This window comes from Lycium barbarum, chromosome 1, assembly GCF_019175385.1.
Source record: "Lycium barbarum isolate Lr01 chromosome 1, ASM1917538v2, whole genome shotgun sequence".
Classification (NCBI taxonomy): Eukaryota; Viridiplantae; Streptophyta; class Magnoliopsida; order Solanales; family Solanaceae; genus Lycium; species Lycium barbarum.
The window spans coordinates 14925169-14997257 of record NC_083337.1 but is presented as its reverse complement, the minus strand read 5'-3'; the positions used below and the strand labels follow the sequence as shown (position 1 = coordinate 14997257).

The following is a 72089-nucleotide window of genomic DNA, read 5'->3' as shown; positions in this document are numbered from 1 at the left end:
CAAAGTCGTTAAAGTATATAAAGTGAACGATGTCTCCGGTTGTTTTCGGAGACTTAATGACAATTCCTGTAAAGTTCAGGATAAGGTCGTTAAAGTTGGTAAAGTAAGTGATAAAGTAATTGGTAAAGTAAAGTGATAGTGTAGCCGTTCGGCTAATGCAGAAGAGGCTGAATAGCCGAATGATGCCCCGGTTATCTTCAGAGACTTAATGATAATTCCTGTAAAGTTCAGGGTAAAGTGATTAAAGTAGGTAAAGTGGATGATAAAGTATGGAGTAAATTGATAGTGTAGCCGTTTGGCTAATGCGGAAGAGGCTGAATAGTCAAATGATGCCTCCGGTTGTCTTCGGAGACTTAATGTTGATTCCTGTAAAGTTCAGGGTAAAGTGGTTAAAGTAGGCAAAGTAGATGATAAAGTGATTGATAAAGTATAGAGTAAAGTGATAGCGTAGCCGTTTGGCTGATAACGTTGATGATATCGCGACAGGCCAAATTAATGACACGTAATCCTGATTTAATTCGCCTCCGATCTCGACAACCTACAAAACAGGTGTATCTGTTAATAAAGTCATAAAGTTATTGTGATAAAAATGAAATTAAAGAAAAAGTTGGAAATAAAGCCGTTTGACTTTCAAGGCGAGGCCATAATTGGCCAAATGGTGTTTTTCGGCCATGATTGGTAGACTTGACTGTTAGTCTCGCGTCCTTTTAATTCCTGCACTCAAAGGAAAATTCTTAGTTTGGGAGGGGGAAGTTGATTCGTGCTGACTTGAAGCTTGACGTTGTTGGCGCTCCATTCGTCTTGTTTGTTTGGATCTTGTGATCTTTGTTCAAGCCTCGGTAGACGAATAGTAGTGAAACAGTTGAAAGAAAGTGTTTCATTTGAAAGGTATATATGTAAATATATGTATGTAAGGAAAGATGTATATGTAAATATATGTATGTAAGTTGTAAAATATTTCTTCCAACTTCATATTGTGACACTTCGGAAACAATTGAAACGTCATTTGTCTATACCATTTTCTGTCATTAATCTTGTCGATGTCCAATCATTCTCTTGTCTATATCTTTCAATATATGCCCCAGTTTTGACTCAGAAGGGTGTACCAAACTTATGTCGTGGTGTGACCGAACCTTATATAGGTTGCCTACGTATCCCTCCAAAGGAATTAGGTCAGAACGTAGTTCGGAGGTACGTAGAAATGGTTTGAATTTTTTTGATAAAGGGACCGTACCCGATGTGGATTGCCTACGTATCCCACCAAGGGAATCAGGTCAGCGTAGTTCTGTTACATAAATGGTAAAAGGTTTGTTGGATTTCTAAATATGACTGAGCCGTATGTCGATAGTCTATGTATTCTGCCGAGGGAATCAAGTCATGTGTAGTTATCCTTACATTAGGATTTCTGATTTTCTGTTATAATGCAACCAAACCCTATGTGGGCTGCCTACGTATCCCACCACGGGAATCAGGTCAGCGTAGTTCGTAATGTGTGTTAAAGGAAAGGTTGCAAACTAGGCTGTCTAACCTAATGTCATCCTTTGATTTCTTCTTGAATTGCTAGCTTTCATGCTTGTGTCATTGCCTATCGACTATTTCAATTTCTTCCGAGTGGAATCTTGTCTCGTCCTCTAGTTTTCTTTGTTAGTCTCTCGAGACGTATGTTGTCTATCGTTCATTTTATGTCACAATCATAGAGTTGACATATTTGATACATAAAGTAGAAAATAACAATAATAGACAATTAAGGAAAATCAGAAATGCATTCATAGATTTTGCAATTAAGTTTCCAAAAGATAAGGCAAAGCAACAAAAGTTTTGAGCATGATTCAAGCCTCAATTTAAAAATCGTGCTATTTCAAAAGTTTGCTACATGTTCAAACTACCAAGACTCCTAGCGAACCAGGGACGGAGTAAGAGTCCGATTCTTCAAAGTCTCTCCTGGTTCGGCACCCGGATGGTCGATGTCTCGGTGTCAACACGAATCAACTCTTTTTTGGGGATATAAGAACATAAAAATGCAAATGATGTCAGTCTCATAACATATCTAGGTAAAGTCATGATCACATAGAGTCAAGTAAGTCATGTAGTAAATAATTCATCAAATAAAGTCAAATAAGTTGTCAAACAAATGTAAACGAGTATATCAAACAATAATGCGTCCTAATATGCATGTGACCTTTTTGTGCCAGAGGTAGGCCTAACGTTTGTTTGAAGGATAAAGTGTGCCATAATACGTCATCCCATTGCTTTGATTAATTAAACAAATTCTATTTCCCAAAATAAAGTACAAAAGTAATGTAATGTTTATTACATATCAAATGAGTACAACATAAAATGTTTCTTAATCTAAGTAAAGTAAATGCAATTTCCTATGTCTAATTTCTAGCTCCAGTTTGTGATGTCCTTGAGCTTCGTCTTTTGTTGTACTCCAATGCAAATCCATACCTGCTATAGAAATGTTAGTCATTCTCTCCCTCCTAAAGATTAATTAATTAAAGCAAATAGTCAATATTTAGGCACAGTTATCCCTCAAACATGCACATAAAGTATGATCATTGTCACTTGGGGTCGTGAACCCACTTGGACGTTTAGGTAAAGTCATCTAATGGGTTTAATACACCAAGGGTATTAAACCTCCTAGGTCATGAAATGTATGCTCCTAATAAAGGGTGTTGGTTTAGCTCTACCCTAGGTTGACTAAGAGTTGGTTTCTTATGACACAAGGTTCTCCCAAGCGGACAACTTGGGAGTGGAAAGTCCGTGGCTGTCGACTGCACCGCCGATCGACTAAATCCACAAGATCGATCCAACTAAAGGGTGATTTTGTAGTGTACGGCCGCGAACCGCGAAACCACTTTAAGTGTGTGAAATTGTGTGAATTTTCTAGGAGTGGAGGAAAATGATACGGAATGACAGTTTATATCAAAACAGTAACACTTAAACAGTTTATATCAAATAAACAATTAATAGCATGTACAAACAACTAACAACAAATAAAGTAATTAAAATAAACACACAAAGCCTAATTAAGACTAAGTCCGTTATGGTTAGAACCTAAGTAAATCCCCATCAGAGTCGCCAAGCTGTCATACCCTATTTTAACCGGGGTCAAAATATTTTACAACATCCGGGTAATTTCGGGGTTATTTAAAGTTAAGGGAGTCGCCACCTAATTATTTACGGTGAATTAGGACACCTAAAGTTAATTAAAGTAATTATCTAAAGTTGATTTTCTTTTAAAGTCTACGAAACCAAATGATTCTAAGTACGGGTTCAACTAACCTAGAGGAAAGGTATTAGGTATCCTCTAAATTCCATTAATAATGGTTAACCGACCGGACTAAAGTGAATTAATTAGGCTAAGTGTAAGTTGTAAAAAATATGTATTAACCTGTAAGGTAGTTAAACTAAGAGGAGTGGGAATTAGTGTTTAAAAGTGAAAAGCAGGGACTAAAATGTCTTATGGTGTTTTAGCTCTTTGTTGACATAATTTCGTTAGGTATGAAAATCCTTCTAATTTCTCCCAATTAAATAACCAAAAGTTAAATCCCTTTAATACATCCTACCGAGGTTGGACTTAACTTCCAGTTTCTTTTATCTTTTAACAATCTCTTCTTCTTTTGTTTTAAAACTGACAGCGTCTATTTTTAACACTTCTGCATCCTCTTTGCTCATATCCCATTAAACTTAGGCTCCCTGATAGATGAAATTAGTATGACTAAAATAAAACCAATCACTAGTCTTTTGTTCAACAAATATCACACAAGCAAATAGAGGCAAACAAACCAAATAAAGTACTAGTTGCGCAATACAAATTAAGATGCACAAAATAAAACAATGAAAGAAATAAATTAAATGGACTCAGCCCATTTTATGGGACTGCTGCGACTGTTTGCTGTTGGGCTTCGGCCCAACGAAATTGTTTAGCAGATAGCTGCGGATGGGCTGATGGGCTTCGGCCCAGCGAATTTAATATATTGCTGTGGATTCCATGTGGTAGCCGTGTCGTTGAGTCTCAAAGTGGGACTCTTCGGCTCCGGCGTTCATGCAAAGAAAAAGAATGTAAAATTAATTAGTCCGCTTCGGATCAGCAAATAAAGTATAAGAAGAACTAAGTTCATATGCAGGTTCACTGGAATATTGTACACTCCAACAGTGAGTATAAACACAAGCAGATCCGAAATCAAATAAATATTCAAACTAACACATTCGTACTCGAGTTCTGCTATTTTTAAAGTGTACCGTCATTTACCAGATATTTAAAACGGGATAGCCATTTACCAATATGATTTGTATTCTTTAAGTCTACTCAATTCGCTACAACCTCTAACTTGTTTTCTTAGCTAATTTCAACAACATGCCTTTCGTACATTACTTAATGGCACAAGATGGATTCGAGACACTCAAACGAACAGCACAACCATGTCGTCATAAATTACAGTTAGCTCGAAATCTCGGTCACAATAACTCCCTTGAATTCTTTTGATCAAGACAGACTCAACATATGCATATTCTCATATATGGACCCAAATTGTACATTTAGACGGACTCGAGTAACAAGTCATTCATATCCAAATAGATTCACATAAATCTAGCTTGTCTAGTATTCCCAGATTTCTTCAGACACTGAAATCAGACTTTAAACATATTCAGCAGATTTAAACAATATCCAAGGACTATTTTAAAGGGACATTCCAGTCTATAGTATTCTTGTTAACAGATTATACTACCTAGATTGAGCCTAAGTAACCATGTATCATTGTATTTCCTTTAAACTGCTAAGACAAGAGCTGAAACTTAACTAATTATTCATAACAGATTCCTTTGATCTCAATTGCTTAGAATACATACTAGGACAATAATTTATGCTTAAAACTCATGTCTATACTGATATTATTCAAACAACATAATGAGGACCAATACTTCACTAAACGGCAGAAGCATGCTGAACTTAAACCAAACCTGAACTAAATCAACAACCGACATATCGATACAGTTAATCAGGAATTAAAATGAGCATAAACATGTCTGAACTAGCAATTAACACATAAACCTAACTAAACAGGAAGAGCAATTAACACAAAACCGAATACACTAATAACATTTCAAACCGAGGACAGACCCATTTAACGACAAAATACATGAATAAAAATAAAACAGAACAGGGCAAAATATGTTATACTCGGCACACAAATTGAAAGTTGAAAGGAAATTGACTATCTAAATTCGTAAAACTCAACCATGCTTAATTAATTCCAGATTTCTAATAAACAAGACTGAGTTAGAGATTAAACATTAAGCAAAACACAATGAGAACATAATTGAAAGTAAACATAATCATCTCACATTTTACACAAAGCAGCTAAATAAAATTAATCACCATTTGAACAAGATGAAATTAAGAAAAGAATGTCGAAATGCTAAGATATAAAGGAAAATTACCTCTTTCGAACGCAGAGAACTAGGGTGCGGGGCCTCGAATCTAACTCTTCCGTTACGAACAGATTCGAACCTCACACAAATGAGTTCGAAGATCTCTGTCGTGGCCAAATTCCACCAAGACAAAGTGAACGTTAAAATAGTCTTAAAATTAGAATGGTAATAAAAAAATGATAGTTGTAAAATGCTATGGATTTCTGGGTGGTTTTTGCTTATCCGAAAAACTCCAATCAGTGTCCAATCCCCTCTTTCGGCTGAAGACATAAGATCGTATTTATAGGCGAAGTCTAGGGTTTTAGATTTTTGAATTCACGATTTTTGGCTCCAAACAAAACTAAAAAGAGCCATTTGAATCCAACAGTCTAGTGGGCTAGGAAATGGTGTTGGGCTGGAGCGGGTGAGTGGAATAATGGGCTGGACAGGGTAGTGGACTGATTTGGGCTGGCTGGGTAAGTGGAGTAATTGGGCTGGTTAATGAATTTAATATGTGGGATGGGTGGAATCCGAATTTGACTGAAATTGTGGTCATTCCTCCTTCATTTTAATTATTCTAGGGCTTTTAATTTAATAACTAATACAAAATATATTATGTGAAGACAAATAGTAATTAGTGTGTATAAAGTAAAAAATTAATTTAACGAATAAAAATCCTAAAATGAAACGATGACGAACCATTTAAAATTTGTGATAAAGTAATACTAGTAACGATGTTAATAGTAATAAAAAATAGTGGTGAAAACAAAGTATTTAGCTAGTTAATAAATTTAAAAGCCCGAGGAAATAAATTGGAATAAAGGAGGGACGAAATTGGGTGTCAACAACAGGAACTTTAAAAAATAAGTAGGTAGTGAGTGGGAGTGGTGAAGGGGTGGGTGGTGTGAGGTGGGTGGTTGTGGGATGAAGGTGGGGTAGTGGGTGGTAAGGTGGGGGTGGGGGTGGGCGGTGGTGAGGGGTAGTGGGTGGCGGTGGTGGAGGAGTGGGTGGTTGGGGGATGAGGGTGGGGATAGTGGGTGGTAGGTGGGGGTGAGTGGTTGTGGGGTGGGGTTAGGGGGTGGTGAGGGGTAGTGGGTGGTGGTTGGGGTGGTGGGGGTGGGTGGTAGAGGAGTGGGGTAGTTGGGAGTGGGGATGGGGTGGGTGGTAGGGTGAAGGTGTGGTGGGAGTGAGTGGCGGGGGTGAGTGGTAGGGTGAGTGGTCGGGTGGGGTGGATGGTGGAAGGTGGGGCAGGGGTGAGTGGTAGTGTGGGGGTGGGGTGGGGTGGATGGTGGAGGGTGGGGTATAATGGAGAAATGAAATATGTAACCACGGAAAAACCACCAAATTCGTGGTTACAAAAATTGGGACTTTTCATGGTTATATAACCATGGGATGAACCACGGGTTTACAACACCATACCACATAATTTTAAGAACAATGAAAATAAACATGGTTTCATAGAGAAGCATACATTAATGAACCACGGGAAACCACCATCCAAACAGGCGGTTAGTGCAAAGAAAGGGTTTGTCTAAGGAGAAACCCTAGTCATCACTCCTCTTCTCTCTCTCCTCGTGGTCATCGGCCTGAAAATGGCAAAGGGTCCACTTGCTTTCGCTTTATGCAGTTGTTGCTTGACTATTTCAGGTAAAGCAATTAATCCTTTACCCTCTCTCCGTCGACACATCACCAAACGAGGTATTACTTTGCTGTTTTCTTTATATTTTTGCAAATTAACAGTCAAATAGGATTGAACTCTTATTGGGTTTTGTTGTATTCGTTTTTGAATCCACGAATTTCATTGGATACGGGTGATTTGAGGGGGAAACCAAAAGGATTCCCCCCCCCCCCCCAATGTGATTATCCCACATCGAAATTTTGGGTAAAGGTTTCAGATTTGGGGTTCTTTATAAAGAACCCCATTTCGACCATTTTAGACAGACCGGAACACCGAATATCAAATATTCACAAAAAATACCTAGGGTTTTAGCAATTTGCTTGAGACCTTTAATTTTTTCGAATTAGTCAAAGTTTTAAAATTTGTTTCTCTTTTCTTTTGTGCGTGGTTGAGTTTGAGTAGAGGAGAAAAGGATTTCCAACTTCATTCTCGACCAAAGGGCTGCACTAAAAAAGGGTAACTCTTCCTCCTTTAAGTTGTTTTAATTCCTGTTTTGTTTTAGTCGTTGCTGTAGTTAATTTGTTATGTGTTTTAATTGCTGTTTGGTTGTTTCCTGTTAATATTAGTTTAAGCATGCTTAATAAATGTTTAATTGCTGTCCCTTTTTAGTTAATTTTCTATTAGCTTAAACATGCTTAGTGTGTATTTAGCTGTCTTTCGTTAATTTTTGTTAATATTAGCTTAAGCAGGATTAATGTATGTTTAGTTGCTGTTGGGCTTAAGCATATTTAAAGAGGTGTTTAACTACTTGTTAGCTATTCTTCTGTTAATGAGTAGCTCAGCATGATCAATGCATATGTAATTGCTAGTTTAAGTTATGCTCTTGCTTAGTTATGTTTATTAGTTACTAGCTTAGGTGTATTAGTTGGATTAATGTTATGTTAAATGGTCTATAGGCCATCTGTGACTAGCATAAGGTTTGTTTTGTTAATTGATTAGTTAATCTTATATGAGACAGTGTGCTCTTATGTGATTTAAGATTAGGCCTAAGGTTTTCATTAGCTTATAATGGCATATAGCATGTTTAACTGTAACGAGATCATGTATGTTTAAATATTAGTTTAAAATGAGATCTGAGCCACCTAGATTTAGTTTGATGTCATACTAAGTGCTCTTATGAATTATTTGGATAAAAAAATGTCTAAGTTGGTTATGTGGTAGTCTGATAAGCATGGTTTTGAGGTTTTTGACATGATAACTCTGTATGCATGCCCAAACTGTGCTAAATGTGACATGATGGTTTAATCACCTGTGTTTGAATGTGGTATCTCCCTCCTCTGCATTTGCTGAATGTGTTTGTTTGCCAAGTTCAATGATCTTGTTTAACGCCATTACTTTGTTTTGAGTTTACTTTGGGTCTGGGATTTATTCTTTCATTCCTGATGGCCTTGGTCATCCATTGATAGCATCCTAGGCCTGTATTTGAGAACAGTAATGAAGCCCAGGTCTGCATGTGAGGGTGTAACTTTGAAACTTGTTTGTGAGACTTCTAAAGCATTCAAATACCATGGCTTATGAGTTGTATGTGTGTTCCCTTGTTTGCTTGGTCCCATTCTCTACCTTTTAAGATGCAGCCTGAACTAAAAAATGTTGGTATATGTTGGTCTCGTTGACACCTAATTTTTGACCTCGCGTAATTTATTTCAATCACTCAGAATCCCCGGATAATGAATAAATGAGCTGAGCATTTATAAAAGTCTTTAGTGATTTTTATAAATTGTCCAGATCAATATTTCTTTCCCTTAAATTAACAAAAAAGGATTTTCATGCATCATAAATTTTATTTAGAGATTAATGAGAATTTTCATGATATTTTATTAAATTTAATTTAAAAAGGAAAAGGACAGATAGAGGAAGGATCCTTATTTAATTATTTAATATTATATTTTGCAAATACTCCTTTCCTTTTTATTTTATCTTTGAAAATTTGAATAATTCACATGATTTGAGTAATTAACTATCTAACCTTTTTAACTTCTGATTTTTATAAAATAGGCATAATTGCCCTTAAATGTTTAAATTAGGTTAACTACTTAATTAATTAAGTGATTGCAAAATTGAGCTTTTATATTTTTGCCTTGGCCATTATTAATTTAGTTAGTCCATAATTTAAGGAAATTAGAATTGTCTTGCAAAATCAGCCTATTAGCATTTGATTTAAAATGATAAATTTAATTTCCAAAAAATTGATTAAAAAGGCCATAATTAAAATAATTATGCTAGGATAATTAATTAAGGCCATTTTTATAATTTGATTGACTTTTTAAAATTATTTTTAAATAACTACGGCCTAATTCTCCCCGTAATGAAAATTTCCTCTTATTTTAATTTCTAAATAATTTGTTTTGGGCATTAGATATACCCCATGTATACACCAAATTATACACATATATATGAAATATATATGTATACACTTGGTGTATACATTAAGGTTCTTTTAACATTAATTTGGATTTGGACCGAGTCCAGCCCAAGCCAGGCTGTGACCCGGCCCAATCTTTCACTTATCAGTCGTATAACCCCCTCCAAACCCTCATTTTTCACTTTTCTTATCCCTCCCACCCCGCTCCCCCCACCCCACCCCACCCCGCTTCTCTCTCTCTCTCTCTCTCTCTCTCTCTCTCTCTCTCTCTCTCTCTCTCTCTCTCTTCTTACCCTTCTCGTGTAAACCTTAGGGTAGCCGCCATATGTTTCTCGCCTCTCTCATGCCAAAAATGGCATTTTTATAGGCGTGTGCTAACATGCACAACCTCTGTATGCCCTTTATGATGAAATATCGCATTATAAGCTTGGTTCCACGACTGCTCTTGTTCAAATGTGGTAATAAATCTTTGTTATACTCTGTTTTCAAATTTTTAGTCAAAATCATCTTTATCTTTTGCTTTTAAGTTTGTTTTTGCTGGTATTTTGTTATTGGTCCATGCTCGTTGGGTCAGATCGACCCAAGAGGGTTAGATCTGACCGTATGTTGGCTCATTTCAGATCTGGGTCGTTGATTTGTTGACTATTTGGTTAGACTGTAAGAAAGAGGGTTTTGTCCCACATCGACTGTTGTTGGGTTTCGTTTGAACTTTGGGGTTCTATAAATCGAACCCCAGCCTTTGCACAAAAGAAGTTCTTTCTTGGGGGGGGGGGGGGGGGGGGAGTTTGAAAGTTGAGAAAAATAGCAAGGAAAATATATATAGAGAAATTTTTAGGAAAAAAGAAATGGAAAAACTCAGATTTTTCAGAAAGCTTCCTAGTAAAAAGAATTTTGAAAACCTAGACTAAGTAGTTGGGCTTTTTAGTTAAAATAATTGGTCCTTACTTTTTTCTTTCTTCGTGTGTGGCTGGGATTGCTGAGATTTGGAAGCACAGAGGCTCCCAAATGTTTTCTTTTCTTGGTTGCGCACTTAAAAGGTAAACCTTGATTTAATTTATTTCATTTTTTGTACTTAGTATTTAGTATTCTGCCTAGTTTGAATATGTTTGCAGGTTAGTTATGCTTATATGTCTGATGATGCTAAGTATGCCTTATTTGGGTTCTATGCTTAATATGTTCTTTATTTAACAACAAACATGATATGAATTGAGGGAAGTGTTATTGTGAAGTTCATTCAAGAAGTAGGCTGTTGAATTACTTTTGGTCTTGTTTGTTCATGTGGTCTTGAGGCTCTGTGTTCTCCATAAAGATGTGTATGTGAGGTGTTTTGAAGGTCCCCTTCCCTTTCTCTTGCCTTTTCTTGAATATTGTGGCTAGTTTGCTGATCATGATCCTAAGTAGAGTCAGCATAATACGTTCAACTTAATTTAAAAAGAAGGAAGGTGAGACTGTCTATGTGTTAGTACAGAGGAGTGTGGATGATTTGCTGGTAATGTGAGCTTGTGATTACAGTTAAATCCCCTTATTTTGCTAGTCATTCATGGATTGCCCCTATTGTGAAGTGAGGTCTGTTGTCAAAGTCTTAACTGGGTTGTTCGAGTTGTTTTGGACAATTTGTTTTGGATGCAACTCCTGATGTGCTTCTGTTTCTTCTGAAAATAAGTAAATAAAATAACACTTAGATAAAATATGACCCTGCTTGCTGAATCTCTTAACACAATAGGATGCCTTATTGCCTTCTTTCCTTTCCTCTTAAATGATCTTTCTCACCTAGATTAGAGTAAAGCAAGATAAGTAAATGGTCTGTTTTGTTATGTCAATCAACACTAAAAACAAAGGAGTATCAGGTCCATGCCTTAAGCTTACAACTTGATAGTTTGTTCATGACCGTGTCTGTGGTTGTGTCATCACCCAATGTAGATTATGTATGACCACCTAGGATTTGTGACAACTGTATGTTAATTGCCCATGACTCATAGCAGAATCCTAGAGCCATTATGATCATGGCACCTGAATATGAACCCTATTTCCCTTTTGGTCTGCTTAAGGCTGTTTTGTCTTGATCAAATTTATTGTTTATGCACATGGTGTTCACAACTTGTCCTGTTAGTCTATACCACAAGCCTTTCACCTAGGAATAGTCTACCTCCCTAAATGTGTAGAATTTGATGGAAAGGGAAAAGTAAAAAAATGAGAGAAATGATAGGAACCACAGGATTAGGTCCTCATTTAAGGCTAATTAGAGCTGATCTAGTTGATAAGTGGTTAATAGGCTAGCTGTCAACCTTGTCACCTAGTCATGGTGATATTGAAACTGAAAGGTATAAAAATAAAAATAGAATGAAAATGGTGTCTAAGAAAGAGGTTTGTTCTCTTATTTGTGATTTCTTTTGTTGACACTGCCCCCATTAGTGATTTTATTTCAAAGGTGAAGTAATTTGTTATAAACAATAATGGATTGATATGTTATGCTCTTGTATCTGTACTGTCTTCACCCATGTATGGGTCTTAACTTGGTAAGGGATCATGAGTGTTCAAATTTTATAAGTTTAAGTATTGAAAGAAGAATGAAAAGAAGCAACTTGATTTTGATTTGCCCAAGTCTTGAACAATTTAGAGATTAAGGCTTTACCTTGAGACATGGTTATTTTCTTTGTTCTCCTATGTGTATAAGTAATTGATGTAGTAATAATAATTCTTTATTTGCAAACTGCCTAGGCTTAAAGATAAGCACATATAGAAAAAAAAAGCCTTATGATAATAATCTAAGTAAAAGAGGAGTATGAAGGGATAGGAAAGAAGAAAATAGTATTTGAGAACTTAAAAGGAAAAACAACTTTGCCTTTTGATCTGTAAACTATCCAGTCTCATTTGGTGTGTGATGGGGAGTAATAAATGGTCATAAGTGTATGGGTTGAGGTTGAAAACCACTTGGCTAGATGGGGAAGGTCTTTTAAAGACACCTTAGGAGAGGATTGAGAAAGGGTCAAGAAATAGTACCTTTTCTCCCAAATAAAAGGTTGTCATGGCATCCCTTTCAAGTCTACGGGCTATAACCTCCCACTCTTTGCACTTTGGTGTCATCTTATCATTCTGTTAAGGTTGTTGAGTCTTAAAAGGTGGAATTTCTTATACACATGTTAATGGACTGTTAGAACTGATCAGCCTGGGTTTGTTGTATTTGTCCTGATGTGTCTCAAGAAGATGTTTGGATCAGTTGAATGATGTATGATGATTTGGAAATTGTAATAGAATTGGAAAGAGAAAAACTATTTTTTTTATTTAAAAGGGACACTGATTGTTTTGGTAAATAAAGTAGAAGAGTCCTTTCCTTTTTGTGAAGATGACATGATGGTATATGACAGAACCTTTAGCAACTGGTTAAGTTAGGGACATGATTTGGACCTTATATAGATTCTGTGTGCATCATTGTGATTTCAACCTGTTTTTTGAAAAGTGGTTTGTTCACCCTTGATCCTAAGTCCTAATAGAGCCTCTTTTAAAAGGTAAGAAAGTCAATGGTCCTGTGTTTAGTCAAGATAGTAATGTAGGCTGATGGGGGTATATTTGACCCTTTTCTCTGTCACCCTTTGAACAATAAGTCACGCCTCCTTTCCATTTTCTTCTTTAAACTGAGTTGTGAGTCCATTAATCTAAAAGCCCAGCAACAGATAAAGTTGGCCCTATTCTAGTCATGTATGAATGAAGCTGTTTTCCTCCTGTGCAACATATAAAGTTAGTCAAAGATTTGTGACACTTATTCAATTTTGAAGAAAAGATGAAGATTAAGAATAAGGTTATAGCTAAAATTAAGGGCATCCCTTAAAAGTTAATTTAAATTTTCCTGCAAATGAGATAGAATCAAGAGTAAAGGTTAGGGCACCTAGAATAAAAAGAATGTGAGATCTCTGTGCATTTTTGAGACTTTGACCTTCCTACTTGCTTAAGTCATGTATAGAGGTGTAACTGTTGTGTCTAAGATTTATATATCCCATATGGGAACATGATAGCCTAAAGGTCTCTTGACAGTTGGTTTTATAGATAATCCTAACTTGGTTTCCATTATTGCTTATGTCTTGAATTGGATTCTGTGAAAAGTGACATGATATCACACCAATAAGGGACCCTGATTTGTGTCCGCTTGGCTTTGCTATGCTATATCTGTTAAGGTTATAATTTGGATCCTCCTGTTTATTTTTGTCTTCATAAGAGAAATCATTTAGACTAGGAATATAATGTCCTGAAGATAACAAAAGTATTCACTTGAATTGTCCATAAAATGTCTAGAACCATTTGAGAGATATGCTTGGATAGTTATAGATATACTTTATGTATACTAAACCTGTTGTGATGACACTATGCTTAGAGAATGGTTTTCCCTTTTCCTTGTGTGTCCCTATACTTTATCACATCTGCCTGATTCTATGTTGTTCAGAACTGCATTATTTCTGTGTGATTGATCTGTTGTGATTTTTTTGTTTAAGTTTAGTCTAGACTATACTGTGCCCATACAGATTACCTTCATTTTCATGCTCAAGTTATGTTTTCTCTACTTGTCTCATCTATTCTTGTTGGCTAATAGTTGTTCCATACACATATATATTAGGCATATCCTATTTATTCTAAACCATGTGTGGGTGTATGTGAATCTGTGTCTTCTCTGTTTGTGGGTTGAGAGGCAGTTTAGGTAAAAAGGGGTCTAGTTTGAACCCTTCCCTGGTGACCAGCCATGCGGGAGGTTCATGAAACCTCTTGGAACTTGTGCGACATCAAGATTAAAGGGGGGGGGGGGGGGTGATGACTTGGCTTTCCACCACCTAGTTTGGGATATTGAGTTTGAGAACATAGAACACACATATGCCTCACAGGATCTCGCGAATGATATTTTGCTTATATATGTTGTATACTCATGAATGGGATCTATAAAACAGTAGTGTACTATGTATATTATGTGCATATATTATATGTATGATAGGAACAGTAAATATAAACTAACCGGGGTCTTTTGTTTTTTTCCCCTCTCTACTGCATGACCACTTGGGCCGAAGTCCAGCCGCCTTATTGGGCTAAAAGACCAATAGGAAAAATTCCTTTCAAATGTCTTCGAGTCCAAAAGGAAGAAAAGGAAGCTAATATATTGAAGGCACAATCATGGGTAAAAATGATATGAAGGCCCAACCATGGGTGAAAATGGTTGGGGTTTGGTACACCCTATTTTATTTTATTCCATCATATTTCATTATCTTTGGCTTGTTTGTATTGTGTTTATTATTTGTAAAAACCACAAAAATTATTGGAACCTTTATTATGAGTTAGGCATCTTAGGAAAACGGTGCATATGCCGTTTAGATTGACTTTAGCACCTGGAAACTTTTTTTCAAAACTTTGAGAATGCATACTGATTTTTGAGGTAAAAAATGGAGAAACAAACTACCTTTTTCTTAATAATAAGTGAGGAACCAAGAAGGTTATGTTAGATTAGATAGTATAATCGAGCGGTATAAAATTAGGAAGATGGGACAAAACATTTCCTTTCACTTTTTCAGAACTGTCAAAAAATACGTTTTCTTCTCTGTTCATGAGTTATAATAAAAGGGAAATACAACGTTTTGGGGTCAAAAACCCACATGAGTCCTTTTTCTTAACTGAGTATTTTTGAGGAATAGTTGAGATTGAAACACATCCTAAGTTGTTTTTTTTTATTTGTATTAGGTCACCACTTGGGCTAGTAAAATTCGTTTAAATGCTTTTATATAAAATCAGAGGCTAATAAAGGAGATCAAGGACCACAACGTAATTGGCCAAACAGGGAGTATTTGGGCCAAGGTCCACGTGGACAATTTCTTTAAATGAGTTTAAAAATATTTTTTGGTCAAGACCCATTTTTATCTTTAAAACAAGCCCCTGATCAAAATTTTGGGGGGCTAATGCTTGGAGGAATTTCAGTAAAGTGTCTTAAAACGAAAGGGATTACAAAAAACCAAATTTATCTTTGAAACTACATTCTGGACTTTTTATTCATATAGCAAGTATATTCTGTTAAAGGAAAACAAATAAGAGTTTCTTTTAGGCCACAAACAACTCATTTTTTTTTAACTAACGACGCAAAATAATGTAAAAAGTTCTTTCTTAAAAGGGTCAAAACAGTCCAATTTATACCCAATTTACCGAAATTTAGGTAACGGTATTCTAAAAACGTATTAAGCGGGTCAACCCGGTCCATGTGTGAGTAAAGCATTAATAAAATCTAAACCAATAAAACAAAAAATAAAATTTCCATTCTTTTAGAAAATTACTATCCTTATATGTAAAAGGAAATAATTATACTCGGATATCATAAATCCGAACTTAAATACCCTATATATAAAGGGGATATATTCAATTTTTTCAAACGATGATATGCAACACAATAGTCTTTGCGGGAAATAAACACTAAGTAAACAGTTCATGCAAATACTCACACATTGGAAACGAAGGTCAACCGTATAGTACAGATCCTTAATACTAGGGTGCCTAACACCTTCCCTAGGGGATCACCAGAACCCTTACCTAGAACTTTGAATTAAGAAGGTCTTTTCACGTTGTATGAATAAACCCTTCAAAATTGGATTTCCTAATTTCCTAAAAATTAGGTGGCGACTCTTTTAAAACAAAGTCTGAAAGAGCACCAACGAGTTCGAATTAGCTTTTCCGAGCGCTAACCCCGCCCACGGAAATGCGAACCATAACAGGCCTTTGTGTGAAATCATGTCTGCTCTATTCTCATGTGATCATGTAAGTCTGTCTTTAAGCAGGAGCCACCTGGTATATATATCTATATATTAAAGACCCTATCTTATATCTGTTTGTCCTCCATTCATGTGGTTCTGCCTAATGTTTGTGTTTGCTGCATCTCTTTCCTTTCCCTTTGTGAGTTTGGTGACACTTATCTGAGCATGATGGCTGTTTCACTAGAGTAGTTTTAGAAGCTTGTATATGCATGTTAAGTTAATCTTTGAGAGTTAAAAATGACATGAAATGCCTCATATTTCAAATGATACATAATGGATTTGTTGGTCTTGGATTTCTGCATGTTATGTACATCATGTGGCATCTTCTTCTTTCTTCTTGTGATTCTGTTTCTGTACCCTTAAATAAAGTCTTAAAATATCAAGTAAGAATAAAATATGTCCCTCCCTGAGTCTAAGTGCAGATTTCTGTTTAAGTATACAAAGGATATACCTGAATATATCAGGTATATACAGTTCTGTATACCTTGAGTATAAAAGAACTTGTATATTTGGTATAAGCATGGTATATCACTTATGTGGGCTTAGAATTTTTAGCCCCGCACTATAAATGTTTTGATTTTGGCCTGCTTCTTTATCTTGGCTGCATTGGGCTTTCCTTTCGTCTATTGTTAACTGACTCTACTTGGGCCATATCCTTGGCCATTGTTATTTCGAATTAGGCTTATTTTAGTTTAAGATTTTCTTCTGCGTCCGTAATGCTAGATTGGACTTTTTATATTTTGTGTGTCGATTGTTGAATGTATGTGTGTTTATTCACATAATTATGATTAGATATGTTAAGTAGATACTATCTAACCTTCTTTCCTTTTTCTCCTTTTCTTTGCTTGGATGTGAAAACTATCGGGCCACTTGGGCCGTTCGCTTCTGCATGAAACATGTTGGGCCTGAGGCCCAACTTTCTTTTCTTTGATCGAGGCCGAAGGGAAGGGAAGCTAATATTACGAAGGCCCAATTATGGGTTAAAATAGGCAACTGGTGGGCTTAGGTAGGCCCACTAGCCTAAACTCCTCTCTATTTTTTATCCCACATCGACTTGTATATTTGTAATGTATTTGTAGAAGATCCTTGTACATATTGAAACACTTATGAATGCCTAGAACTTAGGAAATATTTTAGTATTATTAGGAAGTCGCCCTAAATGATTTCTAAACTTGGCTAATCTTAACACTTGCATGAAAATCGGTGTTTAGCTTTAACTCCTTCATATATAGAACTGATTTAGGTAATGTGGTTAACTCTAAATGATTTTTGAGGATAAAATTGAGTTACATTTTGGGCCTCTCGCCCCTTGAGAAATCTGGAAATGGAATTTACAAGGATTAAATTAGTTTTGGGCCTTAAGCTCAATAGTAGACTGTTTTAAACCAGAATGTGCAACTGTTTTGCTCTTTGGGCCTCAACATTAAATTGGACTGAACTTGGACCTCAAAAAATGACTTGGACACAAGACTTATTTGTGGAATTGATATCGGTTACTGGAAAGTAAACATTCAGAATTTTCAAGTAAATTGGACCCGTTTTAAATCTGTTTGGACTTAAGAGAATTTTCAGAAAAAATGAAATGAGATTTTTGGGCCGAAAGCCCGAACTTAAAGGGATAAAAACAAGAAGAATTATACTTGGACCAATTTTTTAGATGAGATGGCTTTGTTGTGGATATGATTTGATGTGATTGAGCTTCAATGAAATAAAATTGGACTTGAACAAGCTTTCATTTTTCTACATATATGTATATAAGTATAAAAAGGAGATATACTCCATATTTTTCTATATATGTATAATAAATCCCATAAGAACTAAACCCATTTTATTAGGACTAGAATAGTAGTGACTCTACTCGGGAGAAATCCCGGGTGTGTCGTAGTCCGACAATAAAGTGAGTTGAACACTTATGTGGATTTTTTTAAAACCGAAAAAACCCTCTTCTAAAGTGGACTTTTTGCCAAATTTTTCTGGAAGTTTATGATACAAACGAATGAAATTTTGCGGAAAAAACTATACACTTTTTAAGAAAATAATACATTAATCACACATTGAAGCTCATAGGTTCAACCGTATACTACAGATCTTTAATACTAGGGTGCGTAAAACCTTCCCTAGGGGATCACCAGAACCCTTACCTCGAACTTTGGTACCAAAAAGATTTCTCTCTTGCTTGAAAAATCTTTTACCTGATTTTTCTAGTTTTCCTTTAATAAATTAGGTGGCGACTCTAAAAAATACTAAAATTCAATTAGAGCACTAACAGCCTCGTAGTAGCCTTTATGCCTTAACCCGCGTAAATTGAACCGTAACAGAAAACACCTGCACGCAGAAAAGGCCCGATACAATGGAAAACATATGCATGACCATACATACATATATATACACTCTAGCCGACAAGGCTGCTACAAGTTTCCTCATAATAACATGTAGTCAGCAAGGCTGCACATGAGATCTACATACATCATACTGTCTATGAACCTCTAGGGGTGCATATACATAACATATGAACATAGCATATACCAAAAGAGCAAGCCCGGTACAATGACACTTGCTGATGATCCGTTGAAGCTGATAATCCTACTGAAGAGGTCCTCCGCTCTGTCTGTCAGGACCTGCAGTACGAAATGTAGCGTCCCGTAGAATGGGACATCAGTACGGATAAAAGTACTGAGTATGGAAGGCAGGAACCCATAACATAAGTGAAACATAGATATAAAAGATTAGAAGTAACCTGAGCCAATTGAGGACGCGCAATACGCAATGCATGAGTTTGAAAATCATAAGCAAGTATATATATATATATATATATATATATATATTATCATCATCATAACGTACCCGGCCCTTACGGGACTCTGTATGAAATGTACCCGGCCCTTTCGGGACTCGGTGTGTAACGTACCCGGCCCTTTCGGGACTCGGTGTGAAATACCCAACTGATCAGTGGTTCCACAATAGGTACCGTATCCGGCCGACTATAGCGTAGTTCAGTGTAGTAAAATAGTGCATATATATATATATATACAATGCATGAGGAGCCAATGAAATAACATCGGGCCTTCTGAGTGACATAAGGTCACAACCTCTGAATAAATTATGGAATGCATATCGAAGCCAAGAAATGACTCAATAAGAATAATCATAATGATATTATGAGAATCTTTTATGAAGCACATCCAAGTATTTAGGAATCAATCAACATCTCAACAAGGAACGTTTATATAGGCATTGGAACAAGAATAGAGTAGAGTCATTATGCTATGCACGCTAGTAGACTTCTAGGATTCGTGCCAAAGGAAATGAAGATAGCAACACCTTACATACCTTAGTTGTCAAGCCGCCACTCGAAAGAATCCCTTATTACGATGCTCGCCCTTCACCCGAACATATATTGAAAAATATATTCACTTTATATCATTAAGATCCTCCAAAAACAACTCAATATCAACAACATCAAACTCAATTCAACCATTAATTCATCCAATCAACAACATCTATATAGGATTATTCCGTCCTTTGCTCAATTCAACTAAGTATATTATAATTTAACGAATATAATCTCGATTCAACGTGATTCTATGAATATAACGAAGGGATCTTACCTTATTAACTTCCAATTGATCCTTGATGGCTTCAAACCCAAGATCCCTCTATCTTTCACCTTGCTTCGCAATAATCACGCTAATTTGATGTTGCCACGAGCTTCCCGAGCCTAGATTACATAACCTCTTTATGATTTGTAGGTTTTAATGATAAGGAATGTTGGGAGAGGTGTGTTAGATGTTTCTAGAACTCTAAAGGTGTAAGAATGATGAGTAAATTGGTGGGAGTTGGTATTTATAGGGTAGAAGGTCGGTTTCCACCGACTCAATAATTGCCCTTCGCGTTCGCGCAGAAGCCTCTGGTAGCCTATCTTGAAACGCCCATAACTTTCTACTCCAATGTCGTATCGATGAACGGTTTGTTGCATTGGAAACTAGACTAAATGAACTTCAATTTAAATAGGTTATAAATTCCACAAATCCTTATAATATAGGAGATAAACCTCCCTCAAGTTGGACAAAAAATTCTGTCCAGAATTCTACCAAGTTTTCCCAAAATTTTGACAAACTTAATTCCTTTATTTCGCTTGATCCCGGAACCCTTAGATACTCTCTTAACACTTGTTAAAGGTATTTCTTAACCTTATAAGAGTTCCATGACCTCTACGGCTTACGTTACTTTACTTACGACGCAAACGACGCGAAAATTTTGAGGTGTAACACCTGGGTTCATCTTCAAGTAACACACCACACGGAGAGTCGCGATCTAGTGTGCTTCCTTCGGTTGGTGCATGTTCACGTAATATGCCAACTCTGGTCATATAAATATGAGATATATTAATCTACCGACCAAACATCTACATGGTTCTGGATCTCCCAAATTGGCTCATCCGGCCAATGCCAAACCATGATTCTGTTCCATGGGAGCGTTGATGGATTTAACTCCCAATAATTCGGACTGAAAAATTATATTCAAGGCATATTTCCATTAATAGAGAAATAATCCGATCGGGCCACGTGCAACTTCAACTCCTAAAAAATACTTTAGATCGGATATAGTGAGATCGGATAAGACGCGTGACCGGACCAGTGTGTCTGATCATGTCGGTGAAAAATCATATTCTAGTTTAATTCTAATAGTTTTAGTCTATTTATGGTACAATTGTAATTATGGTAATATAGGATTTGTAGTTCTATTAGAATAGGGTTACCTTATTAATTCAGGGTTTAAAGAGATGACTTAATTGTATATAAGGAGGTTTAAGATGAATACAAGGTAGAAAGAATTCTCCCATTATTATTGTCTCTCACAAATTCTCGTCCCTGTCTTTATTTAACATGGTATCAAAGCCAGGCCCAGGCCCGATCCAAAGTGGGGCCAAAAACAAAGAGTGGGCAGAATGCCCTTGGACCAATTGACTGGTCCCAGACCAATGTGGGGTGAAAGTGCCCCCGGTCCATGAATGTGTACGCTCCAGACCGGACAATGGAGCCCCGATAAAAAAAATGTCTACATCTGTGCGTGAGGGGCTATGGAGAAATATACAACATCAGTGATGTACGAGAACCTTGGGCTCTTTATAAGACTTGAGCAATCCTCCTTCCTTTGAGCTAGCTTTTGGGGTGTGAGTTCGGCCCAATGCCTAATTTGACAACATGTATTATGCAAAAGGATCTATTTTTAACATCTTACACTTTCCATATAAAATACTTCAATATTATTCAAATGGCTCAAATATAAGAAGAAACTGCACGATTTTCCCTTCAAATGAGCTGGTCTTTAATTTTGCCCTTCAAATGGATTTTTCTTTAATTTGTTTTCCTTTAGCAATCGAACTTATGCCTAGTATCGAACTTATGCCTAGCAAGCATAAGTTCTTTAGTCATGCAGAACATAACTTGTGGGATAGTATGAGGCGAAAATATAAGCTTATGCCCCGCAAAAAGTTATTTGTTATGAGGGGAAAAATTAAAGAACAACACAAAATAGGGGCATCAGTGCCAATGACCCCAAATATAATCCTCCTTGGTTAAGATAAGCCAAGGTGATAGCTTAATACCACGCGAAACTTTCATTTGATGAAGTGGACGCCATGTGGCATATTGAAGGTATCACCTATAAATGGTGTGATGTGTTTGGGAAGAAGACAAGCTTAGTCCAAGATTTTAGTCTCGTTTGAAGTTTTGGTGTAACAGCCCAGCCCAATAGTAATATTGACCGCTTTGGGCCTAGGCCTGCACTGCTTAAAACACGTCACTAGGAGGCAAGACATGCTTACTTTTATACCCAACATCTCTCTTGTGTTTTTCCAATGTGGGACTTTCCTCCTAAGTTAGGGTGTCACATACACCCCCTCTGATGGACTCCGCGTCCTCACTGAGGTTTGCTCCACCGCTTGGGATTTGCCTATACTCAGCACTACAGTTTGCCCCGCCTACCTAGAATTTGCTTAAACTTAGTTGAACTCTAACCCACTATCGACCAAGCTGACACATGAGTGGCTCTGATACCATCTGTAACAGCCTAGCCCAGCCCAATAGTGATACTGTTGGCTTTGGGCAAAGGCCTACACGACTTTAAAACGCATCACTAGGAGGTAAGGTATGCTTACTTTTATACCCAACATCTCTCTTGTGTTTTTTCAATGTGGGACTTTCCTCATAAACTAGGGTGTCATATTTGGAGCGTATTAGGGAAGTGGATTAAAAAATTTTCCTGCCATTGGGCATGATAGGATTCATTCGATATCTATGTGCTCATGTTGCGGAGGTACATTAAGAACAGGTCCCACGTGTTAAAGTTGGATTTGGTTCAGCTTGATGAGAACTTGACCTATAAGGAAGAGTCGTTTGCCATTTTAGATAGACATGTGCAAAAGCTCTAGTTCAAGGAGATAGCTTCAGTGAAAGTGCATTACAAGCATCACCCACTAGAGGATACTACTTAGGAGATAGAGTCAGATATGTGGAGCAGATATCGAAAGTTGTTTGATAGCTCAGGTACAATTCTCAACCCGTTCGAAGATGAACATTTGTTTAAATGAGAGGAATGTAACATCCCAACCCTAATATTTGGTTAGAACACTCTTTTTTGTGAATTTAGATTCCGTATAAATCATATCAATCATTTAAGGTTTATTTGGGTAGTTTTGGTTGAGACCCGAGAGGTTTAAATGAGTTTTGGGCAATAAAAATCAGATCTGAACTATGCAGATTTATTTTTTTCTTGAGCGATCACAATTGCGTTAGGGTAGCGCAATCAAGAAAAAAATGAAAAGTTAGCTCATTGTCATCGTGCACTTGGAGCTCTATGTGTTCATTGGCCACGAGTAGTCCAGCACTATTGCACACGCCTAACACGTTTGCATTGAAGGCCCTGACACGCAAAGGGGGTGCTAATGCACAAAGACGCCATCGCCCTTTCTGGTCATTATCATGCTGAATATTTGGTGCCGCCTCGTGTGCAATTGCACAGTGATATCCCGATTGCACAATGCTTGTCGAAGTATAAAAACGAGCAGAATCAAGATTTTTAATTTATTTCACCATTGTTAAGGGTTGGGATATCGGTTTAGCTCAATTCAAAGAGAAATTTACGTCTACAAAGATTGGATAAGTAATTTTAATGCATTTCTTTATTAAGTATTGTGATTAACCACTTGATTTGACGCCTAAATCATGAAATCTATAAGTAGAAATTAGAGGGAGGGGGGAGGTTTGCCCTAGACTTAAAAGAGTGGAAACTTGTAATCTGAGCAACGATTTGAGGCCGATTTGAAATTTAAGATTAGATTTGAGCTCGTAGTGTAATGAATAATTCAAAAACATAATTAATTTTGGAATTTAACCACAAGGCTCGAGTTTGAAATCTCAGTGACTTTGACTTCAACTTAGTTTAAAATTAATATATGGTTATTGTTGGATTCATCTAACCTTGCAGAGTATTCTGTTAAATAGATCAGGCTCGAGTAGTTGAAATTGAGCGAGGAACGGTAGTTTGTGAAGATTAAAGCATTTTCAGAATGAGATAAGTTAAGGTTTTTATCTCAATCATGAGTTTTTCAAATTGACTTGTTTGCGATAAACTATGTATACGGGAGGCAATGTATACGTGAGGTGATGCACGCATATGTGGATACTGTGGGTTACATGTTGGGGTATTTTTACATACCATGTTTGTTTTCCATATTTTACTTGTTACATGACTACTTGAGCATACTTTGATTCTAGAATAATGTTATAGGCATCGATTTCATGCTAGTTTAACATTTAGTTATGCACATGTTAGATTATATGTTTAGTTGTTAGGCTTGTATGTTTTATATTTGCATACCCAATTTTACATTTTAATAAGGTTATGGCTCGTGAATTGTCCATGTAAGTTATGATTTGGCATGTGAGTTGTATTTGCTATAATCAGTCCCTAGCGAGTGATTGTATCACCCGCATCACCCGAGTGTGCACACATAATTATCACGACGAGAGCGCCAGTGAGAGCAAGGGCGAGTCTTTATCATACCTCCCCTGATTCGTGACTCATGTTGATGCTATCTTTATATGTCGTATCTGTTGCCTACTTGTTGCCTACATGTCTATACCATTTTGTGTTTTACTTCTGTTCAATTCATACATATATCTTGATTTTGCACAGGTTATCAAGTCAGTATTTTCTGACCAACCCTCATCATTATCTTCTTGTTGAGGGCGACTGGTGATACTTTTGAGTATGCGTCGTTATTGTACTCATGATACGCGTGCTCCCTTTTTGTGTAGATACGGATCCATGCTCTAGTGGAACTTGTGGCCAACTAAGAGCTAATTGGAGACTGCTGTGGTGAGTTGTTTCTTCACAATACCTAGGAATTTCTTTCTATTTTGTTGTTTTTACTGTTTCTTTCATTCGAATAATATTTGCATTCGAGACCAGATGTACTTATTCAATTTAGCCGCTCATGACTTGTAGCACCAGTTTTCGGGGGTGTTCGTAGTATTTCCGCAGTTTATAACTTTTAAACCTTATTTTCGAATTATTAATTTCTTTCAAACGTATTATTGTGTTTTTCATTATTGAAATGAAATTTTGCATGATATCGGGCTCGCCTGACGGGTTGGTATTTTGTGTCATCGTCGTTTAAGCAAATGAGTTCATGACAATTATACACTTTTTTACAAGGTTGATACATTGTTTTACAGTAAATGTATAATATTGTATACAGGATATATAAACATAGTTGTAAAATAGTTTTGGTATAAATTAAAAAACGGCTCGTGGGTACAATATGTTGCGTCGGCCGTACATTTTGAAAAGTTCCCTAAAATATAAGGAAAACGTAGGTAGGAACTATAGGGAGGTTAAGGAAAATTAAAGCAACTATAATAAGAATAAATAAATATTTTCTCTGTTTCAATTTATATAACATAATTTAGTTCTACACGAAATATAAAAAAGAAATGAAGATAACGTGTCATAATATTTATGTGGGTAACTATACTTTTGAAATTTGTTGCCTTAAATATGACATAATATTAGTATGATAATAAAAGTTTTTAATTAAGGATAGTATAAATTTTATTACTTTCAAATTTTAAATTGTGCTCTTCTTTTTGAAACACAATAAAAAGGAAATTATGTTACACCTCTCTCCTTTCTTTAATTAGAAAACTTCTTATATACATCAAATGCTTTTAGAAAACAAGGATAAAATCCAGAAATCCAGCATTTTCATTTCTCTCATAAACCAAAGTGTTAAAAAAAATAAAAACTATAATACTATTAACTATATACTATCGACAATTTAGTTCACTATCATTTTGTCATCCTATATATATGTTCTTCACCACATTTTTCATCAACCTCAGATACCCATTTGCTTTTCTTACTCAATTTCACATTACCTTTCTTTTTCTCTACTTTTTGATGATTATGACTTCCTAATCTGCTTTTTTCAATCATAGTAACCTCTAATCCTTTACCTATAGGATGATTACGTGACCTTACTTTAACCTCATTATGCACTACATTTTTCAATTTTCCTCTTACTACTTTTCTCCCTTCTACATTGTTTGCAAAAACAACCGATCTTTTTGGATTTACATCGAGTTTTTCAATCAACGTATCGTAATTTTTAGTCTTGCAATCAGAGAGAGAAATCGATGTTCTCGTAGTTAGGCAAGACATCGCCAGGGTCCCCTGTCTTGAACTCTACCATGTCATTTAGCCCCGTTTCTTCGATCACTTTTTGAGTCTTGTAAAGTTTTTGCTCTGGAATAATGCACACGACTTTACCTGTTGATGAAATAATTAAGTAAATAAAAGTGTATTATGTTTAACAGCTAGTGGCTGAGCTAGAAATTGATACAAAGGATTCAAAAAATTCTAAAATGTCACAGTTGGAATTTAAACATACAATCTGTAGCAACTTTTGAACCCTTACCATTATACTAGATTTTGTTCATGTAGAGGCAATTCAACAGTTTAATTATGACCCCAAAAAAAATTGTTTTTACTCCATTTTTGCGCAAGACTTCTTTTGTCCCAATTCACGTGGCATTTTCTCTTCCCAGGAGTCAAATTGACTAATCTTTGAAGCTAAATTGGATTAGACCAACTTAATATTTTAAAATTAAAATTTATATATTCAAAAACCGTACGAAAAATACTATAAGTTGCAATTCTTCTCATGTCAATATGATGAAAAATACATTTTAGATATTGGTCAAAGTTTACATAGTGTTGAATCTCAAAATGACAAGTGCGACATAAATTAGGACATACGGAGCATAATCTTTCAATGAAGGGGATTCAGTTGAACCCCCTTTCCTCTACTTAATTCAGCCAGTACTAACACGATAAACTTTTAGATGATCAGATGATCAAACATTTCAGCATTTACCTCCTGTTTGACGAGCTGTTGCTGCTAAGGCCACTGTTGATGGAGAGACTTCAGAGGTGACTTCTACCATTAATTTGGCACTCATTCCTATTGCTAGTGCTGATATGAATTCGTTGCCGTCGGGTTCTTGTGTTCCAGAAGAATCGCAATTCTCATTTTGTTTGCTACACTGCAAGAAATAAAAGGGAAAAAAGGTTACAAACTTACAAAACTAGTCATACACTATTAGGAGATACCATTTCTATGAGTGTTACATGCACAATGCCGAATATATCACATCGAAGCAGCTTCAATTTTGAGTTTATGGGTTTATATTCTAAAAAAAGGGTTCTTGATATTATTATACATATTAGTGAATTCTTTTATACAAATATATGATCTGCGCCAAAGCTACTGCGTCCAGCTGAATGCATAGGCTGAAGCTGAAGGCTAGCTCTGCCCTTGCATCGAAGTATGTCGAATCTCTTGCATGAATGTGATACCATCTCATTTCCAAGACTAACATTGCTATAAAGCTCCAAATTTAAACTACCACCCAAAAAATCATGCAAGGGATATTTCAAGATTAATAACCTTAACACCCCCAACCTCCCGGGAAAGAGACTAAAAATAAAAGAAAATTAACCATGAAACAGGACAGTACTTAATAAAGATTAAACAATTGCATATAGTGGGTATAGGCATTAATAGTACGTACATATAACTCGTTCAAACAACTACATAGAGTTCTAAAGCTCCTTGTAAGGTTTCTTGAAAAAACTATTGTCGGTTTTGATTAGTCCTGTTGTTTAAACATACGCATTTCGCTTTGTTCAAAAGTCTTATTATGAGTTGAATTAATCAAATTCAGTTTGACGCTACATGAGATGAGAACGAGAAAGAAGGGAACATACCAATTTGAGGGTGTCAAGATATGCATTGGCAGCACATTTTGGGGATCATTCCATTATCAAAAAATAAAAAACTGAACTTTATGTTTCAATCTGGAAACCAACAATTAGGACAAAAACCTTTTATGATCTTCCGAGAAAGCTTTACATCTTGTCAAGGCTATTATGCTTCCTCTTCGATATCGTATACTAATATTTTGCAAGGTTTTTTCTTCTTGCTTTTTGTTTGAATGGGAGGTATTTAAGAGAGGTGTTGTTAAGTTTTTGCCGTATTTAAGGAGGTTCAGAAATCGAGTAAAAAACTGAGATTATTCAATGTCGATTCACCCGCATTTCAAGGATTGCTCACTTTGACCAATTGACTGACGATAGACATATGACGCGGTATTCAATCACTCCTCGATATATGCAGAAGTACAAAATACTTGGTGTTAAGTGAATACGTAGAAAGTTCTAGATTCCAAATTTCTAGTAAACCTATATATTAGAAAGAGTGTGGTGTCTAGTTGAAATATGAGAGAAATCAAGCAAAACATTTGCAATGTCTTATGATCATAAAAGTCATTTTCATGAAAATGTTCTGTATTTTCTACTTTAGTTGCAATTGAAAATTATATTCTAAAACAAATAAATGTTGCATTTGTTTCAATTTATGTGACATTTTTTCTTTAGTACTCCCTCCAGATAAAAAAAAGTGTCCACTTAGCCTTTTTTTCTTGGGTCAAAAAGAGTGTCTACTTATAAAATTAAGAAAGAATTAACCTTATCTTTCCAGATTTCCCTATTAAGTGTTATGTGATCAAATCTCAAATCCTACTTAATGGGTAGTTTAGTCAAATAACTTATTTTTGTCTAGGACTTAGTATTTTCTTAAAGGGTGTGCAGATGACTAAGCGGACATTCCTTTTGATCCGGAGGAGTAGTTAATTAAACAAAGAACGACATATTTTGATATTTAGAAACAAATTAACTTTTGACTTGTCATTTTACCCTAGGAGCCATTTTGTAGCAACATAAATGTTATGTCATTTTTTTGGCCACAAGTTCCAAACGTGTGATTGTTTGATCTGTGAAAGGTCTAATTCTAACATATTTGTTGTCGTCGTAACCTAGTTAGCTAATAGGTAGTTGGTTTGTGGATAATCTGGTAACTCATCCGTGCAATACGAGATCAATAGAAAAGCAAGCAATGACAAACAAAGTAGAGAGAGAATTAGGTAACAAAGAGAGTCAGGTTCATTTGGTTTAATAAGAGTCATGGGCAGCCGTAGTGTTGGTGAATATATCACAAATTATTACTGTTGAAAATTACAACAAAATGAAAAAAAAAATGAATAAATAAATATACAGGCTGAGGCGCGGATATCTCGTTCTCTTTAAGGAGATTCAAGCCCATTGCGATACAATCTACACTGGTCCAGCAGTATAACTCTGACTTGTCTCCTCCGGATACAATAACCAATCAACGTGGTGTGACTCAACCAACTCCGGACTAGTTGAAGAGTCTAAAGCTCCACCATAAGAACACCTTCCTTCAACAAAATAAAACTCTTTTTTTTAACTCACTCTTCATGCACTATATTTTTCTACCCACCACAAGGTAAGGATGACTTCTATTTGTAGTTGAAGAAATTCATCCTTGAAATGAATTGAATGAGAAGTGGATTAGTGGGGTATTAATTTGGTGAGAACATGGAGAATAATGAGTAGAAGTTACATGAGTTACAATGAAAATCAATGGTCATGTATGACCACTTTCTGCCCACACTCTGCCACCAACGAAGTGGGGAATTGAACATAGGGAGGAGCTTTAATATGAGTCACACTTTAATATAATACATACGATATTAAAATAGATTGTTGGGGTGTTTGTTGCGTACTATCAGCAGTTTTTAGGTTCTACTGGAGGCTCTAGATGTAAAGCATATCCTGTGTTCTTTAGCTAGGGGCCTAAGTTAACTGTGGAACAATAATGCATCTTACTGAGGGAATTTACTGAAAAGGAGATTAAAGAGGCTATGTTCATTATCATCAATATGAATAAGAGTCCTAGTCCAGATGGGTATGAGAGTGGGTTCTTTAAAGCAAGTTGGAGTGTGGTGGGACAAGATATCTGTGAAGCAGTTCTGGAGTTCATGAGAAATGGTAAAATGCTGAAGCAACTCAATGCAACCCTGATCTATCTTATCCCTAAGGTGAGTAACCCTACTAATGCAAGCCAGTTTAGACCTATTTCATGCTGTAATGTTTTGTACAAGTATATTTCCAAATTACTTTGTACTAGACTATCAACAGTTCTACCTTACCTAGTAAGTGATAACCAAGCAACATTTGTAAAGGGGAGATCCTTGGTGCATAATGTCCTCATGTGTCATGATTTACTCAGACACTATAATAGGAAGACATCACCTAAGTGCTTGATGAAGATAGATCTCAGGAAATCTAATGATATGGTACAATGGGACTTTGTGCAGGAAATGCTTGAGGGGTATGGGTTTCCTCCTAAGTTCATTCAACTGGTAATGACATGTGTGACCACTACTAGCTTTTTTGTTAAGGTGAATGGGGAGAGTTGTGGTTATTTTGAAGGTAAGAGGGGGTTGAGGTAAGGGGGTCCAATATCTCTCTTATTGTTTGTATTGGTTATGGAGTGCTTGAGTAAAATTATGAACAAATGAGTACTCTACCTGATTTTAAGTTCCATTCTATGTGTAAGGAAGTGCAACTTGCTCAGTTTACCTGGAAATGATCTTATCATCTTTTGCAAAGGTACAGAAGCCTAAGTCCAAAGGGTAATAGAGGCTTTGAAGCATTTTTCTGATGCTACAGGACTGACTGCAAACTCTGAGAAATCAAGTATTTATATGGCTGGTATGGATGATGAGATGAAGGAAAAATTGCTAACTCTTACAGGATTTAGTCTAGGGTCATTTTCTATGAAGTATTTGGGATTGCCTCTATCACCTAAGAAGTGAAATAAACTGCATTGTCATCAATTAAGTTTGAAGGTTACTGAGAAGATTAGAGCTGTCTCAACTAGGCATCTCTCTTATGCAGGAAAACTGTAGGTGGTTAACTCAATTTTGTACTCTCTTCATAACTTTTGGGGTGCAATGTTTGTATTACCACAAAGTGTATTGAAGGATGTGGACAAGAAATGTAGAGAGTTCCTATGGGGAGGCAGTGAGGATGCAAAGAAGGTAGCACTAGCATCTTGGGATAGAGTGTGTACACCTAAAAAGCATGGAGGTTTGAATGTGAAAATCTGCAAGAAATGGAACTCGGATTCCGTTGGTAAACTAATCTGGTTGTTGGTGAACAATAAAGAGTTGTTATAGGTTAAATGGATTCATGGGATCTATATGACAGCTAATGAGGATTTTTGGGTGCATACTCCACTTAGTGAGTGTAGCTGGTACTGGAAGAGCTTGAATAAGATAAAGCTGGGAATGCAACACTGGTACAATAATGTTAGATATATTTTGACTGCTTATGGGAAATACTCTATTTCACAGAGTTATCTATCATTAATTGACACAGGTACAGTTGTTGAAGCTCATGACTTGGTGTGGAGTAGGTTACTGCAGCCTAAGCATAGATTTATCTTATGGTTAGCCACACAGAGGATATTGTTGACAAAAGACAGGATGGTGGGTATGGGAATAGTGTGTAATACTGCTGATTGTGTATTATGTGATAAGGAAGAGATGGAATATCCTACACATTTATTTGTTGAGTGTGAATGGGCTAAAACAGTTTGGACAGAATTCACTCAATGGTTCGGGATGCAAGCACCTCAACTGGAATCCAGATTAGCACTGGAGTATATCAAGTGGGACAGTGGTGCAAAATGAAGAAGGAAGTGGTTGCTGTAGTACATGGTGCATTAGTATACTTTACTTGGCAAGCTAGAAACTAGAAATTTTTCAAAGATATTACTGTGGATACTAGTAATTTGTAGTACAAAAGATAGAATTTATAAAGAAAAGATAGGAATGTTTATAGGATCAAAACAGGCTAGAAAATGTATAGAATTTCTTCAGGCGCTTTGTAGTTAGTTTCTTTGAGGCTTGCTTCTCCTGGCACTCTTCCTAGAAGGTGGTTGGGAGTTCGAGTGCTCTTTAGTCTGTATTTCTGTTGGGTTGTTGGTGGTAATAAATTTTTTACAGTTTATTACAAAAATTTTCAAATATACCAACACGAAGAAATAACAATACTAAGACAGCATATGGCTGAACAACCAAGATCCGCCCCAGACAATCCTAGGTTTCCCTAATGTTATTCCCATTATGTCAATTCCCTCTCAGGTCCCGCTTTTCACCATAAGTCACCCACTATATATGCCCACCTGGGTATGGTCCATATGTTAACATATCCAACACCATTAGAACTTCAACGAAGCACCCTCCAAATGCAAAAAACCCTAAAAAATAACCCATTTTTCATACCCACTACACTGACTTATTCAGTCCCTCAACCAACACATGCGCAAAGATCTAATGACAAGCCACGGTCCAATGTCCATCATTACCACTATTCTCCTAAGTTGACGTTTAAGTCCCAGGCTCATACCACCACCCTCAATGTAATTACCTCCTAAGATTGAGAAGCTCGGTTATAATGCACAGCAGGAAGAGATGGCTCGCAAGATGAATAGTCTGGAGTTATGTCTAAGAAACATACAATGATTGGGAAGTTATAAAAGCGTTTCGTTTAGAAACTTATTCATGTTCGGTAACGTTCATGTATCCCCTAGATTCAAGACCCAAAGTTCGATAAATAAAGCCCACCAAGTGTTGGGGTATATACCATTAACCATGCGTTTAGACATGGTATATTCTAACAATTGTCATGGTTAAAAGTCTAAGTGGGAGATTGTTAAGATGCATACTATTAACCATGTGTTTAGATATAGTATTTATTATAGAACTATTATTTATTCATTGTTTAATAAAGAGTTAAATAGATCATGTACTAGTATGTGTGTCATTTACTTATATAGTAGATGATTTAGTGTATAGAGTTTAGCTTATACACGGAAGATTAAATCATCGGTTCTTATAAGTATAAAATTTATGTTCACAATCTAAGATGAAAATTGGGCAACACCATCGGTATGATTGTAGCACAAGATTAATATAATGTATCTTCATTATGGGAACGGTATAGTTCCATTTTCTTGTGCTAGCACATTTTGTATGTATTGAACTGACCAAGTAGAGATAAGTGTTTTTGTACTGAATATATAAAAAAAATTCTCTAGTTCATTAAATGTAGTTATACTCTTAATCTTGATATAATTATTATAATCAATGTGATTTGTTCATTATTTTGATTTATTAAAAGGTACGACTCAATTGCGGGTCTATGTATTCCTGGTAAATTGGATAATGACAGATTACATTTGTGAAATAATAATTAGTTGATAGAATCCACGTCTCGACTTTGATACTGATGATACCCCTTTATGGATGCTTATAAGTCTCATGTGAAAACTCTGCAGGTGGATTTTGTATCCGTCACATGATGTAAGTTAAGTAGAAATATAAAGGATTCAATTAGTCAATGAATTAAATTGTTAGTAATTTAATTTAATTGATCGGTATCTGTAATCTTAACATGGGGAGTTAAATAAGTTTTAATGTATGATTTCGAAATTGAACTGAGGAGTGCAGTTACGATTTTTTAGTGGAATAATTCGTAATTTATTATGGTAGGATTAATTCAGATTTTTTGAATTAATTCCATAATAGGAAGCCTCGTTAATTAAATTTTGTGGTCCCTGCTGTGCCCGAATGATAAAGAATTAAATGGAATATTATTTTTTGGTGGAAAATAAAGACCCAACAGGTTTTGGAAAAGGATGAAAACCCTAAACCTGTAGTTATAAAATAGGGGTCTTATTCCATAAGGAGGTGAAGAGTTTTTACAAGTTTCTCCATTTTTTCCATTGAAATTCGCCCACACGAATTTCTCAAATTCTGGTATTATTCGGGTTACACAATAGAAAACTGTGGAACTGAAGGATGGCGATCTCGTGGATAGTATGTGTTTCGTGGTTGATTCGATTCTTGGTCGCGGTCACGCTTCAAGAGATAAGTATGAATTTTATGTTTGATTAATATCTTGATTATGTGTTGTCTATATTATTTGCAAATTTGATCCTGGCTTTTTGCTTCCGCTGTGTATGCCTGATTTCCATCAATTGGCATCAAGAGCCACACTTGCATCTAAATAGATAACCTAGATAATATGTATATGCCTATGTTTAATTATACATATGTTCATGATTATAGTCTGGCTGAAAATCATGTGTAAAGTTTATAATAAGCTTGCTACTAAACGGAGACGGAGGCAATAACCTAGGGTTGACGGACAAAACAGATTTTAACCCATCGTTGTAATTCTTGTGGATTGTGATTCAAATCTCAGAGTAATCCGAAAAGAATATTAATTGGGTTGTTATTTTAATCGCCGCTTTGGACAAGATTTACATGTCTTGGAAAGTGGGTTCAACCTGTGAGTTTAATCTAGGTCTCTGTGGTTGTTAGATCTCTTTTTTGCTAAGGATATTTTTGATAAGTTAAATTTTTTTAAGTCTTCGTTTACTTATCAATCTTTTTAAATAAAAGGAGATTACATTTGTGCACTAGGGAATTAGATTGGCAGTGGCATTGTCATGAGCAAGTGGAAATATTTTATTTAAGGTTCCTTTTCATAACGGCAACAGTATGTTCGTAGGTCAAATTTTCTCATATGATTGTCTTGGAATTTGATGAATGCCTTTATTCTCTGGTCAAAGGGTTGAAATTATGTGGGCACTGCTTTTGTTTCTTCTTGTATAAATGATAAAAGTTAAGAATTCGTGATTAATAAATAGTGTTGTTGAAGTGTTCTATTTATTTGGAATCATTGAAACTTATTTTTTTTTTATGAATGTCATATTATATGAGTACATGGATTGAGAGTTATGATTAATAAATAGGATCTACTAATGTGGTCTATTTATTTGACTCATTGAAATATGCTTAATGTACCATGTATAAAATTGTTCTCGATAAGTGTACACTGGCGGTGAAGGTTTATCTACTAATAGAAGATGTTCCTTTAGATACTAGTAACGCTTAATTAATTCATGAGAAGAGATATCGAAGTTTTCACTCAAAAGGAGAAAACATAATATCTTGGATTCTCGGGTGTATTTAATCGGAAGGACAATTAGTTAAAAGGAGATTTTGTGTTTCTTATTCAAAGAAAGGACACAATGCATGCCTTGTGCTCATGGATAGTTACAGAAAGAGAATAAAAATATAAATCAGATAATTTAATCCTTAACTATGCCTAAAACAATTACTTTTCAAATTCGGTCATAGTTTGATGGTCATGAACTTCACTATCTTTGATTGACCTGAAATTTGATGGATTCATCGGAAACGACCTAGTAAGCAATATATAGTCATTGCTGCCTTGCAGTGAGCTATGTCGTTTGTTTGCAGCATTTCAAGATCGTTTAAATGAGTTTTAGATAGTTTGTTGGATTGAAACTTCATTTAAGTACGAAAATGTTATTCTTTATGTTAAATCTGGAACATGATTACACATGATGATTCAACGTGAAATTGATATATGATAAGGATATAGATCAGATTATGTTTTCCTTAAATCGCCTAAATCGGTTATTTTTCGGATTTTTGTCATTGTTTTGGAGATCAAGAATTTTACGAACTTCAATTGACCTGAAATTCGATAGGTTCATCAGAAACGGCCCATTAAGAAATACTCACTGTTATGCAGTGATTCATGTCGTTTTTCAGCAATTTGCGGTTGTTTAGATGGTGTTTTGGGCATTTTTTCGTTTTCTGAAAAATTAATTTTTTAGGAAAAATTACTTGGCTATGATCTAATGGTGATAGAGATTCTTCCTTATGGTTTTCATGACTAAATACTAGTGAAATAATAAATTTATTTGTTGACTTTAGGTCTTCCTCCCCGTCGGATAGATTTATTATGGGTTGTCACTAGGTATAATCACTAGTTATTGATAAATTGTATTAACTCTCCATCTAAGTTACATGTTGGGTCAATGGAACTAGAGATAATGATAATGATATTCAGTTGGCTTAAATTAGCAGCATACTCTTCGTCTGAGTTAGCTCTGGTTTTAAATTTATAAAGTGAATATTTGGCATCACATATGTATTTTGCATGAATTGTTCTTTTATATTGAAATTTGTTGTGCAAGATGCATGGATATCTATGTGGTGTGTTTTGAATTTTATATTCAATGATTACATAAACATGCTAATTTCCAGAAAGCAACATTGAGATTATGTAAACATATTTTAAAATTTTGTTCGTTGTTCTTGATTCATGTATATTAGTATGCTAATGATGATATGTGATAAGAGCTACTGAACAAATGTATATGTTTTTTAAATTCTATTTTGGCTGAAAAAAGAAAAAAAAATCTTTTTTTTATTCGAATTGGTCATGGTTTCGGAATTCTGATTTTTGACGAACTCCGATTGACTCGAAATTTGGTAGGTTCTTCGAAAACGACCCACTGAGCAATACTCACGGGCTTTTCTCGTGAACTGGCCCTTTTTTGGCCATCCGGGGTCGTTTAGATGGGTTTTTTTTTTGTCGTTTTTCTGTTTTCTGGAAATTTTTTGTTAAATAAAATTTTTATTTCTTCAAACAGTGGTGGTAGGGTTCATTCTCTATGGTCTCCATTGTATATAGCAGTGATATAATGAGTTTATGTGTTGACATAGGTCTTCCTCCGCATCGGATAGATTCATTATGGTTAATTACTGTGTTCTAGTCCCTAGTTAATTGATAGCTTGTCTTGACTCTCCAACTGAGTTACACGTTGGTTCAATGGAACTAGGGATAATTAAATGTGATATTTACCTAATATAAATTAGCAGTTTACTCTCCATCTGAGTTGCTTCTGTTTCTTTATCGGGTGATATATCTGGCATGACTCATTTATTTTGCATGAATAGTTAAGTTTCCCTATCGAATCTAACTGTTCGGTAAGCATGATTTTATGTGTGATGTGTGGTTTGAATTTTATTATTCTTTCAGCATAACTAATGATCTATTTAATGTTTGTATCTCAAATTCTCAATAGACTTTATCCAGCCCACTTGCTGCTAGTCAGGAATTTCTTCTGATAGAGATGATACGTTAATTTAAAAAATGCATTGTGTGTACCTTCTGTTAGAAAGAATTTATTTTCAGTTTCTAACCAAACACGAGATGGATAGTTAGTTTATTTTTCTTATAACTCTTGTGTTATTGAGTTTGATAAACATTTTATCCCTTATGGTACATTGATGCGTGGACACTTTAAATTAATAACTCTTCTGAACTGAATAATGTTAATCTGTCCCATCAGAGAATATTTTTTTTTTCGTGAATTGAATGAACTTATTTGTGACGCTTGTGTCTAGGTCATTTTAATCTGAATAGAATTTCGAAGTTAGTTAAATGATGAACTTTTGAGGTTCATTGAAAGTAGAGACACTATCAATTTGTGAGTCCTATTTAGAAGGAAAAATGACTAAGAGACCTTTTCTCTTAAAAGGAAATAAAGTTATAAGTTAAGACAATCCATTCTGATTTGTGTGGTATAATGAACTTCAAGGCAAGAGGTGATTTTAAGTATTCTGTGACATTCATAGAAGATTACTCATGAAATGAATAGGTATTTAAGGCGAAAATTAAAAGCGTCAGGGAAAATATATTAAGTCACGGCGATTTGATCGTAGTGGCGAGTACTTCTTTGCAGAGTTCATTAGTTACTTATTAGATAAAGGGATTGCATTTTCAATTGTCTACATCAAGTATTCTATAATAGATTAGTGTGGAAGAGAAAAGAAATATGACTCTTTTGAAGGTGGTAAGATTAATGATTGACTTATTTATATTTGCTTTTTCGTTTTGGGATATGTCTTAGAAACTGCGAGTTACATTCTTAATTTAATTCCCTCTAAGTTAGTAACTTTGATACCCATAGAACAATGGATTGGATGTAAGCCAAATCTACAACATGTTCGGATATGAGGTTGTCTAGCACACATGTTCAAAGGGAAAATAGATAAGTGGAAATCAAGAACGGATGTACGCATGTGTATCAGATATTTAAAGGGAACGAAAAGAGATTTATTTACTGTCCTAAAAGAAAATAAGGTAATTGTTATTACAATTGCTAGATTTTTAGAAAAGGACTATTTAATAAACCAAGTTGCTAGAAGTAAACTAGTTTTATAGGAATTGAGCAACGAAATAGCAAATGAGTCATCTAAAAAATTCAGAAGTTCAAGAACATCTAACTGACAAGTCAGGGTTGACGTTCCATTGCATTTAAGTAGTGCGAGAAACGTGAATAGACGTAAGGAAATTTCTCTAAGTACTAGGAGTGATGTTGAGCAAATAACACTATATGAAGGCGTTAATATTTCAATATTGAAGGAAATATGCTTGGTAGTGTGATTATAATAGTAGTAGTACTTAGTTGTAGTGGGAGAATAATACCAAGATCAGTTCGGTGTATACTCTTGGGAGAATTTCATGATAGGATTCCTGAAAAGAAATATATTTTTTGGAGAGTTTCATGATAGGATCCCTGAAGATCTTAGTATAGAACCGGTCGGTTACGACGAAGCACTACTAGACGAAGTTGCATAAGAAAACAACTTGGTAAGTTATTTTTTTCAAAGAGCTTATTGGCTAAGACTTTTGATAGTCATGCAAAAGGAATACATGTGAAAGTTGTAAATGCATGGTTAAAAGTCCAAGTGGGAGATTGTTGGGGTATATACCATTAACCATGCGTTTAGACATGGTATATTCTAACAATTGTCATGGTTAAAAGTCTAAGTGGGAGACTGTTAAGATGCATATTATTAACCATGTGTTTAGATATACTATTTATTATAGAACTATTATTTATTCATTGTTTAATAAAGAGTTAAATAGATCATGTACTAGTATGTGTGTCCTTTACTTATATAATAGATGATTTAGTGTATAGAGTTTAGCTTATACACGGAAGATTAAATCATCGGTTCTTATAAGTATAAAATTTATGTTCACAATCTAAGATGAAAATTGGGCAACACCATCTGTATGATTGTAGCACAAGATTAATATAATGTATCTTCATTATGGGAACGGTATAGTTCCATTTTCTTGTGCTAGCACATTTTGTATGTATTGAACGGACCAAGTAGAGATAAGTGTTTTTGTACTGAATATATAAAAAAAAATCTGTAGTTCATTAAATGTACTTATACTCTTAATCTTAATATAATTATTATAATCAATGTGATTTGTTCATTATTTTGATTTATTAAAAGGTACGACTCAATTGCGGGTCTATGTATTCCTGGTAAATTGGATAATGGCAGATTACATTTGTGAAATAATAATTAGTTGATAGAATCCACGTCTCGACTTTGAGACTGATGATACCCCTTTATGGATGCTTATAAGTCTCATGTGAAAACTCTGCAGGTGGATTTTGTATCCGTCACATGATGTAAGTTAAGTAGAAATATAAAGGATTCAATTAGTCAATGAATTAAATTGTTAGTAATTTAATTTAATTGATTGGTATCTGTAATCTTAACATGGGGAGTTAAATAAGTTTTAATGTATGATTTCGAAATTGAACTGAGGAGTGCAGTTACGATTTTTTAGTGGAATAATTCGTAATTTATTATGGTAGGATTAATTCAGATTTTTTGAATTAATTCCATAATAGGAAGCCTCGTTAATTAAATTTTGTGGTCCCTGCTGTGCCCGAATGATAAAGAATTAAATGGAATATTATTTTTTGGTGGAAAATAAAGACCCAACAGGTTTTGGAAAAGGATGAAAACCCTAAACCTGTAGTTATAAAATAGGGGTCTTATTCCATAAGGAGGTGAAGAGTTTTTACAAGTTTCTCCATTTTTTCCATTGAAATTCGCCCACACGAATTTCTCAAATTCTGGTATTATTCGGGTTACACAGTAGAAGACTGTGGAACTGAAGGATGACGATCTCGTGGATAGTATGTGTTTCGTGGTTGAAGATTCGATTCTTGGTCGCGGTCACGCTTCAAGAGATAAGTATTAATTTTATGTTTGATTAATATCTTGATTATGTGTTGTCTATATTACATGCAAATTTGATCCTGGCTATTTGCTTCCGCTGCGTATGCCTGTATTCCATCACCAAGAACATAAGAGAATATGTTATCAATGGAGGGAACCAGCTGCCAGGGTCAAACAACCCGTGAAGGGACATGAGATGTGATTGGTGTCTTACTTTAGGCTCAGAAGCTGATTACTTCCATTACTTGATCTCCACAATAGGCAAAACTTTTGTCGAAGCAATCAAAGTCGGAAAAATGGTAGAAGATGGAATTAAGTCAGGGAGAATTGTGAGCCAGACTACCAGTAAAGAATTTTGCTCGACAAGGGGTAGTTGAGTGTCAGCCACGGACTAGGATTGTGGGTCATCAGATATTTTCAAATTGAAAGTGTTTTAACTTTATTTAAAATTGCAATCTAGATCCTCTTCTTATTCTTAAAGGCTAAAGCCATTTTGTAGTTCACCTATTTTAAAATAATTTAGCTGCATATTATATTTATTTATTTTCTTGCATATTTTAGGCTTTTAGTGATATATTTCATATATAATAATCCTCCAAAACAAATTTGTTCTCGAACCAAATTGGATGCACAAATAATTTTTTTTTCTGTATCTTACCCATAATGAGTTTAGAAGCCGATAATAGAGAAATTTTCCTATCTAGAAAACAAGGTACAAGTTTACAACTATGCCTATAAATATTGTTAAATTAAGACCATCTTATACGAGATTTTGCAGGTTCATATGCATTTCCGAAGTGGATTTAGATGGTTAAATTGTTGGCCACTAGACCTAAAATGGTGCATTATGCTAGAGTCTGGCTAGGCTATTATACACATTTAATCTAGGCTTTCTCAAATATACCCAAAAGTCTAAATTAAGTTCCCACCAAACTTTAATGCAATTCTTTCAAAACTAAACCTAATCTACAAACTATTTCAAGCAAACTCGATCAAATGCCTCAATCAATATCAACAAAACGGCTTGAACCTTTAAGTTGTATTGTCTTGGCCCTTTATTTTTAAAGAAAAGAGAATAATAACTCTACTGATCTAACTCGCCTTATGCTAAACCTTTTGTTATTTGAACAATCCTTTACAGTGGTAATGAGGGACATTGGACCGTGGCTTACAGTGCTATTCTAGCCATAAACACATTCAAAATAATAGAAATTCTACACACATAAATGTTTAACACATTGATAGGAATAACATTAACTTAACCCGTAGCTTCCCAAAAAACAATAGTACCATGTTCTTCGATATCAAATTGAAAGCAATAGCAAATAGAATTACTGCAACACAAGAGCTGGTGAATTATTTCAAAAGTTCTTTAACATAGTAAAATTACTTAAATTAAACAACCTTCCTCGGTTGGATTTCTTGATCATTTCAGATTCTTGGCGAGCCCTCTTTTTACAACAGCATCCTTTATGAGATTAAGAGAATCTTCGAAATCATCAAACAGTTGTTGGGGATTAGGAATAGCAATTTCATCAACAGATACCGCGATTATCATCTTATCGATATAGCTTTGGAAATTGATCATACATGCCTAAAAATTAAATTTATGGAATCAGAATATTGAGTTATTGAATATCACAGAGAATATGAATATCACACTGATGATGCAAATTATTTGGGACTATTGCTGTATTTTAATCGGTTATAGCAAATATTTACTTTATTGTCTAAATTATCAAATTAGGCTTACAACACAGACTTACATGTTGAGGTCTTTAACTTGATAATGTAAAAATCCTATACATTTTTTATTTTTGTTTTGGTAACTAACACTTCATATTAATCACCAACTGACAACTTTACAAAACCATAGCTCTACAGCTATCTACATCAGATGTACTCATTAAATCTACAACAATTAACTAGAAAAGGAGGGATTGAAGTATGTGTCTAGTTCTAACTGTAGCTCACACATTACAAATAAACGCAAATACTATACACTATTAGCGCACATAAATTAAGCTCTTCAACTAATTAGGTAGGACCAAGAGAAAAACAATCCTCATTTCAATTTCATTAGCAATTTTATCTTGTAAACAATATTTCCGCTTATCAAGCTCCTCTGTCCCCTTTTAGTCTCATAGAACCAAAATAATTAATGAAGCTTACTAGAGCCTAGAGGTGATTTCCATAGTGTAGGACTCTGACTGTATATGAACTATGATTAGAATAAAAATTTACTTGCATGTATGTTTATATTAAATCATTCAATTTAATCTCAACGGTTAAAAGTTAAAGCGGATTATATATCACTTTATTAACTATGACTAAATCATAGCATTCAATTAAATGCGGATGAATTTTTACCAATAATTAGCTATGATACGCCTTGCTAGTATTTTAGATATATAACGATGTTTAATTAGGTACTAATCTCCAAATTAATGGATATAAAGTGCAAATATCTCAACAATAGAGTGGATAAATACTTACACTTGGCTGCCCATAAGCACTTGTAGCAAAATAAGTTATTGGGTTACCACAAAACCCAATTTCCTCTTGTCGTCCAACCAAGTTGGTGAAGCATATTGTTGAATTTGAGAATACTTTGAGAGTCACAGCTGTAGCTACCTATATCAGTCAATAAGTTAGATTCATCAATTTTTGAGTAGTGGTCACCCAAAATATTATTTAAAGAGTTTGAATTTTATGCAGTGACATTGAATTATAAATTTTTTATATCATTAAGTTAAGCCAACTTATAACAATAAATAATCATTCTTGAGTTTTGCACAATGGAACTGTATAAATTTTTTATATTATTAGGTTAAGTTAAGACCTATAACAACAAATAACTTCTCATCGAAAATCTTATAAGGTAACTAGAAAAATAACTTTAACTTTGTACTGTCAGTGTATATAACGTAATTCATATATCAAAGGATTAAACTTATAGACAATAATAGTATAAAAACATCTCTAGTTATCAAGCGAAGCTAAATGGTATAAAAAAGTTCACTATCAATGTACCATAGAACTTAGAAGGGAAGAGTAATTAAACACTTTTAAGTTATGTTGGTTGTAATTAAACTCTTTCAAGTTATGTTGGTTGTACTTTATAAAAATTTCATCAGGTGTGTATCAGATTCTCTAAAACTAATGTACTTTTGAAGGATCCATTACGGATACAACAGTATTTTTGAAAAGTCTGAACAACACAAATTTTAAATTCCTTGTATTCAACAAATCATGCATTTTAAATACTAATGCAACCACGGTGTTTAAAGTTTTATTGCCAAAGGAAATTAAATGTAATTAACTTGAATATATATATACCTTGATGCCAAAAAACTTGATTACTAATTCAGCCATGGTTAAAGTGAACAAAGCTTCAAAGGAACGTTTCTTGCGATCGACAGTTGCCTTTGCTTCTTTGACATAATTTAAAGGATCATTACAAAATGCAATCTTGAATGGTAACAACACATAACCGAACCAATTTCCCCAACCCCTCTTTCCTTTAATGCCATTCTCCATCATATCGGCTATAGATCCTGTAATTTCATTCATTCATGTCATACAATAAGGTGATTACACTTTCGGACCACAAAAAATGAATAGCCAGAAAATGTATAGGTTTGTATATTAAGAAAATGTATAGGTTTTGTATATTAAGTATAATATACAAATTATATACATATAATACACAAATTGTATACATAAAATATACAGACAATATACGTAAATATACTTATCGTATACATCAGTGTATAGTTTTATAAATTTTGGCTAGTGCATGTAATTAATTTCGTCCAGAAAGCCTATAATTATACTTCGTCTGTCCCAATTTATGTGGAAAGTTACGGATTTCGAGAGTCAATCTTTTCAATTTTAACCGTGAATTCACATATGAAATTATTTTTAAATTTTGAAATAACATTTACATATTTTGAAGCTATTTAAAGAGTATTATAAGGCCCCGTTTGGACATGGTTTGAAACCTGGTTTCAAACCATGTTTGGATATACAATTTGAATATTTTAAGTTTTATTTTCTCTTATAGACATAAAAACCCCACAAATTGTGAAAACTATCAAAACATTCTCAATTCTTATACAATCTTACCAAATGATCAAATCATGGTTTATACAAAAATTAGTACACTACTAGAAGACTTTTCTAAAAAATGCAACATCAATTAATCAAATTTTACTTCAATAAAATCGAAAATTTAACATGAATAGTCATGTAACTACTATTTAATATAATCTTCCCATAGAAATTAAAGATTGGTAGACATAAATAAACGTTAGTGGAAGTTAATGAGATTGGTAAATGATTGATGGGGGTAATTATTATAAATATTTACCAACTTATGGATTTTGTTTTACAAAATATTAACTTATGGGTTAAATTTTGTATTTAAAAAAGTTGAAACCATGGTTTCAAACCCAAACCATGCTTTTTTGGATGATTTGGGTTGAAACCATGGTTTCAAACCAGGTTTCAAACCACGACTTAAAATTGATGGTCAAACGCTAGTTTGAAACCATGGTTTCAAAATTGATGGTCAAACGCCTACTAAGTCACAATAACTAACAATTCAAAATACTTAAAAGGCATATGAAAAGATCGTGATAAAAAGAAACTATTTTGGCTTTCAAAACCCGAAATGTGCCACATAAATCGAAATAATAATAATAATAAACAAGGCATGAAAGTGGTTACTTCAATTCCTGCAGATTGTCTTAGGTTAATAACAAGGCAGGACCGAAGTCGAATGCCAATGGGAAGATTGTTGTTTCTCTCTGTGGCTCCCTTGTCTTTCCCACCAATAACAGCTGACAATATTTGGAACAATATAATAGAGTAATTCAGCGATAGAATGCAATGTATAATTAACTGGTTTAATTGAATTCGATATTTCTTATACATCAAAGATTGAGCACATCAAATTTAAATAATGAAATTGTCCCTATTATCGAAGATCCTACTTAATTCTAAGGGTGTAGTATCACGTATGGTCGCTACTTTTATTCATTGCATCAAGTCTGAACTATTTGTATACTAAACAGTTATTCAAATTTGACGAAGTGACAAAAAGTCACCGAACTATTTTGTGTAACAAGAAAATTACTAAAATTTGCTTAAGTATCACAGAAAGTGACTAAATAATTCTTTTTGAAAACCAAAAAAGTCATCCAATTTTGCCTAAGTATCATATAAAATGTGTTTTCTGTTTTCTCATAACTTTTTTTATACTTGACAAAGTTGATTGCCTTTTTGGTTAGAAAATACAGGTTAGTGATTATTGTGATATTTAAGTACAGTCGAGTGATTTTTTCATTAGAAAATATGTTGAATTAGCGACTTTATGCCAATAAATAAAAGTTTATTGATCATTTATGAAGTTAATGCAATTCCAAGAGTTTGTGAATAAAATAACTTACCATATCTCCTATTGAGATATTTAGATAAACCAACTTGTGTCAATCCCAGGGCAACATCATTTATAATCTGTGGAGAAAATACATGCAACAATATCAGTTATCTTTCACAACGCATGAATTTCATTCATTTTATCCAAGAAGAGGTAGATTATAACTTACAACATCCATAGAATTTTTCACAAACTTCAAATCATCGAGACTGATTATCCGGTGAACGATTCGTCTTCCATTAGATTGAGAATCAGGCACAGCGCTAATCGGTGTTTTTGTATCCTTGAGGAAGATGGTTGTGATGACAAACATGAAAACATCAACTGCAGTATTGAAAAGCATTATGATGAAAATCCAAAATGATCCCAAGAACTTGAATGGCCCTTCCTTTGTTGAATAACCTGCCAAAGAGTATGCTTAGTTAGTAAACAGATCGCGCAAAAAAAAAAAACAATTACACTGTTGATGTATGTGATTTAAGTTTTTACATATAATACAAAAAATTGAAGTAGCAAAATCAATTCATTTTTCGGTAACATGTTCAATTTGCTCGAATTTAAATAGGGATAATTATGAGCATGTACTTGATCCACTAGGTTGTACCCAAAGTGAACAAAAGTGCCCATCCAATCAAAATTAATTACCCGGAAATACCCATTTTAAAAAAATATTACAATTTATACCTATTTAAACAAAAAATTACAAAAATATCCAGAATATATGTACATTTATTACCATCGCGCTGTAAAATTCACATTTTATACATCTTTATATTATACAAAAGTCTGATTCAACTATCCTGACTATTATATACCGCCGTGGTATTCAATTACATGTGAGTTGTATACACCGACGGTATACGAATGTATGAAACTATGCTATTAACTTTTTAATGGGCAAAAGTTTGTAAACGGGTAGAGGTAGGTAATATTTTACTCTATTTGAGTAGTTAGTTAAAGGTCCCGGGTCAAAAATGGGCCATTATGGTATAATCTAGCAGATCAAAATGCCACCCAAATCCAAACATAAAGGAATCAAGTTTAGAGCCAAACGAATCCCTTTTGTTGTGTCATATTGGGCAACTTAAGTTATGGTCCATTATTTAACCCAACCTATTTTGTTTCAAGCAAACATTAAGCAAGTTAAGTAATGATTCATTTAGCGCTTTTTGACCCGTTTTGACCCAATCCGTCCATTTACCTGAAGGAGTAGGTCTCCTTTTCTTGGTTGGAATAGTAGGAAGCTTGCTCTCATCAACAGTTTGGCGAGTGCACGCGAGTAGAAGAGAAATAAGGGAGGTTCCATCGCCAAGCGAATGGTGAACCCTAAACACGGCCTTAGACGAGTTTTGACATTGACAATGTGAAGGTCCCAGAGTGGCTTGGATTTGTCAAGGCTTGTTTTGCTAAGGCTGTAAATATAATCTTCCACAAACTTATCTGGTGATTCAAGCTGAGTTTCATCCACTTCTGGCATTATAATGTGTTGGTCCAAATCAACTTTTGTTTGGACCCATTTCATGTCTGCTAAATTCTCTTCATCCACAACCTGTGTATACATCAAATTTGTTAGTACACATTTTGTCACACCTAAAAAAAGTGAACAGGAGCCAAAAACTCAAATAAGGAGATACAAAAAAACTTATGTCAAGGGAATTCGAATATATACGTATAAATACTATTTACATAATATAATTTTCCAACGACCTTGCACCCCTCTATCTCCGCCCCCAAGATACCACTTCCTTATAATTTTACGTTGGATTGTTGAATTGGACAAAATATATATTAAAAAAAAAATACTTTGCATAGTGTATTATTAGATCCAGTAATTTCTCCAATAGTTTCTCATAAAAGTAATTGGGTTGAGTGATCTAGTCCCATTTTTTATTCTTTTTGTCCACTAGAAAAAACTTTCTAAAAAGAAAAAAACTACTAAAAGAATTAAAAAGTGGTCGTACCTCTATTATTTTCGACATTAATGAGGTTTCAGACTTTCAGTCACTATTTTTAGGTTTAAGCAGCTTGCAGTAAAACTGTTCTTTCATTAAAAGAAATGTCTTTTCGTGTTTTCACTTGCTAAATTGGGAATCTTGCATTTCATAAATGAACTCGTTTTATTATTCCCAATTTAGTAAGCGAAAACACGAAAAGACATTTCTTCTAATGAAAGAATAGTTACCATATTTGTGAAAGATTACAAACTATATAGTAAAATTTACTTGGCATAGGTTCCATTATTACGTATTTATGGAACATAACTAAACTTTTCAATAATTATATTTAGTAGCTAAGATATAACATATTTACTTCATATAGCTACCATGTTTTTACCACTCATCTGATAACTTCCCACACCCCTAAATTTAAGCCAACAAAAACGTCTCTCTCTCCTATCCCCTTAAATACACGCCATTATTCACAATATCCATTAATTTCCTCCAATTTCAAATCAGTTTTACAATTCTTCAACTTCCTTTTTTTTATCTCTAATTAACTAATTAATTTCACTCATAATTCAAATCTAATTCTCAAATAAGGTAAGATTCTATACTGATTTTTAATTTTCACCGTGTATTTAACCTATATTTTGGGTGTTTTTTTTTTCCGTTTGAATCAGTAATGCAACTCTAAATAATTAATTATCAGTGTTTGTTCTTGGTTGTTTTTTCTTAGATTCAAGTGAAATGGCTAAGAAAGCTTCTACTCCGATGAGAACTACAAGTATAGAACCCGAATTTGAGATTCCTAATTTTTCTTTGGGAATTTCTCAACATGAAACTGCTATTGCAGGCTCTTATGCTGAGAATCGTTCAAAAATAATTAACGATCCTAGGCGTTCTAAGGAATATGTTGATTCGAAGAGTAAACAACAAGAAAAAGTGAAAAAGGTTTCTCAAATGGAGAAACAAAAGAAGAGAGGCTGGTGACAATGTTGTTAATGTTAAGGGCAAAAAAATTGCTAAAGCCAAACATAATGTGGATGAGGATGATGATGAAGAGGTATATTGATGTTATATTTTCAGTATATTTAGTTCTTTTTTTTTTTAGTTCAGTTATTACAGATCTGTGAATTAACCAGATCTATATTTTATGTGCATTTTAAGTATATTTTCTGTTTTTTTGTTTTTTACACATGTTTCTTCAATTAATTCGTGTTTATTGTTCTTCACCATAACTGTAATTTTTAAGATTTTAAGTATATTTGTGTATATTTTGTTGACAGTTATTACAGTTCTGTAATTTACATATTCAGTCAATATATGTCATTATATTTTCAGTATATTCATATATATATTTATTATTCAATTACATTATATTTTTTCATTGTCAATCATTGTTTTGTTTTATATTTGTATATATTTTTGGTTGATCTCTTTTTTACCTGATTGTGTTCACTGTTTTTTGTCAATCACACGTGTTTTTTGGCATGTTGTTTCAGGTATCTAAATTTTTTGTTACCAAGCACCCTGCTGTGGCACCATCTATGTGTAGATACACGAATGTTAATGTAATGCAAGATATTAGAGGCAAAATAACAGACCCACAGATGGATATGTTTAGGAATTCTTGTTTTGGTAAATATCTCAGAATGCAGCAATTGGATGTACAAGCACATATTTTTCGGTGCTTTATGGTCAAAGAACTTAGGGGCAGTACATATAGGTGCTTTACATTTGAAATAAATGGTAAAGTTCTACGTTTTGGCCTTAGAGAATTTGCACTGATCACTCGGCTAGATTATGTCTCTGATGAAAATGATTTTGTTTATGATAACTCAAAACCGAATAGGCTTATGGTTGAGTATTTTGGTAGAAATGACCAGAACCAACTGCCAGTTAAAAGACACGAGCTTATTGAGTGTTTCAACAAGACAGTTTGGGATGATAAAGGGGATGACGCAGTCAAGATGGCAATATTTTATTTCATAAATACGTGGGTACATTGTGGTGAGCCAAACTCAACAAACATGCCAAGGATCCATTTTGATGTTGTAGAGGACGGGAGATATAATGAGTATCCTTGGGGTAAAGATTCGTTTAGAGAGTTGGTTGTAAGTATCGAGCAGAAATATGCTAGTTTTAAGAAATATTATAGGATTCATGGGTTGCCACTTGCTATGCAAGTGTGGTTGTATGAATGTTGCTCAAAAGTCCCTTCCACCATTGCAGTTAAGATGGGGAATTTAGTTCCTAGAATTTTGAATTGGCGGACTGCGGAAGGAAAACCAGAATTCAAGAGATTGATGGATGGCATGTTCAGAGACGACAAAAACCCGATAAAACAATTTTTTTAATAAACTGAACAGTTATATTTGTTTGTGCCCTTTACCATTTAAATGTTTTAATATGTTTGTTTTTCATGGTATATTTTGATTATATTTTGACTATATTTATGAAATAAGTCATTTGTGATCAATATATTTTGACTATATTTTCCTCATATTTTAGTATGTTACCAATGTAGATATATATGGTAATGTAGTTTCTATATTTTATTGTTCACAGTCTTGTAGATTTGAGGAAGTTGTGCCAACACCCCATGAGTTGGAAACTCTTTATTTTCCTCTTGTTGCACATGATATACCAGACGTCAAACATGGAGTTGATGGTGTACATGTACTGATTTGGTAGACGATGCTTACGATGATTTTAGTACCACACCACCTCATCTGTCCAGTGGCAAACAACAACAAAGGAGTGCCAATTCTGATTCCCCGCGATGCAAGAAACGGACACAGTTTTCCGTTTCTGTTTCTCCTTCCAGGAAACAACCATCACGGAAGGAATCTCGGATAAAAGGGACAAAGAAACCAGATGCACCTACAGGACCCGGAACAAATGAGTTTAAACTGATAAGGGAAGAGATTCAGATTTTTAAGAAAGAAGTAGGCGTTTTGTTTTCAATATGTTTTTGTTACTTGATATTGCTTGTGTCAAGTAATTAACAATTCTAATTCTATTTTTTGTGTTTCAAAACTGTAGGTGTTTGACTACATGGATAACAACTTCAAACCAGATAAGGTAAAAATCAACACTAAAAGTTATGTTCATTAAATACATTACATGCATTAACAAATCGGTTTTCTTTTTTATTAATAAGATATTTTTTTTGAAGCTCGCCGATAGTAAAGCCCCGTCACATCAACATGATGTTGGCATACAACACCACATGAAAAAAGCCAACGTCATCGTTCTGATAAAGGCACACCAATTGTCAACGACGTAGTCGAAGACAACACAGTAAAAATGGAAATTATTAACTTTTTAAGTTATTTTGATATATTTATTGGAAGACTTTATATTTTCTTTTGGAAAATTTTAAAGGTCGGAGACACAATGTTGCAAGCTGACTTACATACTGATGGTGGGATTTCTCAAGGCAATCAAAGTGGCGGTGCAGTAAAGTTTTCAACCAAAGAGAATCAAGGTGGTGGTGCAACTTCCGTGCAGAGGAGTCATCCAGTGGTATTCATTTTTTCTTTCACTTTTCTATATTTGCAGTATATTTTTCAAAGTAAAAATATTGAAATTTTATTTGTGTTTAATATTACCTATAGTGTATTTACATATATATTTTTCACATAGTCATTTGTTAGTAGTGTTCCATTTGATGAATCTATTTGTGCTATTTTTGTTATGATTGTGTTCATATATAATAGTAGTGCTATATTTCTTTTGGATTGATATTTTAATAGTAGTTTTTCATATATATTTTGGCTATATTTTAATTGTATTTTGATTATTATGTTCAAGGTTACTTATTCTGGTTTCTGTTGACTATATTTCAGGTATATTTTTCATATATTTTGTCTATATTTATATGAAACTTTTAACTTTTATAGCAATGCTATATATGTGTATATGTGTATTTATTTTACTGATGCCTTTAAATTTATTTGAACCATGTTTTTATTGTTTTAGGTTGAGGGAGTTGGGTTGTCAATTAATGATCCGGTTTCTGTTGTTGATGTGGATAAAGAAACCGGAGTTAAAAGTGATGCACAAACAGATGGAGTGTCCATAACACCAATCCATTTAAATTTTGATGTAAGTACTGAAATACGGCTTTTAAGTGCCAATTATATATCGTTTTGATAAGCAATAATTGACAAACACCAGTCGTTTTTTGTTTGTTTTTTATTTCAGGAATCTTAGCAAACCGGTGATATGGAGAATGCTAATGCTGAATTTACCGCATCAGAGGAAATGATAGTGGACTTGCTAGTCAACTATCCTTTAGCGTGTGTTATTCCTCTTGGTCCTCCTCCAGTACCACGCGATGATCAAGCCGATTTGTCAAGTTTAAGGACCCCTCAGAATCCGAACGATAACCCGGTAACGATCTCTCAGTGGATGATTCCTGATTCTCAGATACCAATCCAACTTGGAGTACAACCAACAACTGGACGAAGTTCAACTAATGAAACAGAACAACAAGTTGGAGTACAACCGATCGCTAGCCACAGTTCAAGTGATGAAACTGGACAACAAGTTCCTGTACAACCAAATGCGGGTCAAAGCTCAAGTGGTGAGACTACACAGCTTTCAAACACTGAAAAACAAATCATTGTCCATCCAGGGGCTGCCCGAGAAAGGAAACCAAGCAAATACAACCTGTCCCCTTACTGTCCCAATTTTAGCTCAGCGGGTTCTTCTGCCAAAAATATCAGTCCTTGCATTTATCAGAAAAAACACCCATTTGTTGAGCACCCTATCAGTGCCCCGTTAGATACTTCGTTTCTTCAAGAATATCAAAAGTGTCTTGAGAAGGATCTGCTGAAATCGCACCACAAAAAGTAATTATTTTCACAACTTATTTTTTTAGTTTTCCAGAAATCAATTCTTAATAAACTTAACGTATGTTCTTTCCATTGTTGATATACAGGAAGCCAAAGGAAAATCATTACAGAAAGAACAAGGAAGGACTGGATCCTGCGGATGCCGAACTTTGGTTACATTTAGGCGTTATAGCCGTATCCGACAAAAACTGGTTCTACTTGTTATCTATGGATGGGCAAATTTGAACTGATGAGGTTTGATGTCTTTCTTCTTGTTATCTAAGTTTTTTATGTTTTATAATAGAATTACAGTGTGATGTATCTAGAGTATATCTTTTTACTATATTTGACATATATATATATATATATATATATATATATATATATATATATATATATATATATATCACAATTTTGTATTTACGTTAAGACTGTATTGTATTTTAAAATTTTTTTCATCATTATATTTGCACTATATTTAATATAGAGACATTAATTTATTAGTTGAGCATAGTACTGATTAAGTATACAGAATTGTATTTTTGCTATATTTAAGAGTATGTTTCACTATATTTAATATATATACAGCAATAGTTTTATTGAACATAGTATTGATTATAGTCACTGAATTGATGTTTTTACAGCATATTGATGTTATTTTCTACTACCTACACAAGAAGGGGAAGTATCACAATAACAACAATTATAGATTCACCACTGCTAGTTGTATTTTTCATACTTTAGTTGCTAAAATTTACACATCTTGGGAAAACCCTGATTCATCCACATGTGTTGCCAGTAAGGAAGATGAACTGTGTGAGTACATTAACGGGCACAGGCTGTTGGCTAATGTACCATGGTATACTGTTGACAACGTACTAATTCCTGTCAACGTAAAAGAGGAAAATCACTGGATTTTGGTTGTGATATCATTCACTGACAGGTGTGCTCTCATCCTTTGAAAAAATCATTCATTCAAAATTTATATGTTTGTTTTTTTCGTATTTTTCTTTTTACAAACAGGTGCATCTACGTATACAACTCATACCGAGCTGCAGGGCCTGATGCTGTCGTTAGAGCCGGAATGAAAATGTTGGCTACTCTTGTGACACACAGTCTACAAATAACTGATTTCTATGAGAAGAATATAGATTTTGCCACACATCCTTCTTACAGAAATAGAGAACAGACCGACAACTTTGACATTGTGAAAGTAGACAATCTCCCGCAACAAGCTCCCGCTAGCATGTAAGAATCTCTTCCAATAAAAAACACAATAAATACATCTATTTTTTCTTGGGTTTTGATCAGTAAATTTTTTGATCATTTTTTTCAGGGATTGTGGTGTGTATGTGGTAGCCTTTGCTGAATACTTGAGCTCAAGTGAAGTCATCCCAACCGAATTCGATGCAAAGTTACTCCGTATGAGATACGGTGCCCTTTTATGCGACTATGCATGGGATAAGTCAAACAACAATACATCAAGTGATAACGAGCAGCCTCCAAGACCAATTAGACCGGCAGTTGATTACGATGCAGTTAATAAAGAGGATCTTGATTAGGCCACCAAGTCTTTTGTGTTTTTGATTTTCATGTTCGACAATAGCATAGTTGGTTGCGACTTTTGTTGCTGTTTTTTCATTTTGGACATATCGTTTCATGTGCAGTAATATTTTTTAGGATGATTAATGTTGAACACCACCTTATGGTTTTTATATTGTTGTTTCTTTCAAGTATGTTATTTTTTCAATGCATAAATTCCATTTTCATTTTCTATGAAATGTATTCATTTAACAAAGTAGTATATCTAACTATTTAAATACAGTCGAAATATACAGAAAATATAACTTAGATATATTCCATAAGTCCATTTTTAATACACAGTGTGTTACAAAATTTAAAATTTCATCTAAATACACTTCAAATATATGTAAAATATATATGACATATAGTTAACAGTAAATGAGAAAAAGTATTATCAACCAGATCAGACAAAATGCAACTACAATATAGCCAAAATATATACGAAATACAACTATTAAAGCATAAATCCAAAACAAAAGGTCAAATCATTTTACATAGAGTAAACTTTCCAAATCCCATTAAACCACCAATATAGCATAACATCGAAAAACATCGGATGTTCAACCATGTGAAATACAGTCATACTAGAATAATATGAATTCAAGATGAATTCATTTTTTATTTTTAACTGAAATTTAAAGTAGAATTGTCTTAACAAATAAAATCAAAATGGACTTATTTATTCTTCTTATTGAGCGGCGGATTATCACACGAACGCCTGTTATGACCAAGACGTCCACATTTACCGCAAGCATTCCTATTTTTACCAATCATCAACTCCTGTAATGGCTTGTCCCTCTTCTTTTTTGGCCTCCCAGGGGGTCTCTTATAGATCGGTGGCATAACAACTTCATCTGATATACTTTTAGGAACATTCCACTCGGTCTCATCGGGAAGAGGATCAACTGGCACATCATATATGCTCACAACTGTTTCCGGCTTGAATAATTCCGAACAATATGCATCAATAGTCAAATTTTTATTCTTCAATACTGCTCATGCATGAGAACACGGTATCTCGTCCAGTTGGAATATCCTGCAGCTGCAAGTTTTCTTCTTCAAATCGATTATGAAACGCCTCGGTCCATCATTCACTGTGTAAACATATTCAGTTGACGCTTCAACCTAAGAACCATTTAACCAATAAACAAGCATTAACCTGAGCAGTTTTACCATATTGGGAATATACGTAAATATAGATTAGATATAGTAAAATATAGATTAAATTTTTGTGTTGCAAACAAAGATACCCTCATTCGTATTGATTTGTACTCGTTGATCGACAACATCTCTTGATACCGCCTCATCAGTGTTGTGAATGTGTAGGTACCATTTTTTCTATTTGTGCAATTCCATCTACCAAACATCTTCCTCACTTCTTCAAGGAAATCAAAAATGTGTAACTCTCTTGCAGCAACCAGTTTTCCATTAATACATTCGGCTATATTCGAAGTCATTGTCCATCCTCTGTTAACAGGTGAAAAAAACCTAGACCATTTATCCCTTCCAGCATCTTCTAGGTATCATTTTACCCGAATATCAACATTCTCAATCTTCTCCATCAATTTATCGAACTCATCCTGGCTGTATGCCTTCGCTAGTGAATAAAATATAGGACTCAACACCTCACTGTTTGTTGTGTATTGCTTTGTCACATTTTTCCACAAATGCCATATACAAGCCAAATGAGGAACAGTAGGATACACCTTAGAAACTGCGTGTATTATGCTTTCATGTCTGTCGGACACGACACACATATTTTGCCTAACACCATAAGCTTGCTTGAACAGTTCAAAGAACCACGTTCAGGACTTATTATTCTCATAATCTATCACACCATACGCTAGTGGTAGGATATTACCTACAAAAATCAATATATATTTATAATATATTCAACACATATTTTAACTGAATTTGATCTCACACTATGTTTTTAGCAACATCATTTATAAAACAACAGTATATATTTACAATATATTCACCACATATTTACAGTGTATTTCAGCATATATTATTCACAAATTAACACCAGCAATATATCCAGAATATGTTTTTAGCAACTTTATTTGCAAATAAATAGCATATTGTTGTATTTATAAAAAAAAAACATTCATAGAATAGAATTACACATACCTGCTCCATCCAAAGTACTTGCCGACACAAATGTACCATTATACGTTGATTTAAGGTGTGCACCATCCACTACAACTATTGGTCTACAACACTCGAATCCCTTTATGAATGCTTTGAGTGCTACAAACAAATACATAAACTCATTTTCTGGTGATTTATGCATTTTAACAAGTGATCCAGGATACGTTTTATCAAGGATGTATATATATGCCGGCAACTTTTTGTATGAATCAGCTGGATCACCTCTGAAATCTTTTATAGCCTTCTCTCTAGCTCTCCATGCCATCATATAAGAAACATCTACGCCGAATTCATTTTTAACATCGTCCATTATATCCCTAGGTGTGACCTTCCTTTTATGGTTAATTATTTTCGCCTTGACAACCGCTTCTCCAATAAACCAACTTGTTGCTTGTCTTTGTGAATACACATTGTCCTTCAACGGACATTTATGTTCGTCATCGAAAGATCTAACCCTGAACATTTCAGAATCCCCAATTCTCGACGCTCTGAACTTCCATTTACATTCCGGCGACCAACATGCCAGAGTATAGCTACATAATACAATGCAAATAGTACATATTGAATCAATTAAATACAGTAGAAATATACAAAAATATATCAGAAATATAATGCATCAAACATTTTTAAATTAACAGTGTGCTAAATAAGTTAACAAATCATCTCAAGATAGTACAAATATAACAAAAGTACATCTGCACTTTCAGTTACCAGAATACATTTAGAAAATCATACCTTACATCATTCAATCTCTCTGTTTTGAAATTGAATCTTTCACGAATTGCGTATTTCGTCATCGCAATTTTCAAGTTTCCTTATCCTGGTAAATTTGATCGACAAAAACTCTTTTCGCTTCCGGTTTCGAAATTACCAAATTGTTATCATTCCCAAACAAAACAACAACCTTTCCTGTAGAATCACAAACTTCCATACCATCCCTATTCTCACTATATCCAATTTGCAGCACATCATCACTAATAATACGATTACCAGTTGCATCATCCTCAACATCAAAAGCATGAATACTAACACACATTGGATACATCCCCAAAACTCTGTTTTCTCTCTTAAGCTCAACGTACACACGAACTCCTATATCGTTGTGTATTTCAATTGGTTGAAAATCGCCTTCAACAGTATATTTTATTGAAATAGTTTTCCTGACAGTATCCACGCCTAATTGATTTGTAATCGTAGAAACTAACTCATCGTAATTGCAATTATCAATGAATATAACAACATCAATTTTGTAATTCACAAAACAGTTCTGATCGTTCCAAAAACCAGAATGACGGATCAACACAGTTACGCTTGTCATTATCCTGTTGTTTTCGAATACAGCAATGTGTTATATTCAATTTAGCTGAAACAATAATATTTTGAATCTATAAATCTGAGTTTTCGTATATTCAAAATTTCAGAAAAGACGAAAAAATAAAAAGTATTATACATTGGGATAAGTTATGCTGAGATTAGTATTATACGTAAAACTTTATGCTGGGATTAATTACGTTGGAATAAGTTATGCTGAGATTAGTTATTCTGGAGTTATTTGTTGGACTAAAAAGTATTATACATTGGATAATTTCTAAAAAGAAGAGGTTTCTTCCTTATCCCGGGATAACTTATCCTGGGATAACTTATTCCACCCTGTGACAGGTATAAGTTATCCCAACATTATTTTTACTCCTGGGATAACTTATCCCATGATTACTAACCAAACGAGACTATTTATGTTTATCCTTCATACCAAACGAACCCTTAAAGTACTACATCATGCTAAAATAAGTACGACTAATAAATATTAATTACATGACTAGATATTAAAGAAAAAATAAAATTAAGTTACGTATTTTCACTTTTAAACTAATATAAAACTAAAAAATAGATATCGAAATTATTGTCATTCCAGTGTTAGATATGAATTTCTTCTGTTAGCATTAGCATTGATTTGATTTTTGTTGAGTTTTATTTGAGTTACTAATAACATTGAGCTATAAAACTTATTAAACCATTCAAAATTCTAATTCCAAGCTTGAAATAATATGTTAAAAGACAAAAAACTATGAAAAAGTTAAAGAAACATTTATAAATTACATTATAAATAAATATTTCTATGTATAAAATATGTTTGAAATTTTATAAATGTAATATCGGGTTGGTTTGATTCAGTTTGACTTTTTTTTAGCTAAAACCAAACCAAACCAATAGTATTCGGATTTTTTTTTTAAAACCAAACTAAGTCAAACCAAACTACTAATCGGGTTTTTTTCTCAGTTTGGTTCGGATTATCGGTTTGGTGCGATTTGTCGGTTTGCTTTGTACACCCCTAGTGTGCACCCTTAAAGATGCTTATTACTGGGCATATCATAGGGTATCATGCATCTTCTCTTGCTCTTGGCATGGGCTTTTTTTATGGGTCTAAAGGTACCAACCTCCCCAATTTTCTCCATCAAGATTCAATATCAATTCCAGAAAACATAATAAATTTATTTTAACGTGATAGGAGTAACACACATTTTGGCTAAATTAAAGTAATAAAGACTTGAGATGGCAAGTAAAACAAAAACCTCAATCTTCTAAATTATTTGCAGGCTTTAACCATATCTTGACATTGAACCTAACTCTAAGGAAGGTTAATCCCTTATTGGGATTAGTAAGGTAAGATTTGTTTCTCTTACTATTCTCACCAAGACTTTTATTACTCTCTCTGTTCCAATTTATGTGGAAGTTTTCACTTTTTGATAAATTTGACTAATTTTTAAAATTAAATTGGATTAGATTGATTCAATATTTTAAAATAAATTTATATATTAAAAAACAATACAAAGAGTATTTTAAATTGCAACTCATCTTATGTCAATATGATTAAAAAAGACATTCTGAATTGCTAGTCAAATTTTACATAGTCTGAAAAAACTAAAAATGACACATAAATTGCGATAGAGGGACTATTATTAACAAAATAAATAGTGATATATTAGCTTCTAAAAAAATACTCAGGAGGATCAACAATGTTCGTAGAGATGGCAATGGAACAGGAAAATCTTCACAATAATTAGTCGAGGGTAGTGAAACACCTAGATGTAAGTAAAACTTATAGCCTGTTTGGCCAAGCTTATTTTCCCCCTAAAAGTATTTATTTTTTCAATAAGTGCTTATTTTAAAAAAAGTGAGGTATTTGGCCAAGCTTTTGAGAGAAAATAAGTGTTTTGGGGAGTAACAGAAGCAGTTTTTTAGAAGCTAAAAAAAATAGCTTTTGCCCAAAAGCACTTTTTTGAAAAGTACTTTTGAGAAAAATACACTTAGAAACACTTTTTAAAAGCTTGACCAAACACTAATTGCTGTTCAAAAGTACTTTTTAAATTAATTGGTCAAACACAAACTGCTTTTAGCTGAAAAGTACTTTTAAAAATAAGCTGTTTTTATAAACTTGGCCAAACAAGCTATTAATCTCTAAAAAATATAGTATGGGTAGGGTTCTAGCAAAATTAATAAAGCCATTTTTCTTTTTGTTTTACTAGGAGCCGCTAATGATCTTAGGGGTCGTTTAGTTGGGAAACAAGTTATCCCAGGATTACTTATTCTGGATTTAGCTATACCGCGATTTATTCCAATCAAATTTGAGATAAACTTATCTCAAATTTAATTCCCGAATTATTTATCCCTTATCCCTCGTACTAAACGAGCCCTTATTTCTTCAGTTTAGTTTCTTTGCTTTCTTTGTACTATGAATCATGCTTGAGGAAGAATGATAAGGCATTTTGTTACATATTTCAAACTTGTTTGAACAATCAATAGAAAACATGATGAAAACAGTACCCTTTTTGCTATGGAAAAGACAGAATATATGCTTCCTAGACCATCATCACAACCAGTGTTGTACTATTGATGGAGTGCCATTTTTTTTTGTCCCATTAAAATTTATGCACTTTGGACCTAACACAATGGTGTGCGAGCGTTGATCTTGTTAAAGCTAGTTAATGATTGAAGCTAGCTAAGTTGGTGTGAATGAAAAATGGAGACAAAAAGACAATAGAAGAAAAATGAAGTTTAGAGCAAAGTTCCTTTGAAAAGGAGCTTTGTATCACATTGGTGGTAGAAAGTGAAAGTTATGTGTTTATATTAGAAAACACTTCTTCTAGCTCTTAAAGGGTTGAGAAGAGGGACCACCCTCGTGCCGTCGTCGTCACTCAGCTCGGCTTCGGCTTCGACTTCGACATTTGATTGATAATCTTTTTGGACCAAATTTATTTAAACTTCAATCTTCATTTTCTAAGATTATTTTTTTTATTTCCATGGGAAATTATTAATTGTTAATTAATTAAATTTCGCGGAATAAATTCCAACGTTCCCATCGTTCTTATTTTTTCGGAAAAGGCAAGGCCTTTTCGAAGAGCCACCAAACCTGTTCTGAATAGGTATGTTTCGCGGCTATATAAACTGAGGCAATGCCTCATTTTTCGACCACTAAAAATTTTTCTGCATAGCAAATTTGCATTTGTTTTTTGAAATAAAACTATCGAGTCTGTGTGTGGTTCGTTGCCAAATTTGAGTTCGTCGGAATCATAAGCGTTTGAGGTACCGCCACTCCTGCGACAGGTATATCCGTTTTATCCTGAGATGAAATAATCCATAACCTCGGGTACAGTGAGGGGATTAAAATCCTTAAGGACACACAGTGAATTCTGTGGTCTCAGATATTTCTTAGTTTCTGAATTTTTTTTCAACTTTACACAGTTTCTGTTTTTTTTTTTTTTTCTACTTTTTGATTTTTTCAGTTTCTGGTTGTTCTTTCCTACGGGTCTGAACACAGATTTACCAACAGATCCTACTACCACGTTGCTTTTATATATGGATTTGGACTTAATTCTTTTCTGTGTTTTGTTTCAATGAGAAGTTCTTGAAATCTGAGATTTTCTCTATTTCTTGATGCACAGTACATTTCCTTGTTTATAAGGGGGGAAAAAGGAAAATAAAAAGAACGCTGCAAAATGGAAAAAGCAAATAAATAAATAAAAACTTAAGCAAGACATAGCAAGGTAAATTCTAAGTAGGAAAAAATGTCAAACAATGAGTTCAGCTGAAATAGTATCTTTGACAGGGATCTTTTAAGCGCAAAAAAGACACGGATTTAAAAATGTGTGTGAAAGTCACTAAAATTTCAATGATAAATTTTGAACTCATAATTTCAAAAGCGTAATGAGTTCCTTAATCAGTCTCTGGACATGCGCTAGAAGTACTTAATTTACACTATCAGTGTTTATCATGCACTCCGATCCGGAGGACTAATTTTAGAGACTTTTGGTCTGCAACATTGAAGCAAGGTGGTTCATATGATACTCGTTGTACAATAATTTTAATATATGTATATTTCAAGTAAAAAAAATAATAAAATGCATGATCAATATAAGGTTAAATCTTCTTGATCTTAAAACAAAAGCTTGAGATAATTTATTTTTATAAAAATTGGTTATCCATAATGAAATTTTTGGCTTCGCCACTAATCATACTTAAACAAAACATGCAAAAAGAACATGACATCAAATGTTGCACCAAATTATTGCACATAAGAAATTAAACATACCATCAAGCTAGTGAAACGAGGATGCTTAAGCAAAGTATGCACCAACTTGTCCTTTACAAGCTGTGGCTCGATCCGAGTTTTGCAAGCCATAACAGCAACATCATGGACATCAAACCTCGAATCGTGGAAAAGACGAGCGGTTGGACTCAATGGCTCGTCTTCCACGGTCACCATATCGTATTCTTCAATAGATTTCCCCTTTGTTACTATTGGTTTTAGACTTGATGGTCCTAATGATTTGTTTCTTAATCTTGGCATGGGTGATGTCTCCATTTTTTTTCTTCAACTTCAAGTTGATGTACTCAAAGTGAAGGAGAGGAAGTAAAGAGCTAGAAGAATGGGACAATTGAAAAAGTGTAATATGTGTGCACTATACTTTTGATCATGTGACTTTTTTGGCTTGTTTTTGCTTTGTTATATAGGAGAATAAGAGTACCAACTTCAGCTGACTTATGCATCTCCTCTTTGTCAAGATATAAATTTTAAGAAAAAAATTGGAAACTTATAATTTAAATAAGATATAGATATTTGTGTGGCTATATTTCATTAAGAAAAAATAAAGAAGTTTAAAGATATGTTATATCTAAATACAAGAAGGTTTTTATCTTTGATAGAATAAGAAAAAGAAAAGTGCATCTCATAAATTGGATTCGAGAATCAAATGAGTGTTTCTTTGACTGCAATTTTATCGTATGCCTTTTTTTAAATATTTTTAATTGTTTAATATAATCATAGTATTTTTTACGTAGTTTTCAAATAGATTATGTAAATTTTATTTCAAAAAATTTAAAAATTATGTTTCAAATTCACGATTAAAATTAAAAAATTTGGCTCTCGAAATTTAAACTGCAACACATAAATTGAGACAGACTGAGTAATACTTTTATAACTTTATAGAAACTTTTTAGCTATAATTGATTTTTTGGATTTATAATACTTTTGGTTAGCTTCAAATATACAAATTTTATTCTAAGAAATTGGTCAATTGATGTCCAATTTGGGACCGAAAAGCTGTATTTGATTGTCGTACTCTGTTCCATAATGTGACAAACTGAGTATAACATCATTAGACATTTGCTATTGCAGCTAGTTTCTTTAGGTCTTTTTCAGTCAAAAGATTATGCCTCAATATTTATTTTAAAAACCTTTTGGAGTTTAAAATTTTTAGAATTGTAATTTAAAGTGCATTTGTATCAAGTTAATCTTACTTCTTATATACGGTTTATAAATGTTAAGCTTTATGGCAAAATATGAGCAAGAACTTGACCCATCAAGTTGTACCCAAATGACCCCATCAGATAATTGGGTAAAGATGGGTCATAAATCATAATGGTATAACTGATGCTAATTATGTTTTGTGTTTTTGATATACCGAAAAATGACTAGATAAAAGTCTTAGCTTCATTCTTAAATCACACGACAAAAATCAATTAGGAGAGGAAATTTCATTTTCTTCAACGCATTCTCCGTCGTGTTTGTGATCTTCACGTGCCAGAAAGTATGCAAATTGGGTCGCCTCCCTCCAAATATGTTTGATAGTAGCCTTATTTGTTTGCGACAGATATTTATAACCTTCAATTATGATCCTAAGAGCATGAAGTAGTATGTCCTCCTCTTTGATAATTAAACTTGACAACAAGAAGACGCAGTTGCTTTCCACTCAAGCTCTTTATATGCAATTTCTTTTTATAACTTTAGCCCATGTTTAATGCTCCATAGTTTTGTATTGAGATTTGGGGTGGGTTTTATTTTACCCGAGTATCATCCACTTTCTTTAATCATCTTTAAAAATTCCTCCAAAAGCAGTGCCTCCAATTTGAGTCTTGACATATGTTATCATCCAGTATGCAGTTTAATCTTTCCTGCACAAGGGGAAGACTAGCTAATCTATTAATTTAGCTTATTGGATAAAAAGAATCTGATTAAGGAATGCTTCAATAATTTTACTGACATAATTACTAATCTGTTTGTATATAACGTCAATCGAGAAATTATTTACACACATTTCTATTCCACTCAAGTACGGGTTTACGGGAATCCAGTACCTTTTATATATTCATATCTTGTATATGTATTAAAATTTTCGTTAAAAATCTATAAATATTTTATTATGAACGTAGTTATCATTATTAAATAATTTAAGATGAATATAAAAACTCATAATTTTAAATTCTGAATCCGCCTATATTTCGCTCTTTTCAAACGTGGCACATAATAGATATATTATGTATAATATCATCCAGCCATGCATGCAAGCATCGGCTTTTCATCATAGCATCAATCTCATTTGATGCTAATTGTGTTTGATGCCTAAATTTGTGGACTGTTTAATCGTGTTGGGATTATTTTTTTAAGGAAAATTGACTTTTGCATTTAAACCCTTAGGGGTTATTTGGTAGTTGGTCGAAATTATCCCGGGATTATAATTCCGGGACTAATTTATCTCATCTATAATCTCAGTGTAAGTGGGATAAGAAGGTATAAGCTGGGATATCCTAGCACTAATTTTTGTACCATGTTTGGTACAAGGTATAAATTTATCCTTCTACCAAAAATGGTATAAAAATTAGTGCTGGGATATCCCAACTTATACCTTCTACCAAACGATCCCTTAGAATGTTTTTTTTTTTTAATGACGCTTATTAAGGAAACTTGTACAGTTCTGCAGTTCTGCCAAAACATGTTAGTTATCTAACCTTTCACACCATATACGTTCAAAAGAGTGATGAAATTTTTTACTAGGTTATAGGTTGGTTTAGATCAAGAGTTCACTTTTTTTTTTTTTAAAAGTCTATTTTTCTCCTTTTTTTTTTTTCAGTGGTAGATTAATAGTATGTTGTTACTAAAATCTTTAGTCAGTTTAATCTTTTTTAATCAGATGTCACAAAATGATCATTTGGTTGGCTTTAGTGACCACTGGTACGTAGAACCGGGATTTTCACCTAAGGGGTTCAAATATATGAGGAAGCTAAGGGAGTTCAATATTTACTATATACATAAAAATTAATTTTAACTTTATATATACAATATAATTTTTGACGAGGGGGTTCGGATGAACCCCCGGAGGCTACCTAGCTCCACCCCTGTCAATGACGAATGCAGATTTATACTAATGGAATCATAATATAAAAAATAAATATAGAAAAAAATTAAGATAATTTAATATATATAAGTAGTATATATATATATATATATATATATATATATATATATATATATATATTTAAAAAACAATTGCGATACAATGCAAGTTGAATATATATATATATATATATATATATATATATATATATATATATATTTAAAAAACAATTGCGATACAATGCAATTTTTCAACTTAATATTAACTGATTAGCTTATTCGCTTCTTGAAATACATAAAACTTACAATATCATAAGCTAGTATTTAACAGAAACTTTTCTATTGAGTTACCTGATGTTATTAGTCTTGTATCTGCATGGTTCCAATTTGAGAACCTTCACATAAACAAAACTAGGATAAGCAAACTATCGATGAAAATGTTCTTATCCTGCTTGCCTTCACGAGGACAAAACTTTTCTAAACATTAAATCGATCAGTAATTTCTTGGCAATAAGTCTTTGCTACTTATTTAACTGTACACTTGTGTCTATCATTGCTAGAATTCGCGACTTTTGTAGTACAAAATAAAATAAAAGTTGAACCAAACTAACATATAAAAAAAAAAAAAAACATAACTAGATTTCACGCACCAATTTAGTGCGTGAAAGGACTAAACTGCAAAAATGAGAGTTTGGCCTTTCACGGACGAAATTTATGCGTGAATGAGCCCACCAAAATTTTCAAGCTCTGAGCAGACAAGAAATAGGGAATACGGACAAATAAACTTTACTTAAACATATAAGAGAGAAAATTTATATATGGACAAGCTAAGTTATAGAGTATAACACTTTGAAGTACAGTTAAGGGGGGTCTATAAATCATAGGTGTTGTTTTATGTGGACCACTAGCACACTAGGGGGAATTAAGGTAGTTCCGAACTAAAATATCCCAAAAAAATCACTTTGAATTAAAATATCCCAACAAAAAAAAAATTATCAAAGTATTTTTAGTGCAGTAAAAGACTGCGTTATAGCACTTCACGGTGACGGAGCCGTTAAGTGCTATAGCACAGTATTTTACTGCGTTATAGAAGCAGTTTTTTACAACGCAATAAAATATTACATTATAGAAACAGTATCAATTTTTTATTTCTATAACGCAGTAAAATACTGCGTTATAGAAACAGTACCAACTTTATATGTCGAGAAAATTAGTCAGCTTTATATGTCGAGAAAACTTACTTCGGGTACCTTTTCAACCCCTAAAATGACAATCCGAACGTTTACGTATCCTTAATGTATTGAGCCTACATTATAGTACGCAGAAAAAAATATCAGGTTCTATATAAAATATTGATGTTTCGGAGTCTTGACACACGAATAATCGTTGGTCAAAGTATGGAAAAAACAATAAGTTTTTTTTCAAACAAAACTTATTTCGGGCACCTTTTCAACCCCTAAAATGACTATCCGAACGTCTACGTATCCTTGATGTATTGGACCTACATTATTGTACGCAGAAAAAAATATCAGGTTCTATATAAAATATTGACGTTTCGGAGTCTTGACACACGACTAATCGTTGGTCAAAGTATGAAAAAAACGCTAAGTGTTGCAAAAAATAAAGTTGGCCAATTTTTTTTTTTGGTATTGTTTCTATAACGCAGTATTTTACTGCGTTATAAAAAAAAGAATTTTTTTTGGTACTGTTTCTATAATGCAGTATTTTACTGCGTTGTAGAAAACTGCTTCTATAACGCAGTAAAATACTGTGCTATAGCACTTAACAGCTTCATCTCCGTGAAGTGCTATAGCGCAGTCTTTTACTACACTAAAGGTACTTTGATAAAAAAAAATTTATTAGGATATTTTGATTCAAAGTGATTTTTTTAAGAGCATTTTAATTCCGGACTCCCTTAATTCCCCCTGCTAGTGGTCCACATAAAACAACACCTATAATTTATTGACCCTCTTAACTGTACTTCAAAGTGTTATACTCTATAACTTAGCTTATCCATATGTAAATTCTCTCTCTTATGTGTTTAAGAGCCCGTTTGGATTGGCTTATAAGTTGGCTTATAAGCTGTTTTCAGCTTTTTTGAGTGTTTGGCTGGCCAACTTAAAGTAATTTTATGCTTAAAATAAGCTCAAAAAAATAATTGGACTCATTTGACTTAGTTTATCTAAAGCAGCTTATAAGCTGAAAACAGCTTATAAGCCAAAAAAAATAAGTTGGACTACCCCAACTTATTTTTTTCAGCTTATAAGCTGCAAACAGCTTTAAGCTGTAAGCCAATCCAAACGGGCTCTAAGTAAAGTTTATTTGTCCGTATTCCCTATTTCTTGTCTGCTGCTCAGAGTTTGTTGAATTGAAAATTTTGGTGGGCTCATTCACGCACAAATTTCGTGCGTGAAAGGCTAAACTCTCATTTTTGAAGTTTGCTTCTTTCACTCACTAAATTAGTGCGTGAAATCTAGTTATGTTTTTTTTTTTTTTTGCGTTAGTTTAGTTTAATTTTTTTTTTCCCTACAAAAGTCGCGGATTCTCATTGCTAGCTAGAGTACTTTTCAGCTGATCACGATTTTGACCAGAATTTTGGATATCCTACGTGAGAGTAGCTTGTGATCAACGTTGGAGAAAATAACAAAAATGATCATCACGTTTGGAGTGGGTTCAAAATTTCCTTAAATATACTTCTCAATAATTTTGCTCCTTTATGTCTATTAGGGCTCGTTTGGTTGGAAACAACTTATCCCGGGATAAGATAAGTTATCCTAGGAACTTTTATCTTCTTGTCTACTGCGAGTCTTTGGTGTTTCAATTTTTAAAATTTGACAAGACTTTCATAGTGTTTCTGATTTTAAATAATATTCACAATACCCATCAATTCTAATAGGCAATATGCTAAAATATTTGGCGGAAACAAAAATACTTATTTAATAGGCGTTTGGCCATGAAAACAACATATTTTTCACTTTATTAGGAATTTTGAAGTTGGAGTTGAAATTGGATTGAGTTGAAGATGGAGCGGTTAGAATATGTCCCGAAAGGGTTTCACGAAATTGTCCCATTCCAACTGGAATTCGACTGGCTTGTCCCATTCCAACTGGGATTTTGAACGTCTTCAACCCCTATTTAAAGGAGATTTTCGGCCAGAACATCAAGAAAAAAAGAGAACAACTATCAAGACTACACACAAGACTATATTCCACACTTAGGTTAGAGAGAGTTTTCATTGAGAGATTGTAATCTTTGGTTTCCTTTGATTTCGTTGTGCTTCGACACCCTGTTGAGATCGTTTTGTACTTCTCACTTTATAGTTGATTTCTCTACGCTTCGCGCCCTATGATTTTTCCCGTCTTGGGTTTCCACGTAAATCTTGTGTTCATTACGTTTATTGCTTTTTTACATTATTGTTCTTGTGTTGGTACATCCTAATCGATTCCGCTGCATCGCTTGTTTAATTCTTAACACGTGGCATCAGAGCGTTCAAGATCCAGAATGTCTACCGTAACCAAGTTTGATATCGAGAAGTTCGACGGCAAGATAAGCTTCAGTATCTGAAAAGTTCAGATGCAAGCCGTTCTCAACAAGAACGGATTAAAGAAGACAAGTGAGTCACTTATCAAATAATTATAAGTGAATCTCCTAATAAACATTATGGAAAATTTATAAAAATGATAATTAACCTGCTTAAAATTTACTAAGTGTAAAAAATGTATAGACTATCTGTATGTAGAGTATCTTCGTCAGTCATCACTTCTATGTACAAACATACCGGCAGAAGCAATGTATTAAACTCTGTTCAATGCCATAAAATAAAAAAAAATAAAAAACTCTGTTCCATGCCATGTCCAGTCAAAAGTAAATTCAGAGTATTGAACTTATCTGAGAAGTTACTGTCCCATTTTAATGGTACGAGTAAATTCAATTGCGTAACATGTCCCATTTTGTGCTTGGACCAATTGCGTTGAGCGATGCTGACACAACAGTACTTCCTAATAGAAATGTCACATCCTAGAGTGGACCAATCTGTGAATTTAAGAGGCATCAGGCTGCGTGACATTGACTTTAATTGGAGCAATGTTGAACTTGAACATATATCTTATGCACGCACCCTTTCCAATCTTGTACACCATTTTTTACACTAAAATGATGAAAATTAACTCCCCTGTTACATTATTCTTTATACCAAAAAAGAATATTCTTCTCTCTCTTCTATATTATATTATTTTTTTATTTAAATTTTATTTTCTTATTTCATAAAAGAAAACCTTTCTTTTTTTCTTTTTTGCATATTCATACCATGTAATTCATATTCGTTTGTTATATAACCATTTAATAGTATAAAATTATTTTATACCATAAATTTTTAAATAATATAAATTGTAAGCAAATATTATACGTTATACATATTAATGGATAATTCAAATAAAAGTGAAATCATTGATAAAATATAATTAAATAAATATTACATTATGGTAAAATTTATTTTAATTTTTACATAAATATTTCTATTAATGCATTACGAAGTGCAAAATAAGCATCTTTGTTCTTAATTTTTTTGTATCGAGCTAAAAATTGTTCAAATCGGTAATTTTCATCTACTATTATTTCTACTGTTGGAGTTGAACCTTCCCAAACATCTTGAATTGGTGCATTAAGATCACGCTCGTCCTCGATTATCATGCTGTCAATATAATACATGTAGTTAATATATCATGTAGCACCTCTTTTCTCCAAAAACGTGACGAACCTGCAATAATTGCAAAACTCCGATTGTACCTTCAACATCTTTTCGACATGATTCTTGTTTTGTCGCGAAATATTTCTTCTTTAGAGATTGTGGCTCATGAATAGTTTGCACAATTGAACATTGTTTTATAATTTTAATGTATTTTCAATTCTAAATTATTATGTTATTGAACATTGTGTTATGTATTAACAACATATTCTATTTTATATTTGCACTTTTCATTTTTGTGATGGTTATATTTTTTTATACAATTATAACTTATAATAAAATTAACTCACAATTTTATATAAAAACAATATATACGAAAATTAATTTATAAAAATTACACTCCAAAATTAAGATGTAAAATTAATATTATAAAGATATTACATAAAACATAATTAGGTATATTAGAGACCTAAATGCAAAAATTAAAACTTATAATATGTTAAATTAAAAGTGTTATATAATAATAAAATATTGATGAATAGTAATGGTGTTGATGAATAATGTTACACCAAATTTAGTGCAACACTATTCACACACCAAAATAGTGTAAGAAATAGTGCAAGGTTGGAGCTCCAAAACACCAAATATTACATCAAAATAGGATTTGGTGTAAAAAATAGTGCAAGGTTGGAGATGGCCTAAGTAGGCGTTTGGCCATGAAAATCAAATATTTTTCACTTTGTTTGGAATTTTGAACATGGAGTTGAAGATGAAGTTGTGTTTGGTTATAGTTTTTATAAATAATATTTGGTTGTTTGAATGTATTGAAAGTAAAACCACATTGATTTCCAAATAAAGTGAAATAATTTTCCGGAAAAAAGTGAAAAATTCTCCTGGCCAAACAGGTCCTAAATTTGTTATTCTCTCCATTTCATAATACGTGATGTTTTTAGCTTATGCACACTCTTTAAAAAAATTGTTCACTCCTAAAATATTATGAGTATTTTTACTAACTTACCCCTAATTAAATTTTATCTCTTTCTAAGTTGACATTGGGTATTAGATTAAATGCCCTGAAAAAAGAAAAGCTACTTAATGATTCTTGATTATGTAAATAAGTGTAATTTTGGAAAAATAAAATCAATTTCTTCTTGAAATATTAAAGCATTACTTATTTTGAAGCAAAATGAAAAGCCTAAAACACCATTTATTTAAAAACGGGGGGAGTAGTAAATTTCATTTAGACATTCGAATTATGATATGTTCAATTGAGCACCTGAACACATGATAAAATGTTACTCCCTCTTTCCTAATTTATGTGGTATAGTTTGACCAGACACGAAGTTTAAGAAAAAAATGAAGACTTTTGAAACTTGTACTCTGTAACAACTCATAGAAATTTTTGTGGTTGTAAATCATTTCATTAAAAGTAAAATAATTAATTTTAAGTTAAATCATTTTTAGATATATAAATATATCATTCTTTTTGGAAAGGTTAAAAAGAAAAATGTATCACATATATATAGAACTAGAACTTTGGCTCATATGTTTAGGTGTTCAATCGAAATATGCCGAATATCTAAATAAAATGTATTGACAAATTTAAAGGGTTGTCGATATATTTTGTCATTGCAAAACTTTGGAGGAGAGACGGAGATCATTTAGGGGTCGTTTGGTAGCTGGTTAGGATTATGCGGGTATTAGTAAAGCGGATATTAGTAATGCATGGTTTAGTTATATAAGGTTTAGTGATGCATGCATTATTTCTTTGGATGTTGGTTTGTTATATTAAAATTTAATAAATATTATATATTTCTTAAAATTAAAATATTTGTTTACAATTAAAATTAAAATTAAAATATTATTTATTTAAAAAAATATTAAAATATTATAGTAAAAATTATATTAAAAAATTATATAAAATATGGTTTAGAAAAGGAAAGTATTTAAGCGGGAATGATAAGAGTAATATTGTCATTTTAACTTTTTATTCATGTATTAATTATTTCATCTTCTACCCCGCATAAAATAATACATAGATTTCCTCATAACTTATACATTTATTAGTTATGCGGCTTCTAAATTCCACACCAAACATCGTACTAATTTTATACATGAATAACTTACTCCCTAGCTAGCTACCAAACGCGGTATAAGTATGCAGAAAATAATACATGAATAAGGTGTCTCTTTACTAGATACTAAATCTATATATAATATAAAGTTAGACATAGACAAGGTGATGTGGCACCTCTCTATGACCAGCATTTTTTCTTTTTCTCCTTTTTTTTGGCAATTTTTTTTGTCATTTTGCAATTTTTTTACATTTCTACTACTTAAATATTCTCATACAATAAATGTAGCACTCATTAATATCCTTTGCAATAAAGCCCAACAAATCAACCCACGAATTAGCAACTGAATCTGTTTACAACGAAACTTTTAAAGCCTCAATTATTACTCCATTACACAAATCTTTCATATTCCTTGTAGTAAATCATTTTTGTCATTTGTTTGCCCTTTTCTCTTCATTTTTTGTTTAAATAAAACGTATTAATAATTCCTACAATCTTTTGGTTACCAGCTTTTATTCTCTTTAAACTACAATAAATTCTGAAAGTAATTTCTAAAGGTACTACTAACGTCCTACAATCTTTTGGTTACAAAGTACAAACTTCTATTTTTCTTTATTCAATATTTTATGCCTTTTTTTTGCCCTTAACATTCTGAAGAAATGAAGATAGCCTTATTTATCTATTTATTTATTTATTTATTTTTTATTTATTTATATATTTTATCATTAATATTATTAAACTCATTTAATTCTCACTAATTACTCTTCCAAATGTAACATACATCCCCTTTATACCCATTTACAAAATACTATTAAACCCATTCAATTCTCCTTAACTACTCTTTTTCACTTACTAATACTCCACAAATAACATTCTCATATGCCCAACAAATCAATGTTCTTCAGACTCATGCCATTTGCCATCAATATTTGCAGTAAGCTTTTATCAATTTTTCATTCTTCTTTCCTTTCTCCTTTTTACTAAAGTGGAAGTTAACTTTGAGTTTTTATGGTCTTAGGCCTAAATATTACCGGATG

The 72089-nt window shown here is 33.6% G+C and overlaps 1 protein-coding gene, 1 long non-coding RNA gene and 1 pseudogene across 3 annotated transcripts; 1 reads left to right on the top strand and 2 right to left on the bottom strand.

Annotated features, from left to right (window-relative positions):
• Nucleotides 1–25418: 25418 nt before the first annotated feature.
• LOC132630607 (uncharacterized) lies at nucleotides 25419–27779 on the bottom strand. 2 transcript variants are annotated; one of them, XR_009578651.1, is made up of 3 exons: nucleotides 27560–27779; nucleotides 26667–26835; nucleotides 25419–26059 (listed from the first exon to the last, which is right to left on the bottom strand). It is a non-coding gene; the product is annotated as an uncharacterized LOC132630607 (long non-coding RNA). The 2 variants fall into 2 exon arrangements; XR_009578633.1 differs by lacking the exon at nucleotides 25419–26059 and having other exon boundaries at nucleotides 26438–26835.
• Nucleotides 27780–29592: 1813 nt separating this feature from the next.
• On the top strand, nucleotides 29593–30531 carry LOC132609887 (uncharacterized). The gene is made up of 2 exons (XM_060324083.1): nucleotides 29593–30145; nucleotides 30386–30531. The coding sequence occupies exons 1-2, from the start codon at nucleotides 29593–29595 to the stop codon at nucleotides 30529–30531; spliced, it is 699 nt and encodes a 232-aa protein (XP_060180066.1).
• Nucleotides 30532–41089: 10558 nt separating this feature from the next.
• Nucleotides 41090–61558, bottom strand: LOC132630531 (wax ester synthase/diacylglycerol acyltransferase 11-like; annotated as a pseudogene).
• Nucleotides 61559–72089: the final 10531 nt, after the last annotated feature.

Bases quoted from the DNA above. Each gene is read 5' to 3' on its own strand.
- LOC132609887 (XM_060324083.1), top strand. From the start codon at position 29,593: ATGAATAAGAGTCCTAGTCCAGATGGGTATGAGAGTGGGTTCTTTAAA. The intron at 30,146-30,385 runs GTAAGAGGGGGT...CTGATGCTACAG, and splicing joins GAGTTGTGGTTATTTTGAAG to GACTGACTGCAAACTCTGAG.